General features: G+C 33.6%; 4 protein-coding genes and 1 pseudogene across 5 annotated transcripts; 1 reads left to right on the forward strand and 4 right to left on the reverse strand.

Annotated features, from left to right (window-relative positions):
• The first annotated feature begins 5,409 nt into the window (after positions 1-5,409).
• Positions 5,410-11,074, forward strand: LOC132277213 (aldehyde dehydrogenase family 2 member C4-like; annotated as a pseudogene).
• Positions 11,075-11,352: 278 nt separating this feature from the next.
• On the reverse strand, positions 11,353-12,312 carry LOC132277216 (multiprotein-bridging factor 1c). Its single transcript, XM_059778995.1, has one exon. The coding sequence runs from the start codon at positions 12,015-12,017 to the stop codon at positions 11,568-11,570; it is 450 nt and encodes a 149-aa protein (XP_059634978.1). The 5' UTR covers positions 12,018-12,312; the 3' UTR covers positions 11,353-11,567.
• A 415-nt stretch (positions 12,313-12,727) lies between these two features.
• On the reverse strand, positions 12,728-20,038 carry LOC132277214 (trihelix transcription factor ENAP1). Of its 2 annotated transcripts, none has more exons than XM_059778993.1 (2): positions 18,635-20,038; positions 12,728-13,715 (listed from the first exon to the last, which is right to left on the reverse strand). In XM_059778993.1, the coding sequence occupies exon 1, from the start codon at positions 19,698-19,700 to the stop codon at positions 18,636-18,638; it is 1,065 nt and encodes a 354-aa protein (XP_059634976.1). In that variant the 5' UTR covers positions 19,701-20,038; the 3' UTR covers positions 12,728-13,715; position 18,635. The 2 variants fall into 2 exon arrangements, with proteins under 2 accessions (XP_059634976.1, XP_059634977.1); XM_059778994.1 differs by having other exon boundaries at positions 12,728-13,718.
• An 8,070-nt stretch (positions 20,039-28,108) lies between these two features.
• On the reverse strand, positions 28,109-29,509 carry LOC132278414 (uncharacterized). The gene is made up of 2 exons (XM_059780204.1): positions 29,458-29,509; positions 28,109-29,028 (listed from the first exon to the last, which is right to left on the reverse strand). Exons 1-2 carry the CDS (start codon positions 29,507-29,509, stop codon positions 28,109-28,111), a joined length of 972 nt encoding a protein of 323 aa, XP_059636187.1.
• LOC132279890 (probable sulfate transporter 3.4) lies at positions 29,336-34,160 on the reverse strand. Its single transcript, XM_059781946.1, has 13 exons — positions 33,756-34,160; positions 33,296-33,344; positions 32,974-33,181; positions 32,251-32,422; positions 32,049-32,114; positions 31,832-31,945; positions 31,470-31,586; positions 31,172-31,298; positions 30,781-31,067; positions 30,281-30,471; positions 30,046-30,131; positions 29,778-29,854; positions 29,336-29,673 (listed from the first exon to the last, which is right to left on the reverse strand). Exons 1-13 carry the CDS (start codon positions 34,074-34,076, stop codon positions 29,536-29,538), a joined length of 1,953 nt encoding a protein of 650 aa, XP_059637929.1. The 5' UTR covers positions 34,077-34,160; the 3' UTR covers positions 29,336-29,535.
• Positions 34,161-72,089: the final 37,929 nt, after the last annotated feature.

A 72,089-nucleotide genomic window follows, 5' to 3' on the forward strand; every position in this document is an offset into this window, starting at 1 on the left:
CGACTCGGAATGACGGCGTTTACCTGTAAAACAAAAGGATGTCACCTCGAATGGCACCAGTGGGGGGCCAGCCAAGGACCATTCGACGATCAAGTTAGTACTTGTAATCGTATCATAGAATAATTATGTATATTATGTTTAAGGGTTTTTTCACGTACCTTCTTTAATGGCTTGGTGCCCTATTTATGGCTGTCGATTGGAATCAAATTGGTTCCGCCGATATCAATGGTTGAGGTCTCTCTTATCATCCGCTTGTGTGAGATAAGAGGAGATACGTTTGTTGCCAGATTTGTCGGGGATATGATTTACTCCTTTAACTTCCTCAAATTGTGTCAAGGTTATCCTTACCCTGTTGAACCACGTCATATTTCATTATCCTTGATAATAAAATATTATCAGTCTTAACCAATGGAAATATTTTCCCTATCAGTTGCTCCCCATTCCCAAGCTTGCTCGTCTAGCTTTGGGAATGTGATTATTATTATTATTATTATTTTTTGCCGTGGGGTACTGTCACATGAACAGTAACTTCTTCTTCTTTTTTTTTTTTTTTTTTTTTTTTCTCTCTCTCTCTTTCTTGCCCTAGGAACAGTACCCGCGGGTACTGTTCACATGAACCGTAATTTTTTTTTTTTTTTTTCCTTACCCTTGGGTACTCTGCCATCGGGTAATGTTCCTTTGGATACTATTTTTAGTACCCTTGAATACTCTTCCCTTGGATATTATTTTTGGTACCCTTGAGTAACCTTCCCTTGGGTACTATTTTCGGTATCCTTGGGTAATCTTCCCTTGGGTATCATTTTTAGTACACTTAGGTACTCTGCCCCTGAGTACTATTTTTGATACCCTTGGGTACTCTGACCTTAGGTACTATTTTTGGTACCCTTGGGTATTATTCCACTGGGTACTATTTTTTGTACCCATGGGTACTCTGCTCCTAGGTACTATTTTTGGTACCCTTGGGTACTCTTCCCTTGGTAAGGGAATGAATTGTATAAGCTTCACTCAGGTCGTCACTCCTTTAATAAGGGAATTAAATTTTACGAGTTTTACTCAACTCGTCCCTTTAGTAAGGAATTTTTATCTACTATACCTTATAGTAAGGGGATATTGATTACGGGATTCATTCAGCCTGGATCCTTGTAGTACAGGACACTTATTTACTATTCCTTATAATACGGAGATATTAATTACGGGATTCATTCAGCCCGAGTCCTTATAATACAGGACAGTTATTTACTATCCCTTATAGTACGGGGATATTGGTTACGGGATTCATTCAGCCCGGGTCCTTTTAATACAGGACACTCATTTATTATCCCTTATAGTACGAGAATATTGATTACAGGATTCATTCAACCCGGGTCCTTGTAATACAGGACACTTATTATCATCCCTTGTAACCTTTATGGGGAAAAAGGTGTAGTCTGAAGGAGGGTGACCCCTTTAATACGAGCGGTAGTTGTGTCTCTCTAATAAATGAAGGAAGCTTTAATTATATACGACACTGCGATGATAAAACCTACTTCCCTTAATATGTAGATCGACGATTAATATCGTGTGATCCACTATTATGCCTCCGATGATGGGATCTTAGGTAATGACCCATTTTATAGACGTTTATATAGTAGACGGGGTGTCTGGTGCTGTAACAATTTACAGTTGTCTAAAAGCATTAGATTGTGTTAGAAATAATTACTGAAAATTAACTTGCAATGGATTATCAATCCAAAATTCTGTATAATCTGAAGTCGATAGGCAATTCCTGCAAGGAAAGAGAAGTGACGACTATCGTCTGGTAGGTGGAGGCTTAGTGCCCAGCGACTGGCTTGATGCCTGGTGGATAGGGGCGTGGTACCCAACGGCTGACAGATGACGGTCTGGTGGCCAGTACCTCATTGGGTCCAATGATCATTCTTAACTTAGGAACCTTCTTGGGAATATAGACCTCATTGGACATGGGATCTTAAGGGACATTGGACCTCCTTGGACCTGAGATCCTCGATACATTCTTGGGTGTAGAAGGCCACCTTGATTGCATAAACGGATGGAGTAATGAGACTCCGTTACTAGATATCCTCAGTAGTAGAGGCTTTACTAGTAGGTAGAGACTCCCTTGTTGGTAGTGATCTTCTTAATGGGTGGAGACCTGCCCATTTATGTAGGTGCAGGAAGACCAGACCTTAGTCTTCAACGGTCAGGCCTTGGTAATTGGCTGCTGCCCGATATGAGATAGAGTCTGGTCTTAGACGACCAAACCTCAGTAGTGAGGGGACCAAGCATCGCTAGATGGAAAACACCACATTGGACTGCCTGGGTCGACGTGCCAAATTTTAATTATTGTCATCGTACACTGGATGGCATCACGCAACCTACCGTTCTGCCCCCAGTATAATGGACGGGTAGTCAGGATGTAGAGTCCCGCCCTTATATAAGAACATGGAAACCCGTTGTCAACTGATGACTTGGGATGGTTTCCATGATCGGAAACTTTCGTCTTACCGTCCGAGCCAAGTCGCGTCAAAATTATTATTTCTTCAGAGAACTAATCGTTCCCACAGACGGCGCCAGCTATTAATGCGAAAATCCTCACGACTCGGAACAACGGCGTTGACCTGCAAAACAAAAGGACGTCACCTCGAATGGCACCGGTGGGGTGCCAGCCAAGGACCCTCCGACGATCAAGTTAGTACTTATAATCGTATCACATAATAATTATCTATATTCTGTTTAGGGGTTTTTTCACGTACCTTCTTTAATGGCTTGGTGCCCTATTTATGGCTGTCGATTGGAATCAAATTGGTTCCGCCGATGTCGATGGTTGAGGTCTCCCTTATCATCCGCTTGTGTGAGATAAGAGGAGATCCGTTTGTTGCCAGATTTGTCAGGGATATGATTTACTCCTTTGACTTTTCTCAAATTGTGCCAAGGTTATCCTAATCCTATTGAACCACGTCATATTTCATTATCCTTGATAATGAAATATTATCAGTCTTATCCAATGGAAATATTTTCCTTATCATAAACTATTATTTATTAATTGATATAAAAAGAGTTTTAAAGAGTTTATATAAAACTCTAACACAAATTACCTATTTATCTATTTATTATGAGGTTTTTAATAAAAGAAAATCTATTTATCAATTTATTATAAGTTTTTTAATAAAAATAGTTTTTATAAAATAATAATAAAAAAAACTCTATAAAATTCTAAAATCTAACTAATAAAATTTAAATTAAATTATTTATCTATTTATTATTATGAATTTTTAATAAAAGAAAATCTAATTAGACAAGAATTATTAATATAAAATATATTTATTAATTGAAATATAAAATAAAATAATTTTTCTAAAACTCTATCACAAATTATATTTTATAATGAGTTTCTTAATAAAATTAAATCTAATTAGACAAGGATATATTTATAAAAAATAAAATAATTTTTATAAAACTCTTTCACAAATTACCTATTTTATTTTCAATAAAACTCTATCATAATAGACAAAGATATATTTAAAGAGTTTCTATAAAACTCTAACACAAATTACATATTTATCTATTTATTATGAGTTTTTCAATAAAATAAAATCTAATTAGACAAGTATTATTAATATAAAAAATTATTTTTGAATTGATATAAAAAGAGGTCTTAAAGAGTTTCTATAAACCTCTAACACAAATTATCTATTTTTCTATTTATTATAAGTTTTTTAATAAAAGGAAATCTAACTAGACAAGAATTATTAATATAAAAAATATTCATTAATTGACATAAAAAGAGTTCTTAAAAGAATTTCTATTAAACTCTAACACAAATTACATATTTTTTTATTTATTATAAATATTTTTAATAAAAGAAAATCTAATTAGACAAGAATTATTAATATGAAAAATATCTTTTAATTGATATAAAATAAATAAATTTTCTAATACTCTACCACAAATTACCCTTTATTATGAGGTTTCTTTTTTTTTTTTTTTTTTTCTTCAATAAAAGGTAACCTAATTAGACAAGAATTATTAATATATAAAACTATTTATTAAATCAAAATCTAATTAGACATGAATTATTAATATAAAAAATATTTATTAATTGATATATAAAATAAAATTATTTTTGTAAAATTCTACCACAAATTAGTTTTTATTATGAGTTTCTTAATAAAATTAAATCTAATTAGACAATGATATATTTAAAGAAAATAAAATAATTTCTAAATAACTGTATCACTAATTACTTATTTTATTTTCAATAAAACTTAGTCATATTAGACAAAGATATATTTAAAGAGTTTCTATAAGATTGTAACACAAATTACCTATTTATCTAATTATTATGAGTTTTTGAATAAAAGAAAATATAACTAGACGAGAATTATTAATATAAAAAATATTTAATAATTGATATAAAAATAAAATAATTTTTCTAAAACTCTACCACAAATTACCTTTTATTATGAATTTTTTTGAAAAAAAAAATTTAATTAGACAATGATATTTATATTTAGAGAAAATAAATAATTTATATAATTTTTTTCACAAATTATCTATTTTATTTTCAATGAATGTCAATCGCATTAGACAATGATATATTTAAAGAGTTTTTATAAAACTCTAACACAAATTACCTAAATTCTATCGTAAATTAACTATTTTATTTCCTTTAAAACTCTATCACATATAACCTGTATTTATTTATTTATTATGAGTTTATTATTAAAAGAAAATCTAATTAAAAAAGAGTATATTTAAATAAAATAAAATAATTTCTATAAAACTATATCACAAATTACCTATTTTATTTTCAATAAAACTCTATCACACTATAAATATTTTAGTATTAATATAAAAACTTAAAATTATTTACTACTTTACAAAGTTCAAACTCTATCATCAATTTCAAAATATTTCAGTATTTATTTATTAATATAAAAAAATATTTATTAATTAATATAAAAAGAGTTACAACTCTACCACTAATTTCAAAATATTTCAGTATTTATTTATTAATATAAAAAATATTTATTAATTAATATAAAAAGAGTTACAAAAAATTATAATTTTTTTTGTAAGATTTACTGTTACAAATTTCAAATTAACAATTAGAAAGAAAAAAAAATATGAAAACAAAAATTTTATAAGTTATAAAACATTCAGGTGTCTTTTCTTAATATATATAAGGATAGATGGAAAACAAAAAGAAAAAATCAAGGCTTAAATCAAGTAGGAAAGCAAGAAAAACAAATATAACATAATATTATATATATATATATATATATATATATATATATATATATACCTCAACCATTCAATTGTTACATTCCCCTACAATTTTGTGCTCTCACACCGATAACAACCAGCTCTACTGTTGTATACTGTGTGGCCGTGTGTGTGAGAGTGAGAGATATGGCGGTTCAGAGCAATGGGAGCTCGGAATCTTTCGTTAAGATACCTGAGATAAAATTTAAGAAGCTGTTCATTAATGGAGAATTTGTTGATTCCATTTCAGGTTTATGAATTTCACATCTCATAATTTTTTTTCTTTCTTTTTGGTTCGCATATTCACACACACTCTCTCAAATCTCAATCAATCAGTAAGACCAAAAAAAAAAAAAATGATATCTAATCCATCAATTACGAGGCCATTGTGTATATGCGGTTGTCAATCGGTGCTGAGTTTTTATCGTTTAAACAACAATTCACTTCATAGTTCACTGCTTCAAAATGAATCCAACGGCTGAAATTCTATGAGATAGTTCTACACAAAGAATAAAAAAAAATGACTTCTCCGATCTGTTAAAATTTGTTGCCCGCACATTGAAGCAGCAGTACTGGTACACACATATTATATATGCTCACGGTTGCGCAAATCTTTATGTTATCGAGGCGTTAGTTGATGTAGACATGTACTAATTGCTATTTTTGTAAAATATATGCTCCGTCAAATGAAGTGGGCTTAAGTTTGTTTATATAAATTAATGTCCAATTTTAGCGATACTGATTTTTATTATTTGATCATAATTAGAATAAATTTTATAGACATGTATAAGTGAAATGATTTAATTTCATATCTAACCCTCAATAAAGTGCATTAGATTTGGACTGCATAAGTTCTTAGTTGTTTTTTCGTCTCTGTCATGCCCGATTTGACAGTTTTATTTATTTATTTTAAATAAAAAAGGGTTAAGTACAAAAAAAAAAAAAAAAACACTTTACTATCGATATAGTGCATATCAGTACTTGTGTAGTAAAAAAAAACCCCTATACTATCAATTTGGTGCGATTGGGTCCCTGGTGGTATAAAATGACGATAATACCCTCACTTCAGTTGAATAAATTAATGATTATAATACCGGCCATGTAAAATGACCATTTTATCCAAATTTGTATAAAATAGGGTTTGTTTAGCAGAAGAATAATATAAACCTCAAATTGTATAAAATTGGGATAATCTAAACCTGAATATAATTAAATCTAAAACCAAGCATGCCCTTTCATATTTTAAAATATAAATAAATTTGTCATTTATATATATGTGTGCGCGCGCGCGCGCCAGCCTCCGCCTCCGTGGCCGTCCTCGTTCTCAACTCTGAACTTTCCCCCCCACCCTCTCTCTGCAATTGCAAACTATAAGAATCAAAAGTTCAAAACCCATATATTTTAATTTATCTATCTGCTGCAAGAATCAAAAGTTCAAAACCTATATCGACATCCACAATCACCCTTTGTAAACAACGCCATTAGCAGACCCAAGATCCAATTGAAAAAAAAAAAAAAAACAGTGTAGTTGCAGGTTCTGTTTAGGAGAGCATAATGAAAATTGATGAAGTCGAAGGAGGTATCTAAGTCTTCAACCCAAAATCTGAATCTTGTGAGGAGGTTGTATCGGTATCAATAAGATCGGACCTAATGGCGGTGAACGTATCAACAACAAGATCGACGGCGAAAGATACCGGTCATCTCTAAAACCTCTACACGCCCATGCAAGAATGAAATCGTGGCCAAGCTTGATATATATATATATATATATATATATATATATATATATATAGACCACCGTCGCCATCATTTAGGTGCTCCATCGACGGCAAAACCACCATTAAAGTCGGCAAAAACAAACAGAAAGCTCCAAATTACAACAAACAGTTCAAGCAAATGAGACCCACTTCGGTGATCATTCAGCGAGCTACACTTCCATGCATGTGTATTTAGTGAGCTTCAAAGCAGTAATTGAACGCCGATAAACTCCATAACCAACGACGAGCTCCACGACTCACATGCTTTGATGAAGATAACAAATCACTGAGCTTTGGTGTACTTTCTGGTCCCATGACCTGCATGCAAAAAGCCAGTGACACACGGCGTGTTTCAGTCATTGCTCCTGTGAGTTGTACACCGGTATGCTTCATGTCCCTAGACGGCAATAAGGAACAAGCTCATGAGACCCACTTGGATTACAAACCGCAAAGCTCAAAACTGATTTTGGCGAGTGAGCCATGACGTTGGCAACGACTGAATTAAGAGCAACCCAATTTCAGTTCGGCAATGTCCCAAAAGAACTCAACCCACTTCGGCAACATCGCTGAACCAACGGGAAAACACAAATACTCCAACAAGCTTTCAAGCAACTGTGTTGGTTACGGTGACTGTGCTTAAGTCGCAAGCATCGGCAGTAATGGTGACTGTGCTACAATCAGAGACTTCAATGGAAACAAATTGCAGTTCAAATTCATCATTAGTTCGAGCTTATAGATTTTGATTTTTATTGAATTTAAAGAAATGTTAGCTTGGGTTGAAAATTTCGTGTGGAGACATTTTGTCGATTTTCAGATCGACGATGTGCAGCCATGGATGACACGGGTTCTTATCATAGCCGCCGTCCTCCGTTGCGAGCTTCGCCTAACTAAACTGAACTTCACCGGACTTGGAATCGCCATCCGACTTGGGTGAAACAATCTTTAACAAGTTACATCATGTGTCTGTGTGTAGAGAGAGAGAGAGAGAGAGGGTCTTTTATGCACAAATGCTGAGGGACTTTTTATGCACAAATGGTGAGGGGCAAAATGGGAAACAAAAGGGTAAAATGGGGTTTTAAGTTTTACTTTTTGTAAAAAGTTGTCAGAGGGACCGGTTATGCACCTTTTTTGAAATTTGTGGACTCGTATGCACTTTTTCAAAAAGTAGGGAGTTGTTCTGCACAAAGTCTATATATGAGGGGGGTTTTTTGCACTTAACCCAATAAAAAATTTGATGAACAGGGAAAACATTTGAGACCATAGACCCAATAACAGGGGAAGTTATAGCAAGAATTGCAGGAGGAGATAAGGAAGATGTTGATTTGGCTGTCAAGGCCGCCCGTGATGCTTTTGGCCTCGCTTATCTGGCTATGTAAGTTTTTTTGTTTTTTGTTCTTTTATTTTTATTTTTTGTTTTTTGTTTTTATTTTTTGTTTTTCTGTAATCTATAAATACACTGCTATAAATACACGCAGAGATGGCCAACCTACTCATATTATTAATTTTTGTGAAGGAATTTTTATGGTACTGAAAAATAGATTTGTAAAGTAGGATTTTTATGACCATGAAAAAAAAAAAATTATACCAAAAAATCATGTTAAGTAGTATGTATTTCTAATTTATAATATTCAAAATCATACCAAAAAATCATGTTGCATGTCAATGAACATTAGATCAAATTAGATTGATATATCTTCATCCATCTTAATTTTTATCTTATTAGATACTCCTTCAGGTTAAATAAAACAGGAGTACATGTTTTCTATATTTTCATCTAGAATTTTTTTTTTTTCTCTCTAAAAATAGATGGCATTACCGATGATATATATATGTATTGAAGCGATTCGAGTCCACAGAGTTGACAAACATCATTCTAAATGATTAATTCTGTATACAAATTTTGTTTATATAGCATTATTAAAGGTTCTTTTTTCCCTGCACCCATTGATTCAATGTTCAGGAAAGGGGAAGGATAATGATGAAATTTGCGGACTTAATTGACGAAAATGTGCAAGAATTGGCCATCTTGGATACCATTGACGCCGGGAAGTTGTTCGATTCGGGCAAGACAGTGGACATTCCTAGCGCAGCGGGTACCCTGCGTTACTATGCAGGCGCAGCAGATAAAATTCATGGAGAGACATTGAAAATGTCAAGAGAGCTTCAAGCATACACACTGCTCGAACCCATCGGTGTTGTAGGACATATCATCCCTTGGAACTTCCCAAGCTTAATGTTCTTCATGAAGGTTAGCCCGGCCTTAGCTGCCGGGTGCACCATGGTTGTGAAGCCTGCGGAACAGACCCCTCTTTCGGCTCTCTACTACGCCCATTTAGCTAAGCTTGTTAGTTTCCACTTTGCTTTAAGTATACCAGCTGGTTCTCTATATAATTATAACACACATGGCAAATTATGCCCATACATACGATCATCTGATAGTTCTTTTTTCTTAATCTATGTTTGAATCAGGCTGGTATCCCTGATGGAGTGATCAATGTGATAACAGGATTTGGACATGCTGCTGGTGCTGCTATTAGCTCTCATATGGACATTGATAAAGTGTTCTCAAATTCCCTTTCTACCAATTTTCTTCCTCTATTGGCCTATATTATTACCCTGCAAAACGATGCCATATTTATAATTTACCAATTTATTCTTTGTTTAGGTTAGTTTTACAGGATCAACAGAAGTAGGACGTCTAGTAATGCAGGCTGCAGCGACGAGCAATTTGAAATCTGTTTCACTTGAATTGGGTGGCAAGTCCCCGCTGATGTTGATAAGGCTGTCGATCTTGCTCTCTTGGGCATTCTATATAACAAGGCCTGTACATATAGTGTATTTATTTTTATTTTCCATTAATTATGTATCAAATTTAACTTCTTTTTTTAGCTCAGAAACATAATTGTAAGTCTTTTACATTTTCTTCTTCTTTTCACCAGGGGGAAATTTGTGTGGCAAGTTCTCGTGTTTTCGTTCAGGAAGGGATTTATGATAAATTTGTGAATAAGTTGGCAGACAAGGCAAAAACATGGGTAGTTGGGGATCCATTTGATCCGAGTGTCCGTCAAGGACCCCAGGTAAAAAGTTGTACGTCTATAAATATGATGAATGGCTTTGTTGATTGTATATTTAGTTTTTAATCTTTTTTAACAAATCAATGAACTGCCAAAAATGAAAAAAATGAAGTAATGAAACAATACTAGTGTGTTCCCAAGTAGGGTAATAAACATAAGTCGGTCTATACCATGTCATGTCATGTATAAGAATCAACCATTGTTCCAAATACAAGAGAGTTTGTTTTCCAAGAAAGAGCTTCCATATACAACAGATGTATGTGATGAAATGTGCACTTTAATTGTTGTAGGTTGATAAGAAACAGTTTGATAAAATAGTTTCATACATTGAGCATGGAAAGAGAGAAGGCGCCACCTTATTAACAGGTGGTAAGCCTTGTGGGAAGAAGGGATACTTCATTGAGCCAACAGTTTTCGTCGATGTTACGGTAAATCTCTTGCAACTATGCTTCGGGATGTAATGCGAGGATTTAATTTATATGCAGTTGCAGTTTCTGCGTAAGTCTAATTCATTCTGATTTTCATTGTTGTTTCTGATTTCCTCAGGACAATATGGTTATAGCAAAGGATGAAATTTTTGGGCCCGTAATGTCACTCATGAAGTTCAAGTAAGCTAGCTTATCAAAAACCCCTGGTCTTCTTAATAATGTTCAGTCTGTGTGTTTGGAAACAAATCAAGGTTTGAAAATTCAAGTAAGAATTGGTAGTGATTTGTTCAAAATTGTACAGGACGATTAATGAGGCAATCGAGAGAGCTAACGGCACGAGATATGGGCTAGCGGCAGGCATTGTGACCAATGATTTGAACGTGGCCAACACAGTCTCAAGATCAATCCGTGCTGGTGTTATTTGGACAGAGATTGTCCTTTTGGAGGCTATAAGATGAGTGGATTTGGGAAAGACAGCGGAATGGATGCCCTTCACAAGTATCTCCAAACCAAGTCTGTAGTCACCCCGATTTATAATTCTCCCTGGCTTTGAATCTGTATACATGTTTTCTCAATCAATAAATAAATTACAGATTATAATTTTAAGAAACCTAGCATATTGTTGTTGTCCCAGAAATGTTCAGGAATTAATTGCACAGTTAAGACACTCATTTGATCGAATCACAATTTTGAATTGAAGTCCACCAGTTAAAAGATTGATTAATTTTGTCCATCGCTCGCACACCACACTCCAGAGCCTAAGATGGATTTGAAGATCCCGGAATTAGTTTTGCCCAGGTGATCAAATATTATTTTTGAGGAAATTCAATATGAACATGATTAATACTAGCAAATAACAACAATAATTGGATAAACAATATCCCCACATTTGTACAAAGGTAACAATTCAAATTAGGAACCTTTACCATCCAACCCCACTAAAGAAAAAACAACACACAAACACAGCTCATACAAACACAGAGACTGTACCTAGCCTTCAAATACAACCAATTAATACTGATTACTGACTATATATATGAATGATATCACTTGTGGATTTTTCCTCTAAGCTTGACTCCGAGTACCCTCTCCATCTTGGCCAACACGGCTTGGTTAGGCACGGCCTTGCCGTTCTCGTACTCCTGAACCACCTGAGGCCTCTCGTTCATCTGTTTGGCAAGCTCGGCTTGGCTCATCTTCTTCTCAATCCTAGCCTTCTGTATCGCCTGTCTCACCTCCACAGACACTTTCTCCAGAGCCGCCGGTTCCCCAGCTTCGTCTAGCTTCCTCGCGTTCACGGCTATCGCTGCCGCTGCCGCTGCCGCTTTTTTGTTGGAGCCGGCGTCGAATTTCTTCACGGTTTCTACCTGAGCACCTGACCGGAGGGCTTGGTTGACGGCCTTGGGGTCCCGGAGGTCTTGTGCTTTGGGCTTGGACTTGTGCAGTACCACGGGCTCCCAATCTTGGGTTATGCTTCCTGAAAATCTGTTCGGCATCGTCCGTCTGATATGTAAGAGTTTAAGATATATATAGAGAGAGAGAAATTGATTTAGAAAGAGAAAATGTGGAGGAGATAAATTTGAGGAATTGCAGAGACCATTGGAAATGAAATAAAGCGGATTGATTATATAGGGGTCGTAGGTCTGGAAATTTCATATGAGTGTGATGAAAATATGTATATCTGGAAGGTTCGAGGGAGTTCTTTATGGTGGGGTTGGTTTGGTCTAATCTAAATGCTGCTGAAAGAATGACTTGGCTTCCAAGATAAAGGTTATCTTGACTTTCTCTTCCCCATGGGGAAATTTTATTGAAGATCCAAACGTAACATTAAAACGAACTTCTAATATATATATATATAGACACGCGCGCGCACGCACGCACACACATACATACATACATACATACATACATAAATAGAGCCAATGAAGATCTAGAAGGCCAAGTGCCCTGACTTGGTCAACAACCTATAATATATGTTTATTTATTTGTATTTCCTTTTATAAGAAATGAAACTATACAAGAGGATTCAAGTATTTGATAATAAGGCCTTTTCTTTATTTAATCTTTAATGATTTTTAAAAAAAAATTTCCCTTTCGCATTGGCATTTCTTATTGTAAAACAAACTTCTAATACTACCTCCGAGTAGTTATTTTATTTGTATTAACCTTTTACTTTAAAGTAATCAATATTATTTTAATAAAAAAATAAAAGTTGAGGTATTTTGAAATACCTCTTTGATGATTCAGGAAGGTGGCGTGTGTTTGTGCGTGTACATACCACAATTCGATCCCTCAACCTCTTCTGGTTAGGATGAATTTAAACATTGGTGCCAACAGGCTAAGGAACGAAGTGGTGTCATCAATGTGCTTTCTATTATACTTAAAGGTGTAGAGTGGATCATCCAAATTTCTTCGGATGTTGTTAATCAGTAGATTTTCATACCATTTTGCTGCTAAAAACAGAGGCTTTTGCAAATCCTCATGCCCATATGCCAAACAGGTGCTTCTTATTCATGCATCTCAAAACTATTTTGTGTCACCATTAAATTTGCAAATCCACATGCCATATGTGCTTATTAAAACTGTCTCACCAGTTGAAACTTGCAATTTCCAATGGAGCCATTGGTTGGAACAACGATATAAACCTCAAACTTGCAATATGTGAATCATGAAAATGAAAATGCAGATACGAGAGAGCAAAACCCTTTACGTAAAATAACAACAAATGTTGAGTTCAACTCCGACTCCAACCCCGCCTTGCGTCTGAATCAAAACTAACATGGCAAAAAATTGGATTAGTGATAAACCATTTTTTATTAAGCTGGCAAGAAAGATGACAATAAATCGGAATCCATGGTATTATTGTCATTTGAACCCCAATCATGCATTTACTTCAATTGTAGTGCAAGCAAAATAAAACTTCTAAAATTAGCCAAAAATGCAGAAAAATAGCAAACCGTGAATTCTCCACCAAATAACAAACTGCTCACTTGGTGATTATAGAGTACTTATTTAAGAAAAAAAAGAGTAATTAGTACAAAAATCCAAAGCTAGAATATCACATAGAAGCCGGAACATTTTCAAGGATTTGCATTCATATCTACTCAAGCTCCCTCCTAATTCAGAGCAAAGAGCCCCCTTTTCCACAGGAATTACAGAAAGTTCAGTTGTCATCTTCCTTCTTAATACTCCAACTGCTAAGAAGCAAGCAAACTTTATAAACTTTTGTGGATATTATCACAGGTGGTAATTTTATAATATGATCGAGTAAAGACAGGATGAAATATTAAAAAGTTCCTTTTTCTCAGGCTACATATATTATGTACTGAATCATCTAAAAAAAAAAAAAAAAAACCTACAAATTCTTGCTTCTATACTTGATAAAATAAAGAAAATGCTTCAGAAATTGCAATTACACATGATCTTAAGCACCAGAAAAAGGAAGTACGCCATGCAATTTTAAGGCCCAGACAGTGAAGAAAATGCTTCAAACACCACAGGTACAACCAGATACACTGGTACATCACAACATTTCTGATTTGCACAAAGTTGGCCATGCATCTGAATGCTCTTAAAACGCAAAAGAGAACGCGAACAATTAATCAACACAATTTACTTTAATCCCCAAGAAACGCATAGCTAACCAACAAGATGTTTACTTAACACAGAAAAGGAGAGGAGATATAAGGAAGAATGTTTTTTTTTTTTTTTTTTCCCCCCAGTTCAACTATTAAAATGGTGAAGCAACCAAGTATTTATGAACATTATTATAGATCTCCAAAATTGACCTCCAATGTTGCCTTCAACTTATCATACCCAACCACTAATTCAGTTAAAGTAGTTGTAGTTCAGAGAGAGAGAGAGAGAGAGAGAGAGAGGCAAAACCCAAACAATAGTTAATTGGTGTCTATAATAAGTGCTTGATCGCTTCTCTAAGAAAGGCAGCGCTTTTAAAAGTGCACGGAACCACATCTAGATGACTCGTATCAACAAAAACTTTCTAGGCTAAGAACCAAAGCGATAAGATAATCTCAAAAACATATAAGGTATACCTCAGCAAGCAATTTAACATTTTAAAAAATATATGAATCAATCCAAAGACACCTTATGGAGTTATATTGACACACATCTTAATTGAGAAACATTCAGTACTAGATCCCCCTTGTCTGTTTTCAGCAGTGATTTTTTAACCAATTATATTTATAAGACTTGATAAATGAAAATAACTACGCCTTTTTTTTTTTCATTTAAAAAAAGAAATCAATGCATCAAAGTTGTCTATGATTCAGATGTATAAACAACTGGCTTTCAATGACAATTTTCAGTAAGTATCAATATCAGAAATTAATTGAGTAGTTTAGTAATTATTATTTTGTTCTCATTGACTTTCGTACTGAGCACAGATTCAGTAAACAATACTAAAAAACAGAAACTTCCATTCCGTACACACTGTCCAAAAGAGCAAATAAATGATTGCAGAAGTACATGCACTTTCCTATTTATTGGGCTTAGATACCCCTTGTTGCATTCTTCCAATCTGATATCACTTCAACATGCAAGGAGCTCCTACTATAGTTCATTTCCGTTGAGACATGTATGCATATGGAACGTATTCTAATTTGGTCAAAGCACATCACAGTTTAAGGCTTTCATAATAGGTGGCTGATTCAAACATCTTCGCCAGTAATTAAACACAAACACCCATTTCTATTTCCATGTACAAGTAGCTTGTTAGTCAAAGGAACAGTCCCAAAACATTAGACTCGACCAAAATCTTGGAGGCTCAACAACCAGAAGAACTGTGAGCCCAAAGGCCAGCAGCCCTAGCAAATAATTTTACAGCCTACAGACAGTCATAGACTAAAATAAACACACAGCAGGATGCCCTTGGGCCTCGACAAATAATGACTTTATGATAAAAACTAATCACTAATTACAAAATCTATCGCATACTATATTGACCCTAATCTAATAAAACCTTTTGTTTTTTCCCCTAGTTGGTACTTACACACCAATCTAATAAAACTTGTGAATAGGTCATCTCAATCAAGTTTCTATTTTGATAGTTCCATTCTACAATTATACCCCCATACATCCTCTTCTAATATTGGTGGAGAATACGACTGGCCATCAATAAAGGAGAGGGGAGATACCTCTTTTTTCCGTCAAAAAATGACCAATAATACACCTCTATTCTAAGAGAACCACAAGTACACACAAGTGGTGCATTTAAGGAAATAAACAATTCAAAGGTGCGAACAGCTCAGTTGAGTTTGTTACACCAACAAAAGGGGTCTCCCATGATCCAAAAAGAAGAATTTCCAAATTTGGCAAGGTTTTTAGCATCATTCTGGTACTTTCCGCTTTCGCAAGGTTTGCCAACAAACTTTATGAATATGCATATTTATGTAATTCTGAAGGGGCTGGTCACTTTAAATGGAGAAAGAGAAACTAAAAGGCTAAGATTCTAACTTACATTATGACGAGGGTAGAGTTGGTTGGCTTATTCTTATGCTCACCTCCCAGAAAAAGCACAGCCTACTCTCTAAGAGCTTTCAAGTCATGCCTTCTTAGAAGTAATTCCTACTATGAAAAAGAGAATCCAAAACCAAATGTAATTATTTTCAATGTTTCTAGTGTCTCCTACCTTTACTGCTAATGACGGCTCTCCATATAGCTCCTGATAAGTGCAACCTACATGAATCTGTGGGTGCATTAGATGGGTAATCTGTTGGCTGGAACCATGGTTTGCCAAACCGGACGGTTCACAGCAGTATTTGGGCTAATTCATACCAAAAATCGGCGAGTCCCCAAATTCACACTCAAACCGGCCGGTTCTTTGGAGAACTGGCCAATTCAGAGAAGACTCGGACGAGTCACCACTATACCGGCTGGTTCAGTCACAAATCTGGCCCACACAGTTAAGCAATTTTTTAAAAAACAAAATGGTTGTATTGGAGCAGAGTCGAACCTTGGCAGCATTTTTAAAACCAAATATCTCTTACCGTTTCTCCTGCGCTCGTTATTGTTTATATTACTCAAATAATAATATTTAACCTTTTCTTCCAGAAGCTTGAAAGATATAAACAAAATGCCAAGGTCAGCGAAGTATCGAACCTAGGCACAAGTTTGAAAGCAAACCCATCCTATCCACTGGGATAGGACACCGTTTTTATTTGAAAGGCTCAATACTTGCATTAATTATTTTAGAATGTTAGAACATGGAACGTGTGGTGTCACACATGCTAGGATATGTTATATAATATATGTGCTGCACTTTTTCACTTGTATTATATTTTTTCTATGTTCTTTTTGTTTGTTTTTTTTTTCTCCTTTTCACATGTTATGTATGGTACGAATTTGCATTTATTTCATGATTAAATCTATTATTATTCATTAATTTCAACAAAAGAATATTTGCTGAGTATTTTTTATAGTGACGGGGACTTAAAATTCATGAGTAGGTCATTACTTCCATTAAATGGTTCTCAAAAATTAAATAAAAAACACTAAAAATTCATCTTAACTGAATTATCTAGTAAAAAACTGCATATCGGTACATTTTGAAACATACGTGTGAGGTCGAAAAAAATTCACAAGTGCGATAACTAAAATGATAAGGTATTAGCCTTTTTGGACTTTTCTGACTTCATGAAAGTATTCCCTCTCTAAGATCTACTATAATAGCGAGGCAAATTTGGATGATATTTTAAAGCTAAAATGTCATGCAAAGCATTTGATTCCTCGTGATATGAGATACAAGCCTCAAATGATAAGGCACCCGTTTTTTTGGAATTGTAAGTGGAAAAATTATAACTATCAGTTATTAAGAACCATAAAGAGTTATCAATAATTTCTTTAAAATATTTGAGAAGCACATTAGCATATCTAAATTATATAAAATAGCAAACAGACTATCACTAATTGATTACAAGACATGGTAATTATAGATACCAAAAAAGGCAGAGCATGGCTTAGCAAAAACAAATTGAAGTATAATGAAAGAAACATGTGATCAAAAGGAAATTTAGATAAAAACATCTAATGGAGAACATTGTTCTTCAGTTCAAAAGTTAAACATAAAAAAATAAAATAAAAAGAATTAACGATCATGAGGTACCAGCCTCAAATGATAAGGTACCCACTTTTTTGGAATTGTAAGTGGAAAATTTATAACTATCAGTTAATAAGAACCATAAAGAGCTATCAATAATTTCTTTAAAATATTTGAGAAGCACATTAGCATATCTAAATTATAAAAAATAGCAAACAGACTATCACTAATTGATTACATGACATGGTAATTATAGATACCAAAAAAGGCAGAGCATGGCTTAGCAAAAACAAATTGAAGTATAATGAAAGAAACATGTGATCAAAAGGAAATTTCGATAAAAACAGATAATGGAGAACATTGTTCTTCAGTTCAAAAGTTAAACATAAAAAAACATAAAGAATTAACGATCATGAGGTGTCTGCCTCATAAACCAGCACATAAAAAAAGCAGCAAAGCCACCCCTTCAACCATGCGTAGATTTCAGAGGTGTATGCCTTGCAAAACAATACATCTTTTTCTGACTTGAGATTCTCTCAAACCGCCTGAGATTTTCAGCAAAGCCGCCTGACGTTGAGTGCCAAAATCCAATATGTTTGACATGGCCATTGAAATTATTTAGATTTGTCAATGTCGGATAATACAGTTCTCCACAAGGTGACTTTCCTAATAATAAAATACTAGATTACATGGTGGTATCCACACATGCCTATTTGAGATGGTTAGGAAGAATGCAGCAAGATGGACATTCTACCTATACATAAAAGCATCCATTAGCACGTACCATGCTTATTCAAAGCCATCCATCTTTATTTAAGATGTTCGATATTATCAATGCAAATATTTTATGAAAGAATGCTTCACAAAATAAGAGCACCACCCACTAAACAGCCCTCCTTGAGAAATTAAAAATTGTGTAAAAGCTAATCATTATTTCTCCTAGTCTACACAACAGATTAGGATACAAGGACACACATATAGAACTAAAGAACAACAATAAACTCATTAATGTGCCACTTATGTTAAACAAAGACAAATAAGGAACAGAAAACTACTTACATCATCCACTGAGGTTCTCAGTAGAACTATCAGTTTCTTGATCATCTTCTTGCTGTATTTTTGCAATCTCCGCTTGTGCCCTCTCAAGAATCTGCTTCTTCTGCACCTCCAAATCTCTCTGAAAATCCATCCTCATCTTCTCCAACTCCATCATCTGCTGCCTTTTACTGTTCTCAATCTTCTCATAAATCTCCCCAAACTTCTGAATCGAATCTGCCAACAACCTGAAAGACGATCCATTATTTTCCTCTCCTCCAAACCCTTTCCTCTTAGGCGGAAGCCCATCGGAATCATCGTCCCCGGAAGACTCTGACTCTCCTGGACTATCCCTCATCTCATCCAAACCATTGGACCGATTCAAATACACTCTAGGGTTCATAAACACATACTCCCCTGAATCAACACCGCAAGCCAGCCCACATTGTTGCCTCGGCGAATTCAACAACATATCCATTTTCTTAAAGAACGCCCATTTACTAGCATTCCCTCCCATTTCCTCCATTTTCGCCTTCTCTTTCCTATACTTCTTCTTTAACGTATCCAATCGGTTCCGACATTGCGCTTCTGTTCTCTCCACCTTTGACGCCTCCGATACCTTTTCGGCCACCTCAAACCAATCTTCAGACCTCAAACTCTTCCTCCCTAATTCTAAGAACCTGTCCCCCCATGCCTCTAATAATACAAACGTAGCGTGCTCCGTCCATTCCGCCGGAGAATTCCGAGCAGTACTGGACGGTTTCGGAGCCACACGAGGGGCAAACTCGTAGTTAGAAACCAAATTATCCAATCTACGCTTCTTTTGGTGCCCAATTCGACCATCATCTTCTTCCTCTTCATCGTCCTCGTCTTGATCATCGGATTCGTGGTTTTCTTCATCGTCCTCTTCGTCTGCTCCATCATCTTCGTATTCAATGTTGTCATCCTCGTCGCGATAATTGTTGTTGTTGACTGGATAAGAAGGGTTTCGATTGGGATGTCTAGAGCGAATCGAAGAGTCGTAGGCTGAGTGGTGATTCACAGAGTAGCGTTGTGGTGGATACCTAGCATCGTCTTCAGTGTCATCCATCTGTATTGTTTGTTCGTTCAAGTACGCACCAAAATGAAATCAAGATTCAAGAGTGAAAACAAAGCAAAATCTAATTCTTTTGGTTCAAATCAACGAGTTTGGGACATAAATATCGAATCTTTTTGGGGTGCACTTCTAATAAATTGTATTGAAAAGCCCTAATTTTGCTGGTTTCTGCAGAATTGAGATCGAGTTTAAGGACTCAACGAAACCCTAAGTTTAGGTTTTAGAGATCGGTGAAGAGGAGAGAGAGAGAGAGAGAGAGAGAGAGACTAAGGACGAGTGATGTCAGTTGTTGGAGTTTCTCTGACCTGAGGATGCGGTTTGCGATTCACATGAACGGGCGTAGTTTAGTTTAATATTATATTAATTTATCCATTTATATATCTCTTTGGGCCAGGCCGACTACAATGTAGCAGAATTTTACCGACGTTGGATGAGCCCATATCCAACTTAAAAGGAAAGGCCTGGCCCATTCGCGAGCTTTGAGTGAATTTTCTTGGGAAAGCAAATTCTCTGGACCTAAGTCACGTAAAGCGAGAACAAGATAAATAGTGAATTTGAAAAATTGGAGTGCAAAAAGGATAAAATTTAAGTTACACGGAGCGAGAGCGTGCATGAAACATAAGAGAGAGCACTCGGAACATGATAGTGGCACACATTGAGAAGAATTGTGTAACTTAACTCAAGACAAATTAATAACTGTCATTTAATGGTTGTAACTCATTTCCTTGCCCGTGAAAATGAAAATGAATATAAAAATAAAAAGGCCTTTTATTCAGTAAGTTTAAGTGCAAAAAAATCCCCCTATACTATAGATATAGTTCAAAAAAGTCTTTGTATGGTATAAAACCCCCATTATACTATTAATTTAGTGCAAATACCCACTTTATTCGCATAAAAAGACCATAATACCATCTTTTCAGTAAAATAAAATAATATTAAAATAATAATGCAAGATAAATTTACCATTTTAGACTATTCCCAATACTCTCTCTCTCTACTATGGCGTGAACATACCACCATCTTTTGCTCTGCCTCTTCATCTTATTCAATATAATGGGTGGGCGCTTACCCATTTACCCAAAAACTTAATATGTTGGGCAGTGCTGCATACCCACTCATTTATACCTAACCATTCTCTCATTCAGATTCAATGTGAGACAAATCTCCCCTTGTAACATTCTCCCCCACCCGAACTCGCAACGCCCTCGTTGCGATCGGGCCACCCTACGTACTCGGGGTGGTGCACCCAAACACATCCGAGCCGGGCGCTTAGGGTGGCACTGAATCAAAGATTGGGTTTAGCTCTGTTACCAACTATAAAAGGTCGGTGCTTACCCATTTTTCCAAAACTTAAGTTGTTGGGTAGTGCCGCATACCCACCCATTTATACCCAATCGCTCTCCCATTTGGATCCGATGTGGGACAAATCTCCCCTTATAACATTCATCCTCCTCGCGATCTCCACCAACACTAGACCCGTCCGTCTCTTCTATCCATACAAAACCTGTGATACCCCTCGATTCTAGAGTCACAGGTGATCAAGTCCTAGCACAGATCCGAGGGATACCAAACAATTAAGTATGTAAATGAACACAGAATATAAAAGAATACTAAGAATAACTAAAATAGTAGAAAAGAAAACTAAATAATAAATTCCCCAAATGAATTATCTGTGATACCCCTCGGATCCGAGACACGGGTTGATCAGGCCCAGGCCCAAACCCGAGGGAATATCAAACAATTAATATTTTATAACGAACACGGAATACAAAATGAATTAAGAAATGAAAGTTTAAAGCTGAAAAGAAACTAAAAGATAATCCTTAAAATATTAAATACTTAAATTTGATAAACCAAATACCCATAATTTGAACAACTCGGGAATCCATCTCTAGTGGACCCCTAATAAAAATCTCACACTAAATGAAAGTAAAATGAAAGATAAAACCCAAATCCAAGATCTGGAAAGAAATCCTACATCGTCGGTAGAATGGAAGATCGTCTCTGCACAGCACGAACAAGCTCAAGCCTGGAACTGACGTACACCTGAAAAATAGGAGTGGGTCAGGCCCACGAACAAGTTCTATCCTACTACAATCCAAGCAGAGACTCGATACGCATGTACATACTAAATAGTTTAACAATAACTAATAGTCCGTACATAAATATATCCACACTACTGGACTCTCGCTAGGCCATGAAGGGGGTCTCAACCTGGATAGAAGGCATCACACAATACGCACCTAAGTGGGTATGAGTACCTAAACCTAAACAGGGTATACCTCAACCTTCACAGTTCTTCCTTTGTCTCCACAGTCGTATAGGTTTTGTTACTAAACCAACCCTCTCTGTTCTTCCTTTGTCTCCACAGTCGTATAGGTTTTGTTATGTTTCTCAAACCCTAACCAAACATCTAACATATATTTATAGGATTTTACTAAACCCTAAGCCCCAACTGAAAACCTAACCGGCCCATCCAACATACTGAGAAACCTACGAGGGCTTACAAACCGATTGCATAATTAATGTAAATAAATCAAATAAATTAATTAAACCCAAAGAAACCAAATAAACCAACCAATTACTTCAAAGAACACAAATAAGGCAAGGAAACCAAATAAATAAAAACCAATTAAAACATATGAAAACATAATTCAAAACAATTAATGAATAAAAACCAATTAAAACATATGAAAACATAATTCAAAACAATTAATGAATAAAAACCAATTAATGAACAGAAAACAATTAAACAAAATACCGAGACTATCCTTTTGAAAATTAGGGGTATTACATTATCTAAAACCTTTAATCCTCGTTATAACTCGGGAATCCATCTAGTGGACCCTTAATGATAATCCAACTGAATCAACTAAAAAAAATCATAATCAGAAACTAAAACATAAAGAGAGTCCTACGTATAATCGGAAGAATGATGTGGACTGTCTCTGCTCAGCACGAACACACTCTATGTCTGGAACTGACGAGCACCTGAAAAATATAATAGTGGGGTAGGTCCACGAACAAGTTCTTTCTACGACAACCCAACAGAGACCGGAGAAACTATATATCTATAGCTAACTCATGCAATACCTAAGTAATCCGTATATATATAGACACATACTAAAGGAACCTCACTAGACTATAAGGTTGTTTCAACCTGAATAATAGGCAACATGCAAACGCACATATAGTGGGCACGAATACCTAGACCTACTAGGAAAACAACTACACTATATATAGCTACACATCCCTAGCAATATACGCCCCCTAACCATGATCCTAAAACTCAAGCTCATATCATGGCACCATAATTAAATATATATAATCCATACTAAACTAATCCACTATGTATCATCCAACTTATTAGTTGACCTGACACAAATATAAGTAGGACTTAACATTTTAGTTAATCCGTTCCCTTATATAATAGGTAGGACTTAATTGATAAGTTAATTCATCCCTAGAGTGCCACCATCCCATGCTAGTGTACTAAATCCACACAATCCAACAATTGATGTAACAATTTGAGAATTACATCAAATAATCCAAAGTTAAACATAATAATATTATATCATACTAACACAAAATAGGAACAACTTATAATTTGTCTAAGCTTCCTATATCACATATCCTACACATACTGAATCTTAAACAGATTTATATTTTGCTATACAATCATTTAAGCATTCTCCATACCATTCATGCCATACCTTTAATCTTAATTGTATAAAACAAATTAAAAACTAAGTCCATTCATTCCACAAGAAATTTAAATAGCATGCACTGATATATTTGTTTAAAATTTATTTAAATCATTCCTAGTCTATATTTAGTGTTTAGGACTCTTCAAATCCAATATAAAAGTAAACAACGTTGTTTCTGAGACTTTACCAAGCAAGGCTCGAGCTTTTCCCCAATTGCTCGAGCACCCTGTCCAAGGCTCGAGCATCCTACTTCAGGCTCGAGCTTTTCCCCAATTGCTCGAGCTTTATAACCAATTGCTTGAGCTTTTGATCCCAAGGCTCGAGCTTTGCCCAGAAGGCTCAAGCACTGTAACAGCGGTCCGAACACTGTTACGCGAATCAACCCAGAATTTCACTGTGCATTCATTCTTTATTTGTTTCGGAATCTTAGGCATGTTTCTACATTCCATTAATATACAGATATGAAAAACATTATATACAACATGTAACAAAACATAATATAATCCAATCAAATAATAAATTTATCAATTTATACACAAGAACAACCATAAACAACTAATTTATAAAACCTAGTTCTAGATTCAATTTAAAACATGGATTCCAATTTTTAATAATTCTTTAAACATCCCTAAAGCTATACTAGAGATATATAGATTACAGACCTAAAAGAGAAGTGTAGAACAAAAAACTTACCTGTAGGATTTGATAAAACCCTAACCTCCTCCTTCTTCTTCCTCCTTCTTTCTCTTTCTCTCTCTAAACTATACGTGATATAATTCTACCCCATTTTTTCAACCCTATAGTTATATATTTATAGGCTATATATTCACCCTATTCCTTGTCCCAATCCACATCCAATTAATAAAGAAAAATAAAATTAAAAAGACTAAAAAGGTAACTAAAAAAAATTTAAGTTTAATCTATGTATATTATTTTTATCTAAATAAAATAAATACATTAGATTATTTTCAAAGGACTTTCCTTAAATATATATTATTGAATTATATATACACACACACATACACTATCCATGAGTATTTATCTGTCCCCATTAAACCTCTTATCCAAGTAGTCCATGGAGCCCAATTGGTTAGCTCATGACTACTATCCATAACGATTAAAAAATGAAATAAAACAAAATAAAATAAAATAACCATTTAAAACATTTAATTCCTAACATTATTTTCAAAGAAAATACCTAACATTTAAATAAGTAATTACACATCAAAACACCTAACATTTAAGCAAACAAAAACACATAACCAATTAATTCATCTAAACAATTAACAAATAGCCAAGAAATCAATTAATGAATTAAAACACAATTAAAATAATTAATAAAATACCGAGACTATCGGTTTAAAATTAGGAGTATTACAAAACCCTAATCTTCTTCACCACCACCACATCCTAATCCACCCCCTTTCATCAAAACCCTAATTTCCAATCCAACAGAATCAAGGTTGATTCCTCACCTTCTTCGTTACAGAGGTTAGAGAACTCAACCCCAAGCCCCATCTCATCTTCTACAACATCATCATTATCGATCGCGCCTCCACCTCCGCCGACACCGACGTTGACATCTAGAAAAGCTCTTTGTCGTTCAGATTTTACTCCTCCGTCGGATCTTTGTTCCGCGATCGCTCCAAGGACGTCCTCAGCGCCATCGGGGATCTGTTGTTCGGCGTTGGCTGTTGTGCTCTCATTGTCACAACCATGTACTTGTTTTGGTCCTTCTTCGCTCCCAATCATTTCAAGTTCCGTGATTCTGATGATAAGTTTGATGATGTTGACAATGACGATGACAATGTCAAGCCGAAGATGGGTTACACAGATCATAGGTCACTATAGATTGGAGCTCATCGAACTAAATATGTTGTTGTTAGGGGTAACTGAGATATTGAAGCTCTGGGTTCGCCGACCTGTGACATCATTGCTACTCTAGGCTTTTTCGGCTTGTTTCTGCTCAAAGCTTCACTGGAAATGGTCTCTTAAAGAGCTTCTATAGAAATCTCCGTTGATGAAGGGTCGCACTTCTCAATATTCCTCCGCCAACTCTTGCACATATTTGTACAAATCAACATGTGTGCGTGTGTGTGTGTGTGTATGTGTATAGATAAGAAGGAAAAGATGAAAGAAGAGGTGGTGGCTGTGGGTGGTAGAGGTGGTGGCAGCATAGTGCTATTTTTTAATATAATGTGAGAAGGGCAAAATGGGAAAGAAAAAGGGCAAAATTGGAATTTTTTATTTACTTTTTTAAAATCAGGGGATATTTGCACCTTTTTTAAAACATAGGGGGTGTTTTGCACATTTCTTAAAAAAATAAGGACTAATAGCAGGCACATTTAAAATGAGAGTCATTGTTAACCAAACCTACAGTGTAAGAAGTTTTCTTTCTTTACCCTGTCCATATTGATGGAACTGAATGTACTGGAATTTTAGTCGATTATTATAATTTAATTGTTAAATCACACTTATCTCCTTATCCTCTAAAAAAAAAAAAAAAAAAAAAAAAAAAAAATCATCTCTCTTTAACATTCTCTAGATAGTATGGGGAGCGCGAAAGAAGTTCTATTGAAACATCATACTATAGTATGGCATGGCATTTAACAATATGATGCAAGCTGACAATGTGCAGGATTTGCTTTAGTGGAATTTAAGTCCACTAACAATATTGGAAAAAATTACTGTATTGATTTTTTTCTTACTTTTTCCTTTTTAATATCCGAGAAATCTTTCCATTCCATTTCTAACAATTGATGAGACTGCGTGTGAGGATTAACTATGGAATGTGAGGTGCATCTTTCAATCCATGTGTGTGAGCATTCCGTTACAAAATTTTGATATTCAATCTATTTCCACGTTATAGGATCAATGAAATGAATTGGGATCAAAATCTGATTTATGATATAATTAGAGGCCATCTTAGAAGAGAGTGGTTTTCAGAATTGAAGGGAGAGAAATTGGATTTTGAAACAAATACATGTACTTTTGGAAAACAACTTATAAATACATGGAGTCAAAGACATGACATATTTAAAAATTATATTTTTCTTAAAGAATGATATGGACATATAAATAAATAACATTACTCATTTTATTCATGTGCCCAAACTATACTTACTATTTTTATTCGGATACTACTTTTATGCATGTATATGTTCAGCCCTTTTTACCGGTACTATTTTTTGTGCAAACATGTTTTTATAGTTTTTTGCAGTCCATTTTGACAACCAATGATCCAATTGTAGTTTATTTTTAGATCCCCAGACATTTATGCCCAAAAACTGGCATATGCGTGGACAAAAAATGATATCTACATGCATAAAAACGATACTTGAATGAAAATAATAGAGGTAGTTTGGGCATATGAATAAAATGAATATATATATATGTGTGTGTGTGTGTGTGTGAAAAGTCAAAATTTTGACATGTATTTTTGCAAGATGTGTTCCAAAAGTCCATATATTTGTAATTTTTTCAAATGGATTTTTGTAAGTATTGAAGAATGAAGAGAGGGAGAGGGAGTGAGAGAGGGTCTTAATGAATAATGAATGAAGTGGAGAGAAACCTGTGATTGCCGCCTCAACCGTGTTGTTAAGGACAGTCGACCCGTGCTTAACATTCTCTGGAAGTCTTTGTATAATACATTCCTCTCTCTGTCCAACCAACTACTTCCTCCCCCATCTACCTCTTCCATCCTTTTCATTTACCAAACGAATCGGCCTTAATTGTATATATACACAAGAAAATACAACTAGGGAATAGCCAATTGTGTGTGTGTATATATAGCTTGGATTTTTAATATGCTATATAAAGTAGTATGTACTTCAGCCTTATATATATTCATCTGGTTTAATAATATTTCCCCAGTGAATGCATGAAAGCAAATGATATGCAACCCTATACTTGAAATGAATTAATAAGAGATTTATTGTCATGCCTCATATATATATTGGATATATATTGCCTACTAGTGTGAGAGAGAGAGATTCCGAGGGCCATGAATGCAAATGTGGAGCAATCACGTAGATTCATGCGTGGTCGAGCTGGAAGGCTACTAGTTATAAATTGATAGCGTGAAAGCAATTAAAAACCTTCCCAAGTTCCAACTATATCTGTTTTTCCATCTATAAATATTAAAGGGCAGAAGAAATTAAGCCATTGACTAGTGGATTAATAGAACCTCTTCTATATAAAGCCAATAATTAAGCCATCTCATTTCACCAGCTCTAGGTGTTGCACATATTGCATGTGTGTACGTAAAATAGTAGTAATGGGGTACTACTCTGTCTCTGATATGATTAGGAAGGGCCTTTTGGTGGTGTTATGGGGTTTTTGGGTGGTGGGCTGTATTGAGGGTAGGGAGTTGGAAGAGAAAAATGGTGGGAGAGTAGTGATGAAGAAACCAGAGTGGTTCTTTGATGGTGGTGGTGATGGTGGAGGATTAGGTGGAGGTGTTGGTGAGTGGAACAAAGGGTTTCATTTTGGGCATTCATTTAGCTTTGGTAAGGGGGGTGGATTTAGTTTTGGTTATGGCAATCCTGATATTGGCAATGGACAACCAGATTGTATTGGAAAAGGTGGAAAAGGTGAAGGAGGTGGAATTGGCGGTGGTGCTGGTGGTGGAGGTGGCATTGGAGGAGGTGGTGGTAGCAGCGGAAAGCACCACAAGAAAAAGGAGAAAAAACATCATCATGGTGGTGGTGGTGCTGCTGGGGGTGGCATTGGCAAAGGAATTGGAGGTGGTGGTGGTACTGGAGGTGGCAGTGGCAAGGGAATTGGAGGAGGAGGTGGTATTGGTGGTGGCGGTGGAGCTGGAGGTGGTGGTGGACCTGGAGGTGGCATTGGCAAGGGAATTGGAGGAGGTGGAGGTATTGGTGGTGGTGGCGGTGGAGCTGGAGGTGGTATCGGCAAAGGAATCGGAGGAGGTGCCGGGGGTGGAGGTGGAGCTGGGGGCAGAGGTATTCGAGGTGGGGGTGGTGCTGGGGGAGGTGTTGGTGGTGGAATAGGTGGGGGGAGTGGTGCAGGAGGAGGTGTTGGTGGCGGAGGGATAGGTGGTGGAGGTGGGGGTGGAGGAGGTGTTGGTGGTGGGATAGGCGGTGGGGGTGGTGCTGGAGGAGGTGTTGGTGGTGGGATAGGCGGTGGGGGTGGTGCAGGAGGAGGTGTTGGTGGTGGTGGCGGAGGAATTGGTGGTGGGGGTGGTGCTGGAGGGGGAATAGGTGGTGGTGCTGGAGGAGGTTTTGGTGGGGGAGTAGGTGGTGGTGGCGGTGGTGCAGGTGGAGGATTTGGAGGTGGTGTTGGAAAAGGAATTGGTGGAGGAGTTGGTGGTGGAGCTGGTGGGGGGTTTGGGGGAGGCATAGGCAAAGGAATTGGTGGTGGTGGAGGGTTTGGAGGTGGTGGGGGTGGGGGTGGTGGTGGTGGTGGTGGTGGTGGAGGGTTTGGAGGAGGTGGTGGTATTGGTGGTGGTGATGGTGGGGCTGGGGGTGGAATAGGTGGTGGTGGAGGGCCTGGAAAGTGAGGAAGCAGTGCTTGCACAACTGGTGTCTGGTCAAATAATGAGGGGAAGAAACTCTGAAGCAATGCAATATTTGGTACTGAGGCTTGTCTTAGCCCTGTAGTAATTTGTATGCCAAATTAATTAACCTCTTCAACATTTACATTTAACCCTGTCTGTTCTTAATAACTTTTATGGTACTTATCAACTTCCTTCTTGCTAAAAGCAAGGATTCTTATAATGTGATCCTTGAGTACTATCAAACAGTAATTCTTGTTGAATTAATTAAGTGTTGACCAATGTATTTGCAATTTTTTACAGGATTCCAATGACAATAAAAGTATATTTAACCACTTGATTGCATAAAAAACATAGATTTTTGTCTGTGATAAGCCGGAATCTAAACTCATATATATTATGGCCTCAGAAGTCGATTTTGCGATAAACCTTCTTTCACACTTGGAGTATAGCTTATAATAATAATCTCTATTATTTTTGAGTAAGTGCAGTTCTTGAGCTTTCTATTTTACAAAACTCATTGTAACACAGTCAAAACTATAGGGTGACACATACAGGTTGCGATGAACTTCTAAGTTCATTCTAATATCTTCTCATGCCTAATTAATTAAGTCTTCCAAGAAGATGATATGTCAGCAATGGCTTCCCCAACTGTCAGATAAAGTCCGTTAGAGTTAAATAAATCAATAACTTTTGAGCTGTGGAGCTTCTCCATGACATCTCCAACAGGATTAACCAAGACTAGCTGCACCAAGAAAAGTTACGATTGTTGCTTTTTCTAGAAATTAAGTACCCCATGGAGAGAAAAATTTGCAGAGCAGAAAGGGGTCAATGGACTCGTCTCCTTACCTGGAGTGATCTCTTGTCTAGTGTCTTGTTTAGTTCATATATAGAGTCGATGCCACTGGTGTCTATGGCTGTCACAGCTGATGAATATTTGTAGCAAACAAAATGTGTTAATTAGGCTTAATTACTCAACACAGTTATAAGTTAAATTTAGATGCAGTAGAAAAACATGTGAGAGGTTCGCAATTAGTAAATATTCAATCTTTTCTTTGAATATATGGAATGCCAATAAATAACAATATCAAATATTTAGAATACTTGCAAAACTCACCTGTCAAATCCAAAATTATGCATCTCAGGGTACACTCATTATTTGCTTGAATCCTCTCTTCCTCTTCCCTTACCCATCTTAATACTCTGCAAAAGCTTCTCAATTCAATTATCAGCATTTAATAGAGAAGATATGCTCCTAAAGAAATCAGTGCAAACGAGATGATTGAACCATTGACAGCAGATTATATAGATCATTAGAACCAGTGCCTCAGGTGTTGAAAAACTCTGCTGACCTTTCTTGAAGGTACGTCGAATTTGCAAAATAGATGGGAGATTCAATGCCAAGGATGATGAAGTATGGAACCCTTTTAGCATCCTCGTAACGACTAAGACTTTGGTACAGTTGAGTGCCTGGAATATTCCCCAACAAATTGGTGTTTGGCCTTGTAACATGCAGCAGGATCTTAAATATTGAGACCCCAATCTGTAATTCCAGCAATAGGTACCAGATTCAAGCCAGATAATAAAACCATCCAAATGTAGAATGCATCAAAACATTTATATATTTAAACTTCATTTACACATTTCATTTCTTATTTATTTTCTTTACAGGACTATAGAAATTTAAATAAAGAAACAGTTGTCAAAGACAAAAATTATTTATGGTTCCTATGAGCTTCAAGAATTTGAGTGGAACAAAGAATAATGAAGTTCAAATATTTGTCAATTTCATGTATCTAGATTTAATAAAATGGAAGATTAAAAGAAACAAGAAAATGGTAGAAAAAATTACAGCAATAGCTAGGCCCATCTGCACTGAGACGAATAGAACTCCAAAAAAAGAGCATAAGCAAGCCAAGAAATCAAGCTTATCAATCTTCCACAACTGAAACGCAGCATTGTAGTCAATCAAACCAATGACAGCCGTTATAATGATTGTGGCCAAAACAACGTTGGGAGTATGATAGAACAATGGCATGAGAAACAAAAGAGTAACAAGCACTGAAGCTGCCAGTACTATGTTTGAAAAGGCTGTCTTTGCTCCGGCATTGTAGTTTACAGCAGATCGAGAGAATGATCCTATAAGTTCATTACATTGCCAAGGTTGTGGTTAATTTTATGGAGTCAAACGACGTGACAAGAAGTATTGTTATGTAGAAAAAATTTACGTAGAAAACAAATACCTGTAGTAACATAGCATGAGGAGAAAGAACCAGCAATGTTCATGACACCTATTGCCATCATCTCTTTGTTACCATCAACTTGATAATTTTGCAGAGAAGCAAATGTTCTTCCCACTGCAATTCCTTCCTATCAAAGAAGGAATCGTGAGTGTAAAAGTGCAATGCAAGCCAAATTCTGCTGTTATAATTAGTAATTAATCCCAGCAAAATATCAAAGAATATCACTTTTTCGATGGGGTTTTTGTTAGAAAGGTCTCAATACAAGACAAATGTAATGTAATACTAGTGTAGTACTTACAGTGAGGGACAAGATCCCAGTTACAATGCCTGTTTTGATGCTTAGGCCAAAATGAGAACCATGAAAAAATAACATGTTTATTGAAGATGGGTTCAGACCCTTTGGCAATCGGCCAATCTGTATAGTGACAACCAATCAGAATTAAATGAAAAGTTCATACTTCAATAATGCCCCCAATAAACAGAGGAAACAGGAAATTAAATTTGGAAATTTGTGATGCTATGAGCATTGCTAACATTCATTCTCTTTTTGCAATATTCTTGGCATTTGAATGGATCATAAGCAGGACATTATTTCAAAGGAGAAAAAAAGAAGAAGAAGATGATGATAACAGGAAGGCTAAAAGGGGTAATTATTCTTACTGTAGAAATGGCATGTAATTTGGATCGGAAGAGAAACGCCACAAGAGTTGACAGGATGACAGAAGTCAATGGAGCAGCAGCTGAAATCCAGAATAGCTTTGGCTTCTTCAAGCTCTAAAAGTCCATGAGAAAAATATTGCAAATTTTTTTTATATAATTTTATCAAATAACTAAAATTCAAATTAGTTGATTCAATTAGTGAAATCACATTACTCACCATTTGCCTTGCTGTGAGTAGAAATATTAGGAAACTGAAGCCCATCACTATGGTTTGCCAGGACCACTGCACATTCAAAGCAGACAATTGCACTATCATATCTTTGTACATATGCACTTGAAAATATGTATTTATGTAGAATAAACCTGGTTGATTTTGCTAAATTTATGTAACTAGTTTTGTTGATTTTTTTTTTCCTGACCTCTTTTCTGTGTTGGAAAACAGAGGACATAACGGGAATTATCTGCATCTTGCTAGTGAAGTGAACAATCCCAAGCAAACCTTTAAGCTGCTGCAGGGACACGATGATAGCTGCTCCAGCCATGAATCCAATTAGAGTGGCCTTGGAAAGAAAATCGATAATGAAGCCTAGCCTGAAACAATCCTACTAAAAAATAAGTGATGAGGAGAAAAGGGACTAATACTGGGAATCACTTGTACTATAAGTGTATTAATCAAACTTTTAATGAGACTCCATAATTGGGATTTTAATTTAAGCCCTCACTTATGCTTTAGAATCTCAATTTTTCTAAGTTTAGATTTGTTCTGCATGCATTGAGTCCTTGAAATATTTCAGATACTTCAAATTTTCTTCTTTTCTAAGCAATACATTTCAAAAGCTCACTTATGCTAAAGGTGCACATACATACATACATACATATATATATATATATATATATATATATATATCCCATTAGATTTTGACTTTAACATTGTGCTTTCATGCTCATTTTGCTTTCTAGGAAATTCCTTAATAATTTGAAGAATTTAATAAAAAATAGAATCAGATTAAATTTTGTCTTTTAATCAAAAGTATTCCTGATTAAGGTAAGAGACTATAATTGATGTTTCAGAACGTGGTCCAGAATTGTTAATTTTAGTTAAAAGTATAAAAATCATAACAAATTTGAAACACTGCTCATACCTAAATAGACCCAAAGAAGCTTGAAATAAACCTGCAAAGAAGGTTGCAGTGAAAGCAAGTTTAAGATAGAGGTCTGGTTCATCCTTAGGAGATACCGATTCGCTTAGCATTGTGCCCATCACTAGAGATGCTATTGACACTGGACCAACACCTAGATGTCTAGAACTCCCAAGTGCAGAATATATTAATGGTGGCACAAAACTTGAATCTGCAAATGTTTAATACACACATGTAAAATGTCTATAAATGAAAAAAAAACACACATAATATTGTACTTGTTAATTAATCTCAACAATATTGGAGCAATTCAAATCGAACTCACAAAGTCCAATTATCGGGGGCAGATCTGCAAGCTTTGCATAACTAATACCCTGCGGTTAAAAAATAAATATAAATAAATTAAATTAATTGTAATACTAAACCAAAAGCAATTTCCAATTGTTATTCATATTGAAGCAAATAGAATAAATTTGGAACCAAAAGAAACATGCAAATGATATTTTGATTAAATTTTGCACATGAGAAGAACAAGGGCGACGAAAAAGCCAAATTTTGTTAAATAGATAATTTTTTTTATAAAAAAAATCAAATTTGTAACAAATTTAACCTAAATAAGCAAAAATGTTAAATAAAAAAACAAACAAATGCATGGTGTTTGTCAAACCAAACTCATGATAAGAAGCCTACTTTACTCAAACTTCAATGCCAGACAAACCCCATTTCCCCAAGGGAAAGGGTAAAGGAAAAGAGAGAGGAAAAAGGAAATGGTTTGGGGTGAGTACCTGTGGAATGGCGAGGCTTGCAATGGTGAGTCCAGAGATGAGATCAGATCTGAAGAGTATGAAATTATAATGAGGCACCCATTGAAAAATAGGGAATATATACTGAATACCCAGAACCCATTTTCTCAACAAAGTCTGGTTCTTGAATCTGTAGAAAGGATCATCTGGGAAGAAAATCTCAGAGAGTCTGTGTCTGAATTTCTGGAAAAGGCTTCTGTTTGGCGGTAAATTCACCTTGTGTATCTCTAAAGGTGGCGATGTTGTCTCTGTTGGGATGTTGATAGGAATCCCGTCACCTGAAGTGTTTGAATTTGGACCCATTTTTTTTGGGAAATCAACCAACAAGTTGCTTTTGTTGATAAGACCATAAAACTTGGTTTCAAATTAAATTTATAGAGAAAGGAAAAAGACTTGGTTCAAAATTGAGAGAGAAGAGAAAGAGATGGTAGTTATCAACAGTTGTTGCTCTAGAGACATACTTCCACGCTGTGGAGTACTGTTACGCGCTTGTGGAAGCGCATGCAAAACACGCTCTAACTACCTCATACATGATATAACAGAGGTGGCATGACCTTACAAATCATCAAGATAAAATGGTAATTGTGAAACGAAATTGTATTGACCAATAAAAGAAAATTTGTATTTATTTAATAATTAATACCAAAACGAATTATAATTAATGCATTTAAAGATCAATTTATGACTCCTCTTATCCCTTTGGAGCCTTAGACAGCCTTAATTGCCTCAATTTTAAAGCCGTTGTTTTTTATAAAGAGCAGAGATGCTCGCAAGGCGCAGACTTAGTGGTCAACAATGGTTACTCCTTCAGTGAGTCACATTTTTTATATCGTAACGTTTTAAAACGTCACGCAATTAATGCATTAAATTATTAAGATGTTTTTTTAAAGAGTTAAGTACAAAAAAAATAAAAAAAAAAATTGTTCACATAAAAATATATTAATATCCTCTCTAATATAAATTTTTGGGTTAAGTGTAAAAAACTCCATGATATATAAGGTTTGTGCAGAAATAATCCTTACTTTTTGAAAATGTGCATTTCAGTTCATAAAATTTAAAAAATGTGCAAATAAACCATTCTGACCACTTTTTTGTCCAAATTGTTATAAACTAAAGGGTCGCGTGTGGATTACACTCCTGTGGTATCGATATAGTACGTATAATTGTAATATCCCTAATTTTAAAAGGATATTTCTGGAATTTAATTTATTATTTAATTGCATTTTTTGTGATTATTTGCTTAAATTGTTTTCTATAATCAATTGTTAATTGTTTTATTGTTATTTATTTATTTAATTAGAATTGTTTGTTTAAGTGGTTGATTGTGTGTTCAGTGTAGTTAATTATTTAATTGAATGTATTTAATGAAGTTTAATTATTTTTCTGTAACTTAAATGTGACTGTAATTGCTGTTGCTCACATATAGTTTTACATTAGGTTTAAACTTTATATGGGTAGCCGACATTGTTTATAACACAGGATGGTTTATAGGCCGAGTTGGGCTCTGTCTCTAATCTTATAAGGATTAGGGTTTTAGGGATTAAAGCTTATAAATATACCATGACAATAAGTCTAGGGTTTACGATCATAACACTTAGCTTATAGACGTAAACTGAGATCTATTAAAACAGAGAGATGCAGAGTAAGGTTTTGAGAGAACAGAGCACGTTGGGTGTGGGATTCGACTGAAGTTTCAAGGTCGAACCTAGGAGAAGGGAAGAGCAGAAGTAAGAGGAGGCTTGACAGTAGTTCAGTGTTGCCGGAACAGTCGACACGACGCCGAGATTTCATAACTGAAATCACAGGCAGGTTCTTTTCTTCCTCCTTCCCTCTGGCTTGTGTTCTGTGCACCTAGATAGTCTCTAAGGTTTAATTAATGAATAACTGAGTTTACATGTATATTATATGCCATATTGATGATATATATGTGTTTTAATCTGTTAAATTACAATTCGTGCATGTCTATTTTCAGTGGTGTTCTTAAAGCATGCTTAGTCTGTATAACTGGTAGTTTTTGTATTTATTTTCAACTGCTGTAAACACATCGTGGGGATTATACTGGACACAGTTAGAACCCTTAGGAACAGTTTAAAACCAAATAGACAGGTTGGGAGCGACCGGAGACGAAGCAGAAGGTCGCAAAAGTTGCAGCGGTTGAAGACGGCTCTCAGAGGAGGTGAGAGCCGGCTCCCACACATGTAGAGTCGGCTCCAAGGTTAGTGGAACCGGGTCCAGGCTGATTGAAACCTGCTCCCAAAGTTTTAGAGCAAGCTCTACCCCAAAATTGCTTCCTGATATTGTTTTTGACGCACTGTTTTGAATTGTGAGAGGATTGAACTGTTCTGAAAATTTTGGGACTTCACAGAGGGATTAAATGGTTTATTTTGGATGTTATTAAGACCTTAGATTGATCAAAGTTAGCCTCTGAGTCAGTGGGACAAACAATATTAAATTAGTAAATTTTCTATACTGTTCAAGGATGAAAGACGGATTAATTGCATAACTAAATTTTAGCAATTTAATGGGATTTAGGATGTTTATCAAACTTATTTTTAATGCATGATAGGGTCATCTATGTATTTGTTTTGATCTATACATGTTTTGGAATGCTAATTGTCGAAATATCAAACCTTTTCTGCAATTACCTGGATTACTTTTGGATTGCAATTGCTAGAATAATGAAACGTTTTCTGCAACTAATTGGATAATGGTTTGGACTGTAAATTACTAAATTATGAATTATATATTGTAATTTACATGGATATGGAGGATTGTATGCACCGGTATGAGACGGTGGCATACTAGGGACGGTTTAACTTCAGAGCGCTAAAACCTAACCTATCGAATTAACGAAATGGATTGTAAACTATTGAATCCTAAATTGTGTTTAAGTCAAATCAACTAACCTAAGTTGAGTGACTTCCTGGATTAGTTGGTTACAGTTAAGTCATATCAGCTACATAAGTTGAATAACTAACTAAACTATGTTTTGTATGTCACCTCAATGAATAATTGAATGATATATTCTGGATTCGGACGGACTTTAGATATATGGTTATGGTACCACGAGATGAGCTTGAGTCTCAGGCTCGTTGGTTAGGGTGTGTATATGCAGTGGATGCGTAACTGGATATAGTAGGTTGAGGTGTACCCTGTTAGGTTTAGGTACTCATGCCCACCTTTGGGTGCGTTTTCGCATGTTGCCTTCTATTCAGGTTGAGACCCCTATTATAGTCCAATGAATGTCCCTTAGTGTGATACCCCCTAATTTCGGAACACGGGTTGATCAAGTCCGCGCACAAAATTAGGGAATATCAAACCAATTATAGTATTTAAACAAGCACGGATTACAAAATGAAATAAAGAATAAAAGAAAACGCTGAAAGAATCCAATTAATAGTAAATCCATTAATTACTTCCAAATGGTTACAACTCGGGAATCCCGTAACTCAAGGACCCCTTAACCAAAAGTTACTATTTAGAATTTCAACAAAAAAAATACTAATATCAACTGAAACAAAACTAATATCCTACTTTTAAATAAATAGAAGGAATGGATAAGTCCTCCAGCCGCGGATCCTCAACCTTGAGACTTGACCTTCTAACAACCTGAAAAATAAATCGCGGGTTAAACCCTACGAGCAAGTTCCCTCTACCAAGCCTCTGAAAACCAATAAACAGATCATCTTTACCAAAACCATCCCTAATTAAGCTTTAACTTTAATATATGATGCTACAAATATATATAAATACTTATATATATAGTACAAGAATTCTATCTGTTAATAGGGCATTAAATTGTCAAAACCACCCACCAATAATTAATTATCAGTCATACCTAGACCAAGCCCCCTTTTTATAATTTTCTCATAAAGTAAACCCCACTCACCTTAACTCCATCCTAAACAGTAATTTAGTCATCTAAACATATAGCAATTTAAATATGCACCGGCAAATCAACCATGCCATTTATAAATATATTTATTTATATACTAGCAATTCAACCATGCTTCCTTCAATATATTTACTTTTACAATTAATTAGCAATTTAACCATACTTTCCATATATGAAATTTATTCATAACCAATAAGGCAGTATATCAAAGCCTTTGGCAACTCATCCATGCCTACAATTCAACCATGTACTAACTTTAAACTTAACTCTAAGTATAATTATACATAGACTTCACATGCATATGATAAGCATGTCCTTAATTTAATAACCGTGTATCTATTACGATTTTAAATCAACCATACCATACACGAATCAAGTCATACCAAACAAGATTTATAATATTTAATAATCTTAAATAATATATATATACACATATATTTTATACTATATATATATATATGTGTATCATACATTCCATACCAATCGTTGACTATTTAAAATCATATCTACATATATATATACATATATACACCTCCTTTCATTGCAAAAATATTTAATTAATTGTAGTTATACCACTAAATGCTACCAAGTATCTTAGTAACACTCTGAGGCTCTCAGAACATCAAGAACACACCCTCTAATGATTAATTGTAACCCTAACAAGCTTAAGATACATACTGGAACTTCACCGGAGTCTCAAGCAACTTTCCAGGACCTCACACGCATCCCCACGCGCCTCCACGCGCCGCCACATACCCCTAAACTACTCCCATGCGCCTCCAAGCGCTTCCCCTTACCGGCAGACGCGTCCACGCGCCTGCACGCGCCCTCACACGCCTGAGCCACTCTCGGCGCGTGTTGGCAGCTCCTAATTGGTTGTTGTTTGGTGCTCTTGGTAAGCCGCGATGCACTGGATCCTCTCCCTTAATCAACTACATCTAACCATTGATGCCGCATGTGTATCAACTTACAACGGACCGCATCACACCAGATCAATCCAACTAAATTAAATTAATCCTATGGCCTAGATCAACAAGTGCACCCTTTTCCTACGTACGCGACCACACTGGATAAAAATCCTATTGATGCGCAAATACTAGCCGCCTCCAGTGTGTTTGTTAAACAATTTAACATATATATATATATATATATATATATATATATATATATATATATATATAAAACAATTTCTAAATTAACATTAAAAATATAAATTAATTTCAGAAAATTTAAAAAAAAAACTTAGAAAATTCCAAAAGCTTTATTTATTATTTTGGGCATAAATGAACATATACAATTTAATTAAAATCCATTTAATTTAATTAATCGTGCTACACAAGGTTAACGCAAAATATAAAAATTTTAGAAAAATAAAATTTAATTAACCTAACCTCACATAAAAGATCTAAATTATCAGAACGATGCATACATATATTCACATGTTTAATTCTATAATTTTGTAAAGAATAAATATGCTCCTCCAATCTGAATAATATTTTAATTTAATAAAATAAAATTATAATTTCGATAATCAAGGTGATAAGTTTATGAGTTCTAAGAGGAGAAGTAGAGAAGAACTCGCCTTTTCTTTTCCAAATCCGGTCTCCTCTTACGTTCTTTGATTCGGCCTCCTCTTCGTTAGCCCTTCTTCTTCTCTCTCTAATTCTCTTATTTTTCTAACGTGGAAAAACTCATAACCCTAAAGTCTTACGTGTCTATTTATACACATCCAAAAACCTAAATCCTTTTCCCATTAGGATTATTATCATATAAAATAAATAATATGGATCTTTTAAATAATATATATACATACATATATTTTAATGTAAATATATATATATATTACCTTCCATATGTAACCATTAGTTAAATAAATTATATATACCTATATATATCAATATATAATTATATTGACATATATATTCCTCCACATGATTTAATAATGAATTAATATACACATGTAATTATATAGGTGTAATTATGCAAAGATAATTATTAAATATCCTCACAACCAAGGGCCTTTACCAATTAACCGAACAAGGCTTCCTTCAAGCCCAATACCACATCCGTTGGTCCAACTTCCTTTAATCCCAATCCAAATAACTTAAATACCTAAAATAATGAAATTAAATTTAATAGCTACCCATAATTAACAATAAAGTTACACCAACATAAAATCACGCAAATCAAATAAACAATTTACTAACTAGCATTCCACAAATCCAGCACCATATAAATTTAACAAATAAAAGTAAAAATATAATTTAATTAAAACAATACAATTTACCTATGCACTTAATTAAATAAAACAAATCACAACTATCAAGCACCTAATTAATTAAAACAAATCATTTAAAAAATAATAATAATAATAATATAATATAAATTAATTTAATTAATAAATCCTTTTTTAAAATATCGAGGTATTACACTTAGTGTGGATATATATATACGTATGGACTAAATAGATATTGTAAGGTATCTAGGGTGTATCTGCGTATCGGGTCACTGTATGGATTGCAGTTAGATTAGAACTTGTTCGTGGGCCTGATCCACTCCTTTATTCTTTTCAGGTGCAGGACGGTTCCAACCTTAGAGCTTGATCGTGCTATTCGATGATAGTTTTCCATTCGTCAGATTACGTAGGACTTCTCTCGATGTTTTAGTTTTATTTACTTTCAGTTTTAAGATCAGTTGGGATTTTGTTTAGGGGTCCATTAGATGGATTCCCGAGTTATAATCATGGAGGTTTTGGAAGTTGGATTTTATTAAGTTTTATCAGTTGAGAATTTTATATTAGTATTCTTTTCAGCTTTTAATATTTATTCTTATTTCATTTTTTCATCTGTATTCATTTTAAAATATTAATTGTTTGATATTTCCTCGGGTTTAGGCCTGATCAACCCGTGTCTCAGATCCAAGGGGTATCACAATAATCCCCTATTGTTTTTTCACCTCCCCTATACATTAAAAATGGTGCGAATCAGTTCCTTTTAGCCGTTGACATATATTGACCGGTACCAGAGGTACAAAAAGACTAAAACAACCCTCTATCTATAATTTAAAAATACCATTAAATTTCATAAAATGGGAAAAGACAAAGAAACCCTTTATTAATACTACGTCGTTTCAAGTTAGGGCATATTTACTCCTCTGTGGCCTCATTTTACCCACACTTTCTCTCAATTGACCCACCAATGTTTCTCTCTTTACAATACATATAAACCAAATCTTCGATCAGTTTTATATCTCTCAAATTCAGACTTTGTTCTCATCACAACGCCCAACTTGATACACGACAATTCAACCCAACAAAGAAGAAGAGAAAGCCCAAACCAAACTTCTTCGAAGAAAATTGCGATAAGTGGTCTGTCAAACCCACTTCTTTGAGAGAGAAACTTCCATGGCAAAAACAGGAACAGAGAGAGCCAATCAAAGAAGTGCAAGAACAAAGCCTGCAGTTTTGTGGGTCTGAGTTGGAAACTGAGAAGAAATCTACCTTTAATGACCCGGTGAGTTTCGGTTCCTCAATTCGCATAATTTCACCTCCTTGGGTTCATGGAAGCAATCCCAAAAAAACCTAGTTTGATTTTGAAACTAGAAATCCACAAGAAGTTTGGGAAAAGGGCGAAATTATTAATGAATTTGGCAGATATTCCAAAAACAATTATCATAATATAGGTCAGGAATCCAGGAATTTGAAAGAAGAGTTATTTATAATGGCGAATGTAAAGAAAGAGTTCAAATTAATTCAAACCCAGTTAGGTTACAGGAGGAGGAGGAGGTTGGGCTTGTTGGGGCCGATAATGGTGTTTTGTTTTATGGAAAATCATCTAGGGTTGATGGAGAATTCCATAGTTTTAAGGGTTCTAGTGTAATACCCCTAAAATTAAAATGATATAATTGAAATTTTACTATTTATTTTAAGTGTTTTATGTGTTTAGGTTTAATTGATTAAATTATTTGTTCGTTCTTTATTTGATTTAATTGTTTAGTCTTTAATTAATTTAATTGTCATTTAGGTTGTCTTTGAATTGTTTTGTTGGTTAATTATTTTATGTAATTTAATTGTGGTTTTAATTAATTGGTTAAATTTTTTTTATTTTATTTAATTAAATAGGTTAAATTATTAGGGTTTTGTCTCTTTACTGTCACGTTTGAATAAAGCCGCCTTGTTTAATTAAGCCGCCTTAGAGATGTAAGGAATTGTTGATTTCCGTCTCTACGATTAAAGTAGAATTAGGGTTAATATCTTTTCCTAAGCCTATAAATAAAATAATAAGGGTCTGCTTAGGGTTGTAAGCACAAACCTTATTCACGAATAGTGAAAATACAGAGAGTGAAACAGAGAGTTTAAGGGAAAAACTGAAGGAGATGAAGGTAAGGTTTGAGCCAAAGATTGTAAGCCGGACTAAGGAGGAAGCTTGAGAGCTGTTTGAGGGTTAGAACCGGAGCAGAGGAATCCTTGACGGCGATCACGATCGCCGGAAAGTCTAGGAAGAAGACGACGTTGAAAGGTTTCAAACCGAAACCGAAAGACAAGTTCTTTTCTTCCTCCTTCCCTTTAGCTTGTGTTCTGTGCACCTAGATAGTCTCTAGGGTTTAATTAATCAAGAACTGAAATTTACATGGTTAATATATGCTATATTTATGGCTGTTCGTTGTTGAAATTAAATCTGTTACAATTCGTGCAAGTCTTTTGTTTTCTTAAAGCATGTAAATTCTATTGGAATTTTAGTTACTGTATTTTCTTTCAACAACTGTAAACGAATGATTGGGATGCTACTGGGATTAGATAAGACTCCTAAGTTCAGTAGTGAAGAGGAACAGAGGGGATTGGAATGGAATTGATATTGCAAAATAGTTTCAGTTTTGTTCCTAAAGCATGTTTTGTTTCGGTAACAAATTTAGTTTTAATTTGATTTCAACTTCAGTAAACGAATCATGGGAATGTTACTAGGGTGTTATAAGACTCTTAAAATGAGTTTTAGAAATCAACAGAGTGGTAGAAATCAACAGAGTGGCGGAAGTCACATAATGAAAGACACTCTTAAGGACACTTAAACCTGGAGTACTCTGATACCAACTGTGATACCCCTCGGATTTCCTAATGCGGGTTGGCCAGGCCCACGCCCGAATACCCGAGGATATCAAAACAAATTGATAATAAACGAACACAGAGTACAAAAGAATAAAGACGAATAAATAAAATGCTGACAAGAAACTAAAATGATAATCTAATAATAAACCTCAGAATATATTTCCATTAATTAATAAACTCTTCTGATACAATTGATCCTCCAAAATACAACTCGGGAATCCATACTGTGTGGACCCCTAGAAAATCCAAACTAAACAAATGACAGCAATAACTGTCTAAATCAGGAAACTAAATCATAAAGGAACTCCTATGTAGCATCGGAAGAACGAAGTAGACTGATCCCTGCTCAGCACGAACAACCTCTACTCCTGACAAACACCTGAAAAATAATGGTGGGTCAGGCCCACAAACAAGTTTTACTCTACTATAGTCCAAGCAGAGATCCGATACACATATACATCCTAGTCAATCCAACAGTAACTAGTAGTCCGTATATATATATATATACACACTAAAGGAACCTCACTAGACTATAGGGTTGTCTCAACCTGAATAGTAGGCAACATGCAAAACGCACATATAGTGGGCATGAATACCTAAACCTACCAGGGTACACAACTACACTATATCTAATTACACATCCCTGGCGATATACGCACCCTAACCACTGATCCTGAGACTCAAGCTCATATCATGGCACCATACTTATATATATATATAATCTAGTAACCATCCTATCCGGTATAAATTAATCCTCCATAAGTCATTCAACTTGTTCAGCTGACCTGACTTGAATATAAGTAGGACTTAACATTTTAGTTAATCAATTCCCTTATATAATAAATTAATCATCTATAAGTCATTCAACTTGTTCAGCTGACCTGACTTGAATATAAGTAGGACTTAACATTTTAGTTAATCCATTCCCTTATATAAAATAGGTAGGACTTAACTGATAAGTTAATCCGTTCCTAGAATGCCACCGTCCCATACCGGTGCATTAAATCACACAATTCAACAATTGATGTAACGATTAAGGAAATACATCAAACAATCCAGAAATAACTATGATAATATGATATCAAGTTATCACAAAATAGGAATGACTTATTATTTATTTAAGTTTCCTATATCATATGTCATACATAAACTGAATCTTATACATATAATGATATTTTATTATACCGTCAAATAAGTATTCTCCATATCCAATTCATCCTACACATTTAATCTCAATTGTTAAAACATATTAAAAGATTAAATTCATTCGTTTGTTTAAAACATTCAAATAGCAAGCATCATTATGATTGAGTCTATTTAAATTTATTTAAACCCAAACCTAGTTCCTATTTAATGTTCAGGAATCCTAGGCATGTTTCTACGTTCCATCATTCCACAGATATGAAATATACATAATTTAAACATGTAAAAATTTACACCAGAAATCAAATCAAAATCATGCATTTATCAATTCATAACACAAGAACAGATATGAACCAAATTCATAAAACCTATGTTCTAATCCAATTAAACATGCATAATTATTTAATTTTATGTGTTTAATAAATCCTGAAATTTCCTAGGCATGTATAGAAACACGAATCAAAGGGAAAGAGATAGAAGAAGAACTTGCCTTAAACTTTCGGACTGAAAGTTAAACTTCTTCTTCCTTGATCTTCTCTCTAAAGGGTTTTCTCCTCATTCCTTCCTCTTTCTCCTTCTCTCTCTCTAGAATATATTACGTGCTATATTTTCACTCCTTTTTCAACCTATAGTTGTGTATTTATAGGCTAAATAATAACCCTATTCCTTTTTCCAATCCAAGTCAACTTAATAAAGTTTAAATAAAAAAATAAAAATATTAAAAATGTAACTTAAAATATGTTACTTATATAATCTATGTATATCCTTATTAATTAAATAAAATATATATATTAGATTATTTATTTATACTAAAGTTACCATAATATTAAAAGGTAACTTAAAACATGTTACGTATATAATCTATCTATATCCTCATTAAATAAATAAAATATATACATTAGATTATTTATTTATACTAAAGTTACCATAATATTAAAAAGTAACTTAAAACATGTTACGCATATAATCTATCTGTATCCTCATTAAATAAATAAAATATATACACCAGATTATTTATTTATACTAAAGTTACCATAATATTAAAAAGGTAACTTAAAACATGTTACGTATAAAATATATACATCAGATTATTTATTAATACTAAAGTTACTATAATATTAATAAATTACTTTCCTTTTTATATATATGTATATACATATATATCTATATATATACATATACAACTATCCATGGGTAATTATCCATACCCATCCAACCTCCTATCCAAGTAGTTTATGGGACCCAATTAGTTAGCCCATTACCACTAACCATAACCATAAAATAAAATAAAATAAAACATTTAATCATTTAATTTACAATTAATTACAATTAATCAAATACATCATTTAAGCACACAATCTAATTAAACAAATAATACAAATAACACCTAGTCAAAATACAAATAACACATAGATAAGTAGCCAATTAATCAAGTAACACTTAATTCAATTAAACACATAAACAATTAGTCAAATAATCAATTAAACAATTAAAAAAATACAATATAAATAAATACCGAGACTATCCTTTTAAAATTAGGGTATTACATTCTTCCCCCCTAACAAAAGGAATTCCGTCCTCGGAATTCGCCCTTACTTCCTTCCATTATTCTTCCATTATGCTTGGAAACTGTGAGCGAAAAACATCATCTTATTCCCAAGTAGACGCAACCTCACTATAAAGGTTCCACTTAACTCCAATATACCAAGTGGTAGACAGGGTTCCTATATTTTAAGAAACACAATAATCATACGATGCGTAGGTTGTATCAAATAACAACGTAATCCTCCCGTGTTGACAAGGGAATGATCTACATACCTCCAAGTGCCATAGAATATACGCACAAACTCCTATGCACTCAGAGCTAATAATTTGGTAACGCTAATTCAGAGGCGACTGCCTTAATTGCGAAACACAATCTTCTAAAAGTCAATGTAATAAGTAAAATTTACCTTTCTCCAAAAATCGCTTTCTTCCTACATAGAAAACAGAACGAGCAAACTATTCCCTGATAGAAAAACTCTAGTATACGAGTTCAACTATTTACAACATCCTACTGTTGCCTCCCAACCGCGCGTAGTTCAATACAAAGGGAAATATCTCTTTCTGTGATACCCCCGAATTTCCGAATGCGGGTTGGCCAGGCCCATGCCCGAATACCCGAGGATTTCAAAACAAATTGATAATAAACGAACACAGAGTACAAAAGAATAAAGAAGAATAAATAAAATGCTGACAAGAAACTAAAATGATAATCTAATAATAAACCTCATAATATATTTCCATTAATTAATAAACTCTTCTGATACAACTGATCCTCCAAAATACAACTCGGGAATCCATACTGTGTGGATCCCTAGAAAATCCAAACTAAACAAATGACAGTAATCTAAAACAGGAAATTAAATCATAAAGGAACTCCTATGTAGTATCGGAAGAATGAAGTAGACTGATCCCAGCTCAGCACGAACAACCTCTACTCGTGACGAACACCTAAAAAATAATGGTGGGTCAGGCCCACAAACAAGTTCCACTCTACTACAGTCCAAGCAAAGATCCGATACACGTATACATCCTAGTCAATCCAACAGTAACTAGTAGTCCGTATATATATATATACACACTAAAGGAACCTCACTAGACTATAGGGTTGTCTCAACCTAAATAGTAGGCAACATGCAAAACGCACATATAGTGGGCATGAGTACCTAGACCTACCAGGGTACACAACTACACTATATCTAGCTACACATCCCTGGCGATATATGCACCCTAACCATTGATCCTGAGACTCAAGCTCATATCATGGCACCATACTTATATATATATAATCTAGTAACCATCCTATCCAGTATAAATTAATCCTCCATAAGTCATTCAACTTGTTCAGCTGACCTGACTTGAATATAAGTAGGACTTAACATTTTAGTTAATCCATTCCTTTATATAATAAATTAATCCTCTATAAGTCATTCAACTTGTTCAGCTGACCTGACTTGAATATAAGTAGGACTTAACATTTTAGTTAATCCATTCCCTTATATAATAAATTAATCCTCCATAAGTCATTCAACTTGTTCAGCTGACCTGACTTGAATATAAGTAGGACTTAAAATTTTAGTTAATCCATTCCCTTATATAAAATAGGTAGGACTTAACTGATAAGTTAATCCGTCTCTAGAATGCCACCGTCCCATACCGGTGCATTAAACCACACAATCCAACAATTGATGTAATAATTAAAGAAATACATCAAACATTTCAGAAATAACTATGATAATATGATATCAAGTTATCACATAATATGAATGACTTATTATTTATTTAAGCTTCCTATATCATATGTCCTACACAAACTGAATCTTATACATGATGATATTTTATTATATCGTCAAATAAGCATTCTCCATATCCAATTCATCCTACACATTTAATCTCAATTGCTAAAGCATTTTAAAAGATTAAATCCATTCGTTTGTTTAAACATTCAAATAGCAAGCATCGTTATGATTGAGTGTATTTAAATTTATTTAAACCCAAACCTAGTCCCTATTTAATGTTCAGGAATCCTAGGCATGTTTCTACGTTCCATCATTCCACAGATATGAAAAATACATAATTTAAACATGTAAAAATTCACACCAGAAATCAAATCAAAATCATGCATTTTTTTAATTCATAACACAAGAACAGATATGAACCAATTTCATAAAAACCTATACTTTAATCCAATTAAACATGCATAATTATTTAATTTTATGTGTTTAATAAATCCTGGAATTTCCTAGGCATGTACAGAAACACGAATCAAAGGGAAAGAGATAGAAGAAGAACTTGCCTTAAACTTTCGGATCGAAAGTTAAACTTCTTCTTCCTTGATCTTCTCTCTGCAGGATTTTTTTCCTCATTCCTTCCTTTTCCTCCTTCCCTCTCTAACACTATCTCTCTAGTATATATCACGTGAATATTTCTAACCCCCTTTTACAACCTATAGCTATATATTTATAGGCTAAATAAAATAACCCTAACCCTTTTCCCAATCCAAGTCAACTAAAAAAAAATGAAAATAAAAATATTAAAAAGGTAAGCAAAATATGTTACGTATATAATTTATGTATATGTTTATTAAATAAATAAATTATACACATTCCATTATTTATTAATGGATTATCCAACAATATTTAAGTTACCATAATATTATAAAGTAACTTAAAACATAACACGTATCAAATCTATGTATATTTTTATTATTTAAATAAACATATACATTAGATTAAATATTACCCAAATTACCATAAAAGTAATTAATAAATTACTTTCTCTTTTATATATATATTAAAAAGGTAAGTAAAATATGTTACGTATATAATTTATGTATATGTTTATTAAATAAATAAATTATACATATTTCATTATTTATTAATGAATTATCCAATAATACTTAAGTTACCATAATATTATAAAGTAACTTAAAACATAACACGTATCAATCTATATATATTTTTATTATTTAAATATAAAACATATACATCAGATTAAATATTACTACTAAAGTTACCATAAAAATAATTAATAAATTACTTTCCTTTTTATATATGTATATAATATATATCTATATATATATACATACATTATCCATGGGTAATAATCCACACACATCCAACCTCCTATCCAAGTAATCCATGGGACCTAATTGGTTAGCCCATTACTACTAACCATAACCATAAAAGAAAAATAAAATAAAATAATAAAATAAGAGAAAATATTTAATTTACAATTTATCAAAACACCATTTAAGCACATAATCTAATTAAACAATTAACACATAGACAAATACAAATAATACATAGACACGTAATCAAATAATCAAGAAATACCTAATTCAATTAAACACATAAGTAATTAGTTAAATAATCAATTAAATAATTAACAATACAATTAAAACAAATAAATAAATACCGAGACTATCCTTTTAAAATTAGGGGTATTACACTTTCCGACATATTTTTAAATGAAGTCAAGGTCTGATTGTACAACCCATACTTCTATTTCCAACCAACAAATGAGAGGTATGCATTGTGAAAGATACAAAACCTCCAAAGTTGTCACACTAACCTCCTTGTGCCAACAATATCACAAATAAAATTCCGACATGTGAAGTAAACACTTCCAACTGTCCATGAAAATCTAGGATATACACCTCAAACATATCCTTTATGGTCTAATTTAATCTCTCGATTAATTCCTCCGTCTATAGATATGAAGTAGAGCTGCTGCTCCAAAATCTTCATAAAACTCCTTTGAAATAGCACTTTGCATCCACTAATATGGACATCTACATGCTATAACACCACTATCACTGAACTATAGAACTACTATGAAGTTCTAAAATAAGTATCATTCAAATTTATGTCCTCAAGCGATCTTTCTCAATCCACCACTCAGATTCCATATGGAAAATTGAAATTCCAAATCAATGTCGATCCTTCCCATCGACCGTCACTCCTATTTAATTCAACTTCCATATTTGTTATAAGAAGTGGCTAAAGATTCCTACGATATCCGATGATCAACTTTCCACCTTTGTAGCAGGTTTTACACTTAGGGCAATTGTATATGCATCCTTATCTGTATCTGTTCACCAAAATCGACATTTGATGTCACGGTGTACCTTCTAACCGTTTGATCACACCAAGAAAAATTATAAATTTTCTAGCTCAGTCGCCCGACCGTCATATCATTATTTACAGAAACTACGAAATCCTCCTCGAGTACCTTAAACTCCATTTGAGTAAAGTAACACCGTCTCCAAGGTCAGCTCCAATATTCAAAGTTGACCTTCTTAACTACCGTAGTAATAACAAGTGTTATTATTACACCTGCTATAAATGCATCTAATAACTCAACAACTAACCGAAAGATTTAAATATTCTATTATTTGTTGAGAGCATCCATTTACATCATTGCTTCCACCAGACGGAACTTGATATAAAGTGTGAATCACCACTGTAATCCATCTAAACCGTCTCGTGATCCATTCTATTCGTATGAACTAAAGTCCTACCAGTTCGAAATAGACAAGAATCAAGTTGACCTAATGTATCAGTCAACCAATATCCCATCCAGAATCCTGACCCTTGTGTAAAATCAGAAATCTCGCAACTAAATCTGTAAAATGCTCTCTTATTTCCACTTTAGTATAGGAAATGGCTGCAAAGGATTTAGTGATATTTGATGGTCCATCTCTATTATCTAATAAATATTAGAAGAACTAAAAGTTGTGAAACTCAGTCCGTGCATCCTCCATCCAATTTGTCTATAGAAAGTACCGTTAGTCCAGTACCACCAGCTTTCATCTGTACCCAACGTTTAAATTAGAGCGTCTTCAAAAGCGAATTCTGTAACTAAATCTATCCACCACTGATCGGTGATAAATTTGCCGATATTGAAAATCAATCAGTAATTCCATTTATCAATAGTCAATTATGATTTTAATTCAATGAAAGTCAACAAACTACGACCTTTCCATGCATACCATGCACCCCATCTTTATAAAGGTGTTTGGTCTCACCATCTTGTCTTTGACACACCCTACTTCTTTAAAACAAGTTAATGACAATCCGACTTCTTTGTCTAACTTCAAAAGAATATGAAATCCTTCCATCCTCTACAAAAGTTATCAATTTCCTAGCAACAACTAATTGTTGCAAATTGTGACCTAAAAAAAAAAAAATTCCATATTATTTATGCAAGTGAATAAGACTTAGTTTCCTCCTCTATATGCAACACCGGCAACTCCTCCTAATGACACGCCCTCACGAATAAAATTCTTGATTAAGAATATACTGATGAATATTTATTCAGTCTACTATCCTCAATCGGTGTCATTCTAATAAGTACCTAAACCCGTACTAAATCCTCCTTTCGACTTAGCAACAACTTCCGGAATTTTTCAAGAAGATGTTCAGCAAATCTGGCACCTCAGATAAATCATCGTGGCGTTACAGTGATCTTTATTTACTACCATCTCACGCATCCCAAAATATTAACAACCACTATTATCATGGCGTTGTAATATGACACAAATCCACAGCTAGAGTAAAGTAAATCAAACTAATCATACTAGATTATTTGACTCATAATGATGGTTTAACTATCCCATCCCAAATAATATACTAGAATGACGCATGTCCAGGTCTAATAGATTGGCTAGAATTATGTGTATCTATTATATCCTATGACCGCATGCTCACAAATCTAGCGTAAATAGCGCTATTCATCTATGTTATTAAAAACAATAGTTGGCTGATCACATACTTGTATCCCCAACTAAACCATATACCATTAACCGAAATAATCAATGAAAATAAAACACGTATGACAAACACACTAGCACAAAATATACTCCTACTTAGAACATCGTTCTTTCTAGAAAAAAAAGTCTCATTTGAAATCAACACTACCAAATTGTTTCACAATTTCCTTTTATAGTTTTGTAGGTAATCATCCAACCTCGAAACATATCTTTTAAACAGAGCTTAAAAGCAACATATGTTTGCCTAAGCAAATACTAAGGGCTTAACCCTCATCCTCCCTACACGCTGAATGTAAACTATCTTACTTGGCTTTATAAAGCGAATTAGAACGTCACAACATAATACCAATACATTCCTGAATGTGATACAAAATCATACGTTTCGTTCTGATAAGAACTCCATCAAAACCCCAATCTTCTGAAGAGTACTTCTTATATGTCTCTTTTAGAGATGATAAGACAGTTTAATTATAGTAGATTAATCAATACCAATTCTACAAATAACATTAGCTATATAACCAGCAAACAAGATCACCCTCGCGCGATCATCCATCTTCCAGATGTAGTACCCTATCTCTTGGATACGCTGAAATCTCCTCCATTAGGATCCTCTTTGGACTCTTAATCCCCGCTTGTCTCCTTTTTTAGATCAACTAAAGTCGTGTCGGCCCCGATATGCGGTGACCTATCATGCACATCTAAATCTTTCCTTGGCTTATACTTTAAAGTAGCTCCAAACGAACTTAAACCTTCGATCCCTAATTCTGCCTTCGGGCAATGAAATCAATAACGTACTCCTTTACTCCTTTGGATCTTTATCGCTGTCGCCTTAGACCCCATCTTTTTCCTAGTGCCAACCATTCTGTAACTACAGAATATAATTGACATCAGTTCCTCCTAACGAACCGTAAATAGAGTACAATGAATCCTAATACGGGGCTCTAAGTTTTAAGAGACGCAACGCGGAAGTCACGTAATGAAAGACACTCTTAAGGACACTTAAACCTAGAGTACTCTGATACCAACTGTGATAACCCCTGGATTTCCTAATGCGGGTTGGCCAGGCCCACGCCCGAATACCCGAGGATATCAAAACAAATTGATAATAAACGAACACAGAGTACAAAAGAATAAAGACGAATAAATAAAATGCTGACAAGAAACTAAAATGATAATCTAATAATAAACCTCAGAATATATTTCCATTAATTAATAAACTCTTCTGATACAATTGATCCTCCAAAATACAACTCGGGAATCCATACTGTGTGGACCCCTAGAAAATCCAAACTAAACAAATGACAGCAATAACTGTCTAAATCAGGAAACTGAATCATAAAGGAACTCCTATGTAGCATCGGAAGAACGAAGTAGACTGATCCCTGTTCAGCACGAACAACCTCTACTCCTGACGAACACCTAAAAAATAATGGTGGGTCAGGCCCACAAACAAGTTTTACTCTACTATAGTCCAAGCAGAGATCCGATACACGTATACATCCTAGTCAATCCAACAGTAACTAGTAGTCCGTATATATATATATATACACACTAAAGGAACCTCACTAGACTATAGGGTTGCCTCAACCTGAATAGTAGGCAACATGCAAAACGCACATATAGTGGGCAAGAATACCTAAACCTACCAGGGTACACAACTACACTATATCTAATTACACATCCCTGGCGATATACGCACCCTAACCACTGATCCTGAGACTCAAGCTCATATCATGGCACCATACTTATATATATATATATATAATCTAGTAACCATCCTATCCGGTATAAATTAATCCTCCATAAGTCATTCAACTTGTTCAGCTGACCTGACTTGAATATAAGTAGGACTTAACATTTTAGTTAATCCATTCCCTTATATAAAATAGGTAGGACTTAACTAATAAGTTAATCCGTTCCTAGAATGCCACCGTCCCATACCGGTGCATTAAATCACACAATTCAACAATTGATGTAACGATTAAGGAAATACATCAAACAATCCAGAAATAACTATGATAATATGATATCAAGTTATCACAAAATAGGAATGACTTATTATTTATTTAAGTTTCCTATATCATATGTCCTACATAAACTGAATCTTATACATATGATGATATTTTATTATACCGTCAAATAAGCATTCTCCATATTCAATTCATCCTACACATTTAATCCCAATTGTTAAAACATATTAAAAGATTAAATTCATTCGTTTGTTTAAAACATTCAAATAGCAAGCATCATTATGATTGAGTCTATTTAAATTTATTTAAACCCAAACCTAGTTCCTATTTAATATTCAGGAATCCTAGGCATGTTTCTACGTTCCATCATTCCACAGATATGAAATATACATAATTTAAACATGTAAAAATTCACACCGGAAATCAAATCAAAATCATGCATTTATCAATTCATAACACAAGAACAGATATGAACCAAATTCGTAAAACCTATGTTCTAATCCAATTAAACATGCATAATTATTTAATTTTATGTGTTTAATAAATCCTGAAATTTCCTAGGCATGTATAGAAACACGAATCAAAGGGAAAGAGATAGAAGAAGAACTTGCCTTAAACTTTCGGATTGAAAGTTAAACTTCTTCTTCTTTGATCTTCTCTCTAAAGGGTTTTCTCCTCATTCCTTCCTCTTTCTCCTTCTCTCTCTAACTCTCTCTCTCTAGAATATATTACGTGCTATATTTTCACTCCTTTTTCAACCTATAGTTGTGTATTTATAGGCTAAATAATAACCCTATTCCTTTTTCCAATCCAAGTCAACTTAATAAAGAAAAATAAAAAAATGAAAATATTAAAAATGTAACTTAAAATATGTTACGTATATAATCTATGTATATCCTTATTAATTAAATAAAATATATATATTAGATTATTTATTAATACTAAAGTTACCATAATATTAAAAGGTAACTTAAAACATGTTACGTATATAATCTATCTATATCCTCATTAAATAAATAAAATATATACACCAGATTATTTATTTATACTAAAGTTACCATAATATTAAAAAGGTAACTTAAAACATGTTACGTATAAAATATATACATCAGATTATTTATTAATACTAAAGTTACTATAATATTAATAAATTACTTTCCTTTTTATATATTTGTATATACATATATATCTATATATATACATATACAACTATCCATGGGTAATTATCTATACACATCTAACCTCCGATCCAAGTAGTTTATGGGACCCAATTAGTTAGCTCATTATCACTAACTATAACCATAAAATAAAATAAAATAAAATATTTAATCATTTAATGTACAATTAATTACAATTAATCAAATACATCATTTAAGCACACAATCTAATTAAACAAATAATACAAATAACACCTAAACAAAATACAAATAACACATAGATAAGTAGCCAATTAATCAAGTAACACTTAATTCAATTAAACACATAAACAATTAGTCAAATAATCAATTAAATAATTAAAAAAATACAATAAAAATAAATAAATAAATAAATAAATATCGAGACTATCCTTTTAAAATTAGAGGTATTACATGAATTGCATAAAATGCCCCTTTGTTTTAATAGAATTAAAAGTGCGTTAATTAACAAGTTTGCCTACGGTTAACGGCTGGAAGGAAATAAATTGTCTAATTTTAATTTGACAATTTGGGGTGTTATAATATGATTCTAAATTAAATTTTAGATGCATAAGGAAGTCTTTTAATTAACAAATTGGACTCATAGCATAGTTTATGGCTCGGTGCAAGAACAATAAAACAGTATACAAGTATGCAACCTAGCTTGCTTTTGACGGATAAAAAGAACTGAATTGCTAGAAGTAATTTAGAATTAATTTTAGCAAATTCTTGAACAATATTGTGATTTTAAAATTTTTTAAATTGCACGATAGAGTTGTTGATTTACTAAAACTGATCTATTCATGCTCTGGATGCTAGTTGATAAACTGTTAAACAATACATGGGTTAACTCTTGGATTTAAATTGCTGAAACTTTAAATACGTTTCTGCAATTATTTGAATTTTGATTTTGGATATTAAATTGCTGTACTATTTATCATAGTCTGTAATTTTTACATGGTTTTGGATTTTAATTGCTGGATTAATATATATTCTGTCAATTACATGGATATGGAGGATTGTATGCACCGGTATGGGACGGTGTCATACTAGGGATGGTTTAGCTCAAAACGCATAAACCTAACCTATTGGATTAAAGGAAAGGATTGTAAAATATTGAATCCTAATTTTGTTTAAGTCAGATCAACTGAGTAAGTTGAGTGACCATTTGGATTTACTGTTGTTTGGAGTTAACTCATATCAACTGAATAAGTTGAGTGGTTAACTGATTATAAGTCTTGTAATACCCCTAATTTTAAAAGGATAGTCTCGGTATTTATTTATTTATTTTTATTGTATTTTTTTAATTGTTTAATTTATTATTTGACTAATTGTTTATGTGTTTAATTGAATTAAGTGTTACTTGATTAATTGGTTACTTATCTATGTGTTATTTGTATTTTGTCTAGGTGTTATTTGTATTATTTGTTTAATTAGATTGGGTGCTTAAATAATGTATTTGATTAATTGTAATTAATTGTAAATTAAATATTTTATTTTATTTTATTTTATGGTTATGGTTAGTGATAATGGGCTAACTAATTAGGTCCCATGGACTACTTGGATAGGAGGTTGGATGGGTATGGATAATTACCTATGGATAGTTGTATATGTATATATATAGATATATATGTATATACATATATATAAAAAGGAAAGTAATTTATTAATATTATAGTAACTTTAGTATTAATAAATAATCTGATGTATATATTTTATATATTTATATAATAAGAATACGTAACATGTTTTAAGTTACCTTTTTAATATTATGGTAACTTTAGTATAAATAAATAATCTGATGTATATATTTTATTTATTTAATGAGGATATAGATAGATTATATACGTAACATGTTTTAAGTTACCTTTTAATATTATGGTAACTTTAGTATTAATAAATAATCTAATGTATATATTTTATTTAATTAATAAGGATATACATAGATTATATACGTAACATATTTTAAGTTACCTTTTTAATATTTTCATTTTTATTTTTCTTTATTAAGTTGACTTGGATTGGGAAAAGGAATAGGGTTATTATTTAGCCTATAAATACACAACTATAGGTTGAAAAAGGAGTGAAAATATATCACGTAATATATTCTATAGTGAAAGAGTTAGGGAGAAAAGGAGAAAGAGGAAGGAATGAAGAGAAAACCCTGTAGAGAGAAGATCAAGGAAGAAGAAGTTTAACTTTCGATTTGAAAGTTTAAGACAAGTTCTTCTTCTATCTCTTTCCCTTTTATTCGTGTTTCTATACATGCCTAGGAAATTTTAGGATTTATTAAACACATAAAATTAAATAATTATGCATGTTTAATTAGATTAGAACATAGGTTTTGTGAATTTGGTTCATATCTGTTCTTGTGTTATGAATTGATAAATGCATGATTTTGATTTGATTTCCGGTGTGAATTTTTACATGTTTAAATTATGTATATTTCATATCTGTGGAACGATAGAACGTAAAAACATGTCTAGGATTCCTGAACATTAAATAGAAACTAGGTTTGGGTGTAAATAAATTTAAATAGACTCAATCATAATGATGCTTGCTATTTGAATGTTTTAAACAAACGAATGAATTTAATCTTTTAATATGTTTTAGCAATTGAGATTAAATGTGTAGGATGAATTGGATATGGAGAATGCTTATTTGACGGTATAATAAAATATCATCATATGTATAAGATTCAGTTTATGTAGGACATATGATATAGGAAGCTTAAATAAATAATAAGTCATTCCTATTTTGTGATAACTTGATATCATATTATCATAGTTATTTCTGGATTATTTGATGTATTTCCTTAATCGTTACATTAATTGTTGGATTGTGTGGTTTAATGCACCGGTATGGGACAGTGGCATTCTAAGGACGAATTAACTTATCAGTTAAGTCCTACCTATTTTATATAAGGGAATGGATTAACTAAAATGTTAAGTCCTACTCATATTCAAGTCAGGTCAGCTGAACAAGTTGAATGACTTATGGATGATTAATTTATTATATAAGGGAATGGATTAACTAAAATGTTAAGTCCTACTTATATTCAAGTCAGGTCAGCTGAACCAGTTGAATAACTTATGGAGGATTAATTTATACCGGATAGGATGGTTACTAGATTTTCTATATATAAGTATGGTGCCATGATATGAGCTTGAGTCTCAGGATCAGTGGTTAGGGTGCGTATATCGCCAGGGATGTGTAGCTAGATATAGTATAGTTGTGTACCTTGGTAGGTCTAGGTATTCATGCCCACTATATGTGCGTTTTGCATGTTGTCTACTATTCAGGTTGAGACAACCCTATAGTCTAGTGAGGTTCCTTTAGTGTGTATATATATATATATATATACGGACTACTAGTTACTGTTGGATTGACTAGGATGTATACGTGTATTGGATCTCTGCTTGGACTGTAGTAGAGTATAACTTGTTTGTGGGCTTGACCCACCATTATTTTTCAGGTGTTCGTCAGGAGTAGAGGTTGTTCGTGCTGAGCAGGGATCAGTCTACTTCATTTTTCCGATGTTACATAGGAGTTCTTTTATGATTCAGTTTCCTGATTTAGACAGTTATTGCTGTCATTTCTTTAGTTTGGATTTTCTAGGGGTCCACACAGTATGGATTCCCGAGTTGTATTTTGGAGGATCAGTTGTATCAGAAGATATTATTAATTAATGGAAATATATTCTGAGGTTTATTATTAGATTATCATTTTAGTTTCTTGTCAGCATTTTATTTATTCTTCTTTATTCTTTTGTACTCTGTGTTCGTTTATTATCAATTTGTTTTGATATCCTCAGGTATTCGGGCGTGGGCCTGGCCAACCCGCATTCGGAAATCCAGGGGGTATCACACGTCTTATGTCAGATTAACAAAGAAATTGAATGACATACTCTGGTTTGGACGGATTTTAAATATATGATTATGGTACCGCGAGATGAGCTTGAGTCTCAGACTCGTTGGTTAGGGTGCGTATATGCAGTGGATGCGTAACCGGTTATAGTAGGTTGAGGTGTACCCTGTTAAGTCTAGGTACTCATGCCCACCTTTGGGTGCGTTTTTGCATGTTGCCTTCTATTCAGGTTGAGACCCCCTACATAGTCCAGTGAATGTCCTTTAGTGTGGATATTTATATATGTATGGACTAGATAGCTATTGCTGAGATATCTAGGGTGTATCTGCGTATCGGGTCACTGTCTGGATTGCAGTTAGGATAGAACTTGTATGTGGGCCTGACCCACTCTTATTTTTACAGGTGTTCGTCAGTTCCAGGCTTGATCGTGCTGAGCAGATACAGTTATTCACTCCACCGACGACGTAGGAGTATTTTCTTCTCATTATGATCGTTGGTTTTCTTTGCAGTTGTTCATGTTCAGTATTGGAATATTATTAGTAGGGGTCCACGAGATGGATTCCCGAGTTGTATTAGAAGTAAAGGAGAAGTTGGTGTATTCAAACTAGTTCTTGCATATAAAGTTTATTCGGAGGTTTTTTCCATTAAAGGATTTTCATTTTAGTTTTTTTCAGCAAAATTTTATTTATTCCTGTTTCCTATATTGTATTCTGTGTTCGTTAAATTGCTAATTGATTTGATATCCTTGGGTTATCGGGCGTGGGCCTAGCCAACCCGCATCCGAAAATCCGGGGGTATCACATCTAGTGATGACAGGGACTCAACGAGGTTGCCATGGAAGAGAGAGAGTGATAAGAAAACCGTGGAAGGAGAAAGGTTGAGGAATAGTGTAACGTTTTCGATTTTCTGCATTTTTCTTTTTTCCAGAATTTTGTCGCCGCAAGGGCATTTTCGTCTCTTCACGTTATGTGTCCGGGATTGTGGTTAGGTCCATTTGCATTGTGTACATTTTAAATTATGTGGATCAAGTAGTATTTGCATGTGGTACACTTGTGTGTGTATGTGGTGTAAAATTGGAGCAAAAAGAAAATGGAAAATAAAATTGAAAGTGGTGGGACCCACCACTAAGGATTAATGGTCTAGAGACCATATTCTCTCTCAATCTTTCTCACTCCCATAAGCTTCTCTCTCTTTTCCATTTCCCTTCATTTTTCTTTTGTTTGGCTTCAAGCTTTTTATCTTGTTAACTCTCTCAATCCTTGGTGAATTTGAGAGCCGTTTAAGGCAAAACGGAGAGCACGACGAGCTCTATGCACTCATACTAACAATTTCAGCTTTGAGCCTTCCTTTGGAGTTCGAAATTAAGACCCATCTTTAGGGTTTTGGTGCAAACTTGAGGTAGGACCCTTAATTCATGATGTTCTTGCTCTTTTGTGAATTTTATCTTCTTTGTGTAATAAACATGCTTAAATTGAGAATTAATTGCTTTAATGTTGTGTAAGTGATATCTAGAGAATTTCACGATCTTGAATATGACTTGTTCTATGTGAAAAGTATGTCTAGATGATGTTTTGTTGTGTTTATTATGTTAATGACCTATCTAGAAATGTTGAACATGATATATGCTTGATTGGGTGTTGTAATTATTTAAATGCCATAATATTGAAAGTATGGAATATATGTGCATACATGTACCATTGGGTTGCATGAAACGGGAGAAATTTGTTTCGAAATAAAATTGGGAATTTCGGGGAAGTGTTTTGGATAAAATGGTTTTATGCAAACCCGGTCGCTACGGGGTTACCAACGAGCCGGAGGTTAATATAGCCTAGAGGGGACTAGGGAGTCGCCCTAGCGTGGTTGAGTTAGCTGGGCCCCATAATGACACCGCGGGGTTACCAAGGGTCAGGGACACTAGTCAATCCTCCTCTCGTGTCGCGGTGGGGTCACCAAAGGGCGGGCTGTATTAACAGTTGAAAGTGATGATTTTGAGAATGAAAATGGGGAGTGACATTGGCATGCATTCGCATTCCACAGCATTACATTCTTTGTATTCGAATTTGGTTGGAATGTTGAATTAATCCCCTATGTTGCATGCTCCCTATTTCTCATTGGCCTATGCTTTGAGTGGATTCACGAGGACCCAAGACACATGTTTTAAGTGTCACCTACTGAGCATCTAACTTACCCTACTATATATATATATTTTCAGGTCTTGGAAAAGAACCGGCGGATGCCAGTCCACCTCAAAATTGAAAGTTGTTAGAAGATGATTTTTGCTATTTTGTATTCGGCCATTTCATATATAATCATAGTTTTTGGAGAATGTAAATAAGTTTGCAATTTTGGCCATTGGATAATGTAATTAAGTTTTAGTTACTCATAAGCCTTTTGTGTATTTAAGTAACGTGTGGTGATTCATGTTGTTGATGGTTGTTGTAGTTTTATTTGATGTTAAAATGTAATTAACTTTTAATTACACTAAATCCTCTAGTGTATTTTAGTGACGTGTGGTAAATTACGTTAATAACGTGGTTGTTGTACTTGAATTTATTGTTGAAATGTATTAATTTTGCACGTAAGTGTAGTGACATGGGTGGTTGAACGACCAAAAGTTGGTGTATAGGGGTTACACAGGACAGTGGAAAGTGGGAGTGAAGATCCTCTAGAACCAGTCGACGTACAATTTCCCAAACCAGTCGACCGGTATCCTGACCCCAAACCAGTCGACGTATGGCTCCCCATACGTCGACCAGTATCATAGCAGTGGGTTTTCCCACTGTTCATAACCCAAACCAGTCGACGTATAAGGTGTATACGTCGACTGATTCTGTCTTTTTATGTAATTGCCAATTTAAGTTCTTAAATTACACTTAGCACCCAATTGATGTTGCAAGTAATTAGATTATGACCCAATAAAATAGGATAATTATATTTTAACCCCCGAAAGGACTTTATTGCCCCGAACCTTATTTTATTTACTATGTGATACAAGTTAATGACCGTTGTACCCTTGAGTCTCAATTTATTGAATTTTGATAAATTACCATCTTGCCCTTTTTGGACCTCGATATTTAAATTTAACATGAAATTACCGTTTTACCCTTGGATGTTTTTCGGCCGGGTTAGGACCCGTTTAATGATTCGGATCCATGAGGAGCTGGGTCGTTACAAATAGCAGCACCAAGTTGGCAGAGGAGTTAATTCCTGAAAATGAATTGAAAAGGCTTAGAAATATTGCTTTGAGAATGGTAGAGAGAACAAAATTAAGTCGGTGTCGCAGGTATTATGTAGGAATTGGTGGACTCTATACATGAAAAGTAGAAGGTGGATGAGGTGGTGAAATTGAAATTTGAAGGGCCTCCTGCAATGAACATGAGAAGAACCCATGAGATTTTAGAGGTCAGTGTACTTACATCATTTCCATATCAATGATTATGAATTGTTATGTGCCTTATTTGTTGAAACTGAACCAAGATTGTTATGTATGATTGATCAGTGATTAGCAAATAACTAATGTCATTTTCTGCAATTTGTGGAATCGAAGCACAATAATCAGGGGAGAGAGATTAGGGTTATATATTCAAATATATATATATATATGATGAGGGGTAGTAAAGGAATCTAAGAAGGGAAATTTTGGGAATAAAGTGTTTAAATGGTCATATGCATGGAACATAACCAACTAACGTTCATTTTCGACCGGAATTCTGACCGGAGGTGCTTAGTTGCACATTTTCATATCCAGTATGGATTTATATAAACAAATAAAACTATAAGGGTGTAATTCGCACAAATTTGAAACTATAGGGGTGTTTTTCAGACTTTTCCCTAAAATAAATTCAAAAACCCTATTTTGCCCTTTTTCTTTTCCTATTTTACCCTTCTTTCCTACGCTCCACCACCACCACCACCACTATGTTTATTTTGGCTATTAAATTCAACCCCATTGCCAAAGTTCAGCGCTGATCTGTTGAGTTAACTTAGTGTGTCATCAAACAAAGTTACATCACAAACCCAACTGTTAGTGACGGTGAAGGACAATGAGCTCGGGACGCCGTTAATATGTCATCGGTAATGGCAACTAATGAGAAGGGTTTGGATCTGTTGGTGTTTGCCGTTCGATAAGGATGAGAGCTTGCCGTCGGAGTTTAGTTAACGGTGAAAGGTTGAGGTCTTATTTTACGACGATGAGACGGCAAATGGTGAACCTCATGAAGTAGTTCCAGATGGGAGTAGTGCCGCCGCCTCTAAGGAAAATGCCAGTGGGGTTGGCCAAGTACAATCCGGCGGCGATGAGGGCCTCTGCGATGTCTATGAGGCTCAACCATTACTTTACTCACTCCCTTCATTTTTACCACCACGTCCACCGCTGCCGCCTCTGCCCCTTTCTCCCCCTCCATCACCTCTACCGTCACCACAACTTTTAAAGTTGCTGCCCTCTTTGGGGCCTCTGAGGCTTCTTCCTCTTCTCCCTCCATCACCTCGGCCACCTCTGAACAGCCCACCACCACAACCTACAAATCAATCAACCAAATACGAAGGAAGAAAAAAAAAAAAAAAAAAAAATTATCTAAAATGGTAATTTTACATTGCTTATTTTTTTTTAATATTATTTCATTTATATTAGAGATGGTATTAATGTCTTTTTATGCTAAGAAAAGGGTAATTGCACCAAATTGATAATATAGAGGGGTTTTATACCACACATGAACTGTTTTGCATTGTATCAATAGTAGAGGGAATTTTTTGCACTTAACCCAAGGGCAAAATAGGGTTTTTGAATTTATTTTATGTCAATTTTGACCAAAAAGTGGTCAGAGTGGCTTATTTGCATATTTTTTGAATTTTATAGACTAAAATGCACATTTTTTGAATTTTATGGACTGAAATGCACATTTTCAAAAAAGATGGATTATTTCTACACAAACCCCATAATCCCGTCAAAAATAGCTTCCACGAGACAAAATAAAGAAATCCCGTAAATAAGATGTCATAAAAAGCTCACTTTTCTTGTAGTGCAAGTTTAACATTCTTTTTTTAAAACTTAAGAAGTAATTATAAAAATATAATATTTACTTTATTTTGAGTTTACGAATGAAATGACTTATTTGAAACATCCTAAATAAAAGAATGAACTATTACTCCGTACTATGAGACTGAAGGAATATTTATTTTAGTTATGTACGTGGTATTTATTAGCTTTTGATTGATTTCCCCGCTCATTGGGCCTGTCTAATGGGTTGGGTTAAGCATGTTTTGGTAACTTTCTTTATTTCATATATATACAATTCACTTCCAAAAAAAAAAAACATAACTATAGGAAATGCCACTATGGGTTTTAATTTGTAAACAAAGATGTCAGCTTTCATGGGTGGAGTTAGAAATTTTGAATTGGGCCAATCTAAAACTAAGTAATTAAAATTTATCAATAAATTGTAACATAATTTTTATTATAATATTAGTTTGAGTATATTATTGATGAAAGCATAATATTACCTGAGAAAAAATGCAATCCAAATAAATAAAGATGAAAAATTAATATGTAAAAAGAGAAGTGGGTAAAAAAAAAAAAAAAAAAAGGCAGAAGTGCACCAAACACCCCTTAATTATGACTTGTTGCAAAATGCATCCCTCAAGAATCAGTCGTTTGCAATTAACACCCTCTAATTTTCAAAAGTACTCACGTTGCATTCTTGAGGTTTACAATTTTCAAATTCAACCGCTAGGTAATAGAAGTGCTGACAATAAAGAAAGGGTAAATAATGTATGATTGGTTTCGGGAGATAAGACCTGCTCACTCATCATTGGGTGAGTTACAAATAGTCTATTATTATAAAATCAGGAAAGTAATTAATAAGAAAATTAGAGAGAGTGACTAAATTTATTACAAAAAAATATTATTGTCCTTATTTATCACTTTTTTAATTGAGTAATGATATTGCCTAATCGAATAATTTTTAATTGACTATTTATACCAAATGCAACTTTCTCAACTTCCTTATTTGTTACATAATTGGCCAATTAAATAAGTAGATCTAATAATTCATTGCAACTATTCGGTGCAAGAATTATTTTCCTTCTTGATTTTGTAATTACGAATTATTTGTGCATTTAAGATTAGACTATATCAAAGTAGGAATGACGGATAAATAGACGAGCCTTATCTTTTTTTTCAGATACCTACTTGTACTCAATACTTACTTGCCTCTTTTATCAACCCATGGTCAGCTTGTTAATTTGCTACTTTGTTTTCCTAATATGATACCCAAATTAACATATTGTACAAAAATATGAACACTAATTAGTAATAAGTAGCACTTAATTTGTTACTTTGTTTTCCTAATATGATACCCAAATTAGCATAGTAATAAATAACACTTAACATTGCAATTATCAATTAAACTGTAGCAAAACCAATTTACCAAGGTAAAGTTGTCAGTATTTTATTTTATTTTATTTTTGGTTGGGTTACTGGCAAGAAACACATACCTACTTTGCCCTTTTCGGAATTCCATTCTCACCATCCACTTGGATAGATTAAAGAGACCACTAAACCACAAAACTCTTAAATAAAATTGTCAACTTATTTATTTGCTCTGTTTTCTCTAATATCAATTTTGGGTAACCCTATGGTTAAGAATTAAGATGTTTATTGTAACTGAAAATGTTAAATGCTCAAAGAGATTCGGGTACTTCTCAGTCAGAAAATAAACTCAATTTATTTATATCAAACGGACATGAGATTTGTGTGACTAGAAAAAATGTTCTCAGATTTTGTATCATTTTGTACAAATGAGGCACTTCAAGCTTTTCTTTTCCCTTACTGATTAAATTTCAGGTATTGACAAGAAATTTTCCTAGGGTTTGTGGATAATGGGTTTTTATTTAAACTGTGATTGGCGTCATAGAATTGGAATCTTGAAATTGGAGAAAATTTTAATTTAATTTTTTGAGTTACTTTACTCCAATTCTACCAATTTCAATTTCAAAATTACAATTCCATAACCTTAAGATAAATATTGAATAATAATAAATTTTATGAGTTTGAGTTTGAAGCATATTATCTATTATTAAAAATATTCTTTATGGAGCTTACTTGTAACATTCACACATTTTACTAAATAATTTTTTTTTTCACTTATCTGAAAAAAAAAATTAAATTAAATTAAGGAGAAGAGATCAATGAAATTTAGGGATGATTATTTAATAGGTAAAAATACATGTGGATGTTAATCGTGATTTCAGTCAAAGCATTAAAGCAATAGTGGTGACAGTAATCCTAACAATGCCCTTGAGTTTTGTACATGTTAACGCACATGCATCAAAATGAGTAAACCCAAATTCGATATATTGACTACAAATTGACACAACATAAGACAAGGGCCCATTAGATTCTTCCGGGTTCGCTTTGTTTTAGATTGCAGAGTTTCATATTATTTAATGATAATAATATTGCAAATTGTTACTTTTGAAAGTATACAATTAAAGAAAGGAAAACTTTTTTCATATAAACTTTGCACTCATGAAATTCGGACCATGATTTTATACCCATTAACACAATTAATGGAGGAGGAATGATGGGACCATAGGTCCATAGGTGAATCATGTTTTACAGTGAAATTCATCTCATTAAAATAAGAATTTTTATTTATTTATTTATTACTGTGAATTGTATTGATATGAATTATAAAAAATAATTTTTTTTTTAACCAAAAAAGAATAACGGTGATCATATTATGTGATGATTATTTAAAATGATATTGTTATTCGTTGATTATAAATTTCAGATTCTCTACACGTTTTCTTTTCCTTAAAAAAATGTAATTTACCACATAAGATGGAATATGTGAGAAATCACCTTCTAATATTTAATTAAAACCGTACCTTTCGAGGCACCTTGGGACACAAGCAGGCACTACTAGGGCCATCATCACATTCAGAAATAGAATTCAATTCCTTCTCCCCCTTTATTTTATTTTATTTTATTTTTCTTAAACATGACCACCACTATTAGACTTTAATTTTGCTACATGGGCTTTATAGATGAGTGCAAAGAGCTAGATCACCCTCCTTCCAAATGATTGAGAGAGTGATTTCATTTTTTGAGAAATTGCAAACACCATCAAATACAAAACTCAAGTGGAATTAGAGGCGGAACCAGAATTGCATAATGGGGTTAATTAATCTATTATAAGGTGAGCTAGTATTACTAAAATTTTTTTTTTTTAATTGGGCTAAAATTACCTCTAGTAAAAAAAAAAAAATTCTTTTTTGGAGTGGGCTCAAGCCCACCAGAGCCCAATCCTGTATCCGCCACTGTGATATGTTCTCTTCATTTAACTTGATAAGTTAAGGATTCAAATCCCAGTTTGAACAATACCAAATGTGTTTGGTGCTTTGTTTGTATCATACCTACTAAAACAAAAATGCTCGCACAAAAAGTCATTATCTATTATCTTGTTATTACCAATTTTATAAGTTAATGGTCAATTTATTAATTTTAAATAACGCATTGTCATTGAGTGAGTATACTAACAACATGACCTGTCCAGGGCATCTAATATATACTCCCTTATTTGATCCTGGCTCATCCCTGTTGTCACAGGGTTCCGAACCCGTAACACCTGTCTTGCGCTTGGGCCTTGGGCTTGACTGAAATGGACTTATTGCTTATTTCTATGTATGAAAAAAAAAATTCATATATATATATATATATATTGTACAACATGCGCTTAAATTACACGGCATGAGATATCCCTTGAACATAATGCTATTGGTGCCCACGGGGGAAGAGTCAGAATTTTAATTTAGATGGGACACAATGTAAAAAAAATATATTATAATTTAAATAAAAGAACTAAAAAAAAAAATTACATATTATATACATAATTCTTAAGTGCACAAAGAAGAATGTTAAGAAATAAGAGGGTCAAAAAAAATTAATAAGAAGAAAAAGGGAAGAAAAATTAGAAATTTGAGAGGAAAAAAAAAATTAGAGTTTGAATAAAGAAGGAAATTTTAATATATATTTTTTAAAATAAATCAAAGAAATATTAAGAGCAAAAAAAAAAAAAATTTAAAAGACAATTTTAAAATTTTAGAAGAGACATTGTATAGAAATTTTTTTATAAATATACAAATTAACATAAAAATTATTATATTTTAGAGTAGGCAGGTACGGAGGCATGTGCCTGTCTAAGTGCACGCTGGCTCTGTCCCTGACTCCCCGTTGATAAATATCTATTTTCTCTGCCATGGGCTTTAAATTGTCCCCGTTTTCCTGGGACCCTTTGAAGGCCTGCTTGTCCAATACATTGTTTGGGTCATTTCGGTCAACATGATCTTCATTTGTCTTTTTCCATTGTCTTTATTTCACTAATTCTCCAACAAAATAAAAGTCTAAATGGAACAAAGTATATTTTTTTATTTTTTTTTACTAGTTAAACAAAAATTAATTAATATGGTTTCTTCTAAAACTGAAAAAGAAAAGGTCTCAATGATTCCCATGGTCCCACCTGAGAATTAAACTCTTCAATGATGCTCAACAAAGGCTACTGCCTATATCTGATCACCTTTCAATTTGGCTCTTGTGCAGACAGCGCGGTGCAACAGGACACATTGTATACATTCTTCCAAAATAGATGGTTAAAGGTTCAGTCCCATAAAAAAACAAAAGTGGATGTGTGTGTCTTGTCAGGTATAAAAATAAATAGATACTTAGTAAATAAAACTGATAAATGAAAGCGGTACATATCACATCTGTCTGTATAATACATGCGCGAATGCGTGTACAGTATGCACATACATAAATAGTTACAATGTGCACAGTGCACCAGACACATTGTTCACATTCTCCCAAAATAGATGATTAAGGGTTCAATTTCAGTCCTCATAGAAAAAAAGTGGGTATGGGTTTTTACTTTCTTGCCAAGGTATAAATACAAAAAAATAAAATAAAAATGATAAATGAAAGTGCCAAATTGAAAATTGTAAGACTCATTAACAGGTCTGTGGTTTAGCGGTACAAGACTCTTACTTTTTAAAGGGAAGTTAGGGATTCGAACCTCAGTGGAGGCAGTGTGTGTGAGTTCCAACTAAGAAAAAAATAAATAAATAAATAAATAAATTGTTAGACTAAATGAGAGGTGTTAAAAATGATCTTGTAAAAGTTTAAATTGACTTAATAAATTGACCCTATGGTAGATAGAGGAAATGGCCTTATCCTAGAAAACTCAATCGGCAAACTTTTCTAAGCATAACAGCTCACATTTCCAATGAGAAAACACAAATTAATATGTTATAATATGCAATTCTACACAAAGTCATGAATTGGATCATCCTCCATATCTATTGTTATAACCTAACCTTTTTCCCACCAAGCAGCTTCATTATCTTGGCTTTTTAAGTAGTCGGAGGCCGTATAAAGCAAGGTCTATTTGGAGCAAACCTTAAAGCTCTACAAATGTGCGTGGAAGTACCTACTTTTCTTCCTAGCTAGTAACATAATCTTCATCAATTTCTTTACGATGTCATTTTTCTTTAATGATGTTTCCAAACATTCCCTTAATCTGGTCAGCAAAGGACATCCCTGTAGGTTCATGAATAACTTTTGTATAAATTGGATTCTGCAAGCTGGTTGGTGTGGTGGCAAATCTTCAATGTCATTATGTGTGTGTGTGTGTCTATATATATGTATATATCCACTTTTAACAGATTACAGAAGTAATGGAGGACACATGGATCTCCATTAACAGAAAACACACGAGGAATTAGACTATTGGCGCATTCCTGGACTTTTTTGGGGTTGGCAGCAATTAAATTTGCATTCTACTATTAGATATTTAAAATTGTAAGAGCAAAGATTTGCTGAAAATTGTTTGAGCATTAACAAGTGGATGTGACCGAAAAAGTGGCTTGACTTTTGAAAACTTGAAGAAAATTTAAATGCAAAAAAACTGCGCGCATTTGGAAGAAAATATAATATTTTTTTGATAAAAAATTATTAACTAATTTCACGTGAAAATAATCTTTTGTAGATACTATTAACACAAGAGGTTTAGACCTTTGGTAAACCATAAGTCTTTTTGGTCTTATTCAATTGCCATGCTAATTAATAGTATGAAAATTATATGAAAATGTATTCTTACGTAAATTTTTTAAGTTGGAGTAAACAAGACACGGACAATTATTAACGAGTCAGTAATTTAATGATATTAGACCCTTATTTTTCAAAAAGATGTCAGAGTTCAAACATCTGTGGAAGCATGTGTGTGAGTACCAATTAATTAAGAAAAATAAAAAAATAAACTTAAACAATTTGAAACAAAAACGTGATCATTTCCAATAAAAAAATCTGCTACACACAACTTGTGATAACATAAAATATGAACAACACGAAATTTTTTTATTTTTTATTTTTTTTAAGCGGACTAACGTTTAGACACTGTAATTTAAATCATATGTATAATCGAGAAACCTCTATAAAACTTAATTATTGTGAACAAATTAAGATAGACATGTCACAATAGAATGTTACTAAAACTATCGAAAATTTGAGATAAGTTAGCTAGCTGGACACCTAGCCTCAATTGTTGTTTTCTTCATTTTCTTTACTACATTCTAATCCTTCACTTCCTCCACTTGGTGATCATGAATCCAAAAAAAATAGTAATAATTGAGGTTGTTGAAACATCAAAAAAGTTGGTGTAAACAAGGCATAATTACGTTTCAAACTTGAATAAATCCATTGATATACATCTGTGATGTGTTACACACTAGGTATATATATATATATGACATTTGAAGTATTCATGACTAACTGAGGAAGGTATTATTTGAAGGTGAAGACACACTTTAATTTGAACTCTCATAATTCTGATAAAAAAAAAAAAAATGGGGGTTGTGGATGCTAACACCTTTAGCTTAGATTCATTTCCTGGAAGTGGAAGTCCAATTTAACGGATGCTTACTTGCCTTTCTCTGTCACTTGATTCTGCATTGTGTTTTGTTTTACTCACATTCATCATCCATCTTTTTTTTTTTTCTGTATCTGTGTACACATATATTTAAATATTTTTATCATAAAAAATAAAATGTCATATCTATCATACCAGTGCTTGGTCGGGTACTTGAGAGTGGTCGACCCATTATCAAAATGGGACCCACTCATAAGGTTCAAATTATTGTAGTATGAGGTAGGAATTACGTGCCCTAATTGAGTAGGAGTATTTAATTATATATGACCATATATTTTAATTATGAGATTCTTATGTATATATAAGCTTTCTGGAATGGTAAAAAGGAAAACAAATTGAAAAGGATTTCTTTGACTCTTCACGTCTTAAAAGAAATTTGTTCCCAATATAGAAAAATATGGTATATGATTCATTTTCTTGCTTTCTTTTGTTTTGTTTCGTCTTGTCTCAATAATTCACCAAGTTTTCACAAAGTATATATATATTATATATATATATATATATATATATATTCAGAAAATATGGTATACTATTATTTGCAACTTTTGGTCAGCTATAGTAACTGTTTGTGTTGATTTTATGATGTAAAAATATAAGATGTAAAATAGGTAGATAAATATAATATATATACGGTTCGATTTTAAGGCCAATATTCATGGATCAAGAGGCATTGATAAAATAAATCAAGAAGGAAATAATATATAGGAAAATTTTAAGGCCTACTTCTTATATGTTTACACTGTATTGATAGAAATAAAGTTGACAAAAAGAATAAATCAAAAAAGAAAGAAAGGAAAGGAAACAAAATGAATAAATCAAGAAGAAAAGAAAGAAAACCGAATATAATATATATGTATAATATATTTATTATATAAAGAAAGAAGGGAAACAAAAATAGTAAATTAAGAAGGAAAGAAAAGAAAGTGAATATAATATATATGTATAATATATATATATATAATATTTCAATAGTTTGTTTCGAAAGTATCAGAAGTGGTATTGTGTGAAAAATAAATTTCAATATTTTTTATTTGGCAGCCTAAAAATATACGGAGTACTTGTTAATTACACCATGAAAGCTGGGCCCTTCGTTATTTATTTTACTATCCATAATTTTTGTTAAAAAATTAAAAATATTCGCATTAAATTTTTTAAAATAACCTACCATTATTAATTGCTTCCACTTATATATATATATGTATGTATGTATGTATGTATGTATATTTTGGGTCCAAAAATGGTAAAGTAACCAGTCCTCTCCCCATCATATTATATTTATATATAAAGCAAAAAAGTATAAAACTTTTCATAATTATCAAAAATTAGTATTTTACCTTGTTGAATTAAAATAAACTAACAAATCAGTATCACAAGTAACGCATATTATCCCCCTCCCAGTCACTTCTGGCACCTTTTCGGCCAACAATCATAACATGTGACTTGTCCTTTTATATAATATTAAGATTGCCCTTCAATATAATTGTTATAGCCCTTTGTCTATAAGAAGCCTTTTTTCATTCGTTTTAGTGAACTCATTTCTTCTTCCACCTGTATCGTGCAATATAATCTCTCTCTCCAATAGTACCAATACCAAGTCTCCAACAAAAATTTAAGGTCAATGCATTAAATAAATTGTTTGTAGGCCTATGGAGCCATCTGAAGTAAAATGTTTATGTGTAATTAGGTGTTTAATAATTATGTGTGTTAATTTATTTTAACTTCTATAATTAAAAATATAAAGGAACATAAAAATAAATAATAATAAAAAAAAGTAAAAAGAAAAACTCTTATGATAAATAATTACTAGTATTTTCTTATAACTAAATTAAAGTTTGTAACTATCTATTTATTTTCAATAAAATTTTCAGGAAA

This window comes from Cornus florida, unplaced genomic scaffold (assembly GCF_030987335.1).
Source record: "Cornus florida cultivar Cherokee Brave unplaced genomic scaffold, ASM3098733v1 CherokeeBrave_3.0.0_Hap2_Chr10, whole genome shotgun sequence".
NCBI lineage: Eukaryota > Viridiplantae > Streptophyta > Magnoliopsida > Cornales > Cornaceae > Cornus > Cornus florida.

What these genes read in the sequence shown, in the direction of transcription:
- LOC132277216 (XM_059778995.1), bottom strand. Translation starts at nt 12,017, where the DNA reads ATGCCGAACAGATTTTCAGGAAGCATAACCCAAGATTGGGAGCCCGTG.
- LOC132277214 (XM_059778993.1), bottom strand. Translation starts at nt 19,700, where the DNA reads ATGGATGACACTGAAGACGATGCTAGGTATCCACCACAACGCTACTCT.
- LOC132278414 (XM_059780204.1), bottom strand. Translation starts at nt 29,509, where the DNA reads ATGAACTTAGAAGTTCATCGCAACCTGTATGTGTCACCCTATAGTTTT. An exon ending in GTCACCCTATAGTTTTGACT is followed by an intron (nt 29,029 to 29,457) that starts GTGTTACAATGA and finishes AAATTACTACAG; the next exon opens with GGCTAAGACAAGCCTCAGTA.
- LOC132279890 (XM_059781946.1), bottom strand. Translation starts at nt 34,076, where the DNA reads ATGGGTCCAAATTCAAACACTTCAGGTGACGGGATTCCTATCAACATC. An exon ending in TTTTCCAACACAGAAAAGAG is followed by an intron (nt 32,115 to 32,250) that starts GTCAGGAAAAAA and finishes TTGAATGTGCAG; the next exon opens with TGGTCCTGGCAAACCATAGT. An exon ending in AATTACATGCCATTTCTACA is followed by an intron (nt 31,587 to 31,831) that starts GTAAGAATAATT and finishes GTCACTATACAG; the next exon opens with ATTGGCCGATTGCCAAAGGG.